General features: G+C 35.9%; 3 protein-coding genes across 4 annotated transcripts; 1 reads left to right on the forward strand and 2 right to left on the reverse strand.

Moving 5' to 3' along the window:
- The first annotated feature begins 5116 nt into the window (after positions 1-5116).
- LOC128994259 (AP-3 complex subunit delta-1-like) lies at positions 5117-39542 on the forward strand. Its single transcript, XM_054418673.1, has 26 exons — positions 5117-5488; positions 7692-7787; positions 8202-8330; positions 8794-8934; positions 11526-11655; positions 12220-12359; positions 13373-13446; positions 18851-18900; positions 19964-20013; positions 20394-20442; positions 21106-21251; positions 21914-22062; positions 24874-25098; positions 25656-25806; positions 26726-26949; positions 27737-27893; positions 28535-28655; positions 29233-29354; positions 29790-29902; positions 30085-30181; positions 30479-30641; positions 31696-31856; positions 32467-32613; positions 34278-34415; positions 36450-36629; positions 37296-39542. The coding sequence occupies exons 1-26, from the start codon at positions 5393-5395 to the stop codon at positions 37503-37505; spliced, it is 3459 nt and encodes a 1152-aa protein (XP_054274648.1). The 5' UTR covers positions 5117-5392; the 3' UTR covers positions 37506-39542.
- A 785-nt stretch (positions 39543-40327) lies between these two features.
- Positions 40328-48070, reverse strand: LOC128995042 (GILT-like protein 1). 2 transcript variants are annotated; one of them, XM_054419915.1, is made up of 6 exons: positions 47957-48070; positions 47327-47393; positions 46051-46197; positions 44886-45065; positions 41190-41336; positions 40328-40601 (listed from the first exon to the last, which is right to left on the reverse strand). In XM_054419915.1, coding segments are annotated over exons 1-6 (627 nt in total). In that variant the 5' UTR covers positions 47959-48070; the 3' UTR covers positions 40328-40517. The 2 variants fall into 2 exon arrangements, with proteins under 2 accessions (XP_054275890.1, XP_054275888.1); XM_054419913.1 differs by lacking the exon at positions 46051-46197 and adding an exon at positions 46250-46396 and having other exon boundaries at positions 40329-40601.
- Positions 48071-50628: 2558 nt separating this feature from the next.
- On the reverse strand, positions 50629-60421 carry LOC128995743 (pickpocket protein 28-like). The gene is made up of 13 exons (XM_054420760.1): positions 60382-60421; positions 59832-59965; positions 59471-59703; positions 58768-58998; positions 57819-57912; positions 54418-54584; positions 54033-54234; positions 53003-53105; positions 52519-52686; positions 52152-52211; positions 51531-51690; positions 51170-51264; positions 50629-50816 (listed from the first exon to the last, which is right to left on the reverse strand). The coding sequence occupies exons 1-13, from the start codon at positions 60419-60421 to the stop codon at positions 50629-50631; spliced, it is 1875 nt and encodes a 624-aa protein (XP_054276735.1).
- Positions 60422-60948: the final 527 nt, after the last annotated feature.

Consider the following 60948-nt stretch of genomic DNA (forward strand, 5'->3'; position numbering starts at 1 on the left):
GGTTTACTAATCGAATCGATAGTTTCAATCGATATCAGCATAGCCCAGTTAAGAAACTGTACCGTACCCTTTATTACTAATAAAACATAGGTGGTAATAGCCTACCGGTATGTGAAACTAAGTTATTGATTTTAAGTATCATGAGCATCTTAAATTTAATTTTGTTATCGTTAATTTGTATGCTGGGAATAAACTTAGGCCTACAGTTAACTTATAAATTACAGAAATTCATAATAAACTAAAAAAATGTTTTCTGTTTTGTTCTAAGAATAACTTGCTCACTTGCTTAAGAATAACATTAGGTTAAGTTATCCTTTTCGCAGAGGATACGTAACCGGGACCGTGGACGTGGATTATGCGTCCGGCAGTTATGCCTACAGTCATAACCTAACCTAACCAACCAAACTTGCTGATAATGAACAAATCAAATGAAGGTTAAATTCTGTTCATAAAATAAAAATAAATGCCAAAAATTCTAACCAAAGATGTACAGTTAAAAAGAAATGGGATTCTAAGCAAAATCTTTGACAAAAAGTTAGTAACTTCTAGGGCCTATCACCGATGTGATTCGATCTAGATACCTCATGTACATCAACCATGTACTTTATCTACACACCACGAACACCAATGGCTAAATATCGTATCGTTGTGGAAATGGTGTTCCGGTCCCCCACAACCCGGTGACGTCAATGCCGGGTGCCTAAGTAATCCACATTCGGTAACCAGACGCGTATCCTCTAATCTGCGTTTTTTTTTTTTTTTTTTTTTATAAAGCAATAGGCCTTATTTACTTATAAAAGTTATAGCCAAACAAATTGAAAAAAAACCAAAGTGAGCTTAACCAATTTCAAATAATAATAGGCCTAAGTTAATACTATCTATAACCCTCTAAGATTATCCAATACATAGTGTAGGCTAATTGAGTTAAAACTTTGATATTCAAATTCATCGCCTCATATTACTATTGGTGTTTACAAACAAGTCAATCTATTGATTACCGGTACCTAAGTTATTTCACCTTCAATTAGTTACGGTAATCATATAGCAATAATGGTACATTCATTGAGTAGACCTAGGCCTATTTAATGTAAAACAAAAGTAAGAATGTAATTCATAATACGCTATGGTTGACGCGCCGAGACCCTGAGTCCTTATCTAACCCAACCCAACCACAATGCAATAATATCATTGTTTTAAATTATTCAAAAGTGTTATTATCATTAGTCGTAGAATCAAATCCAATCGACAAATTATAAATATGAACGACTAAGATTGATTAGTAAGAACAAAGTAGGCCTAACTTACTTATAGACTAAATTTTGTGTAGGCTACTTCAATGTGTATCGGCAATCAAACTGTCGATGTGTTCACATTTTGTGTTTTTCATACTAACCGATTAAACTGTCAGCACAGGAGCCCGGAACATTTACATTCGAAGATAATGTGTGTTTTTAATAACTTAGCTGATTTGTTGTCACGTCAATTTATTACACGTTCTTATTAGAATATTTTGAAATAATGCCTTAGGCCTATGCAAATATTTAAATAAAATGAATAATGTTAAACTCTACTCTTTGACAAGCAGTCCTGATCATTCAAGACCCCAGCATGATTAATATTGACTACAATCATACCGATAATTAAGTTAATCTATTATATTTGTTTCAGGGCAAAAAGTGCTGCTGTCGCAACCATCAATGATTAGGATTGGAGTGGACGAAGAAACATTTATTTCCATTTTATTTGATTTTAAAAGTTTTTGTAATTTCTTTAAATAATTTGGTTTTAACTTGCATAGAATATAATAAATAGTTTTGTCTAAACTTTGAGTTTTTATCCACCAAAAGTTGAAAAATAGATTTATTTTTTAATGTAAAATTTATAGTTGAAATAGATAACTGAACCAGACACTTTGTGTGTCACCAAAGATTGCGGCTTTTCACTGTTTTAGTCAAATAATCGTAATGTCCAATTGTACATAAATCGAATTACAGTTTTATATCAAATTGATCATCAATTGGACTAAATATACACATCAATGTTTGTGACGTTTGTACATTCATTGAACATTAAATAGTCTCAATTTGTACAAACATGAATGTGCATATGATGTTCACTAGATGTCCAATTGAATCTTAATTTAACCTAAATTGAATAACAATTTGATGTAAAATTGATCGAGATACGCACATCATATGTATATCGATGTTTGTGACGTTTGTACAATAATTGAACGTTAAATAGTCGTAATTTGTACAAACATGAATGTGCATACGATGTTCAGTTGAACATTCTTGAACATCAATTTAATGTTCAATTGATGCACATGTGTTATATGGGTAGGAACATATTAAAGTGATGCAAACAAATGTTATGTAAACGGTTAATGCCATTTACCGAATAAAAATATAGACATATGGAATATCAAAATGAAGCTTAGAGTGTGTAGATTTTCTGAAAAGTTTTGATATGGACAAACTCCCTAAGAGGTCTGCCCCACAGACTGATTTCCAAAGGGCTACGCCTTGCATGTTTTGGAAGTTAACGTTATTTGAGTAATTTAGTGAACAACAGCTGGCCAATGCAATTTACAATATAGTTTGTTGGTTTATGTTCTTAAAAGAGGTGCGGTGAATAGACAGTGAAGCTATCTCTAGCCGTTTGATACAAGTGAGTGGTTAAAGGTGTTCGAAACACGATGAATATGAGATTAACAAACCATGTATGTCGTTCGTTCCAAGAGGTTGTAACCGATTTTTAACAGGTCGCCATTTCATTGACAAGTATTTAAGTAAAGTATTAAAGACGTGAAAGAGAGCGGCGAGTTCAGGTACAACCCTACCCACCTTAGGACGTAAGGTTTGAAGGCTGAAATGCTTTTTTACCATCCTTTCAGATGACAATTTCTCGAACTTGGGCCCTTTAAATGAAATATAAAGTCAAAGTTGATTAAATTAATTTAATGGTGGCTTCTGTACACCCGTGAATTTGCGGGTAGAACCTCTTATATTGTTAATAGCAGTTTTCTTAGACTTAATAATATATTTTATCTAACAAAGTAATGTACCGGTAATGTCAAATCTGACGTGAGAAGCGAAGAGAGGATGATATGTTGTGTAAGTACTGTATCTTTTCCTGCAATTTCGTTGATCCTTTTTATTCCAAAAACTACAGTTTGAAACTATTTTATGCCAAATTTATTTTCAAAGTTAAGGTAAGTTTTTTGGATCTATTGTGACTCATACAAATTAGTTGGGGTCTATTATTATCTACAAATTATTGTTTTCAATTTAGGATTGTTGTTATCTTGCACTAGGCCTATATCATTATTCTGGTGGAAAGGTTGGTGAGATTTACATCCCTGGGTAAATCTTGACACCATCTTTGACCAAATGAAATTATTTGTACAGGAATATTATAGTAGCCTACCCGTTATAGCTTGCCTATATTCGATTAGGTACGTTAGGTGTAGCCTACCTATACATTATTCAAAATTCTTTATTGGGAGGATACAACTTAATAAAAAAAGCAAGACTTGTCCGCTTTAAATTATCAATTGTGCTGATTTATTAATGGCATTCTTAAAAATTAACTCCAAGACAGAAACTGGCCTAAAAATTGGCTTTGGAACCGTAATGAAAATGAATGCCTTTGAACCAGTCTTTAAAAGCTAAACGAAATAGGGACCTAAATAAACCATTTTTTGCCAAGTTAACCAATCATTTCAAGCTAAAGATTTCTATTTCAACCGGTATATTTAACATAATTGATAAATGATTGATCTTATTTCATGGAAGCCCCTGAGTCTAAGTTTGGCAATGTTTTTGTAAATAGAGTATAAGCATGGTATAAGTTAATACCATAGATTAAACATACTCCTCAAGTTAATACCTTGGATAAAGAACACTCAAACTGATTAATTTTTATTAGCGAATTTCCCTATAGGGAAGTAGCTATTACCGTAGGTCTCATGGTAAGACCTAAGCCCGGGACCGATTTACTTTTTCATTTTGATGTCCCCAGAGGCCAAAAACACCATTCGTTTAAATTTTTATATATCTATATATAGAGATATATATATATGTCCATCCGCACGATAACTTGAGTAATTTTAGTCCGATTTTGATAAAATTTGGTTTGAAGGTGTAAGGCGGGATAAACTTGAATGAGTTCGCGAACCAGCATGATCGGACTATGGGAACGGGGGTTTATGGGGGGTTTTATGGGGTAAAAATAGGTTTTTCCCATTTTTGCCCCTAAAAACACAAAATTTCACAATTTCTTTTTAAACCATTTTGTAGAGCTTAAAAAAACAAATAATTTAGTATATTGAAGCGTTATTATGCGCCTAATTGTTACGGAGAAAATTCAAAAAAATTGTAATTTTAAAATTCCCATGTTATTCTTATGGAGAATAAGTCGACTGTTGCAGTTTGCTTGTTTATGAACATATTTTGATCGATTTTGGAAAATACTTTTATTTCTTACTAAACTATTATCATTTTATAAAAAAATCTTTTTTACCCTCCCTGTTGCAGCAAACCTAAGGTACTTGTTAAACTAATTCTGTTTAAATAGGAAATAAATGTGCTATTTTTATGGAGGCATTTTAGTGTAAATCCAATCAGGTCAATGGAAATTCGCTTAGTCTGCAGGTTTGCTGCGGCGGGGGTATTTATGTTAATACAGTATGAGTATGTTCCCATATTGAGGGATTTCGCGGTATATTACACAACACACTGTCAATTTTTTTCAAGTGTCTGTCGTAACATAACCACAAACCAACCAGTCCGATTACCGATTACGATGACGTAAACGTACGACTACGATGGGCAAATATCGATTGTAGTAGGATCTATCGATTATATCGATAGTTGGCGACTGACGACTCGAGTACTCGACCGAATCAACGATGACGTCATGGCCTGCTGTGCTCTCTAATACAGCGCTGTTCACGGAGGAAATTTGAACTAAATTTGCCTCATTTGTACCTCCCTTCAGTCAGACCCTGAGTTTGCCTTGTCTTCACTTTATCCATAGTAGTATACACACTGATTTTATTAACTTTAAACTTTCTGTTCGGATTTGTTTCTGATGTGAATTGTGAATTGTTTATTCTCATTATCTTCATGAGCATGAGCTAGTTCAAGCGTCATGCAAATTCTCTGGAAGGTTAAATTTTGTTTATAGTGGATTTAGACAATAATCCCGAATCTTGGAAATCGGTTTTCAACAGCTGTTTGTATTCATTTCATATTGTGTTACATAAATCTGGAGATGTCAAAGGCTGAGCCTAGTTGGCTAGTTAAATAACCTCTAAAATCTCTAAAGGAATAGCATTATTAGGTTTTGTTTACTTATTAACTTATAGTGTTGAAACAGTGATATAAATATGGCTCTCAAGAAAGTGCGGGGGACTATGGAAAGGATGTTTGACAAGAATTTAACTGATTTAGTGAGAGGAATCAGGAATAATAAAGACAATGAGGTAGGTAGAGTTAATAATTTTAAATGTGTGTGTTCTGTGTTATCTTAAGATTAGGCATAGGCCTAGGCCAAGATTAAACTTACTGTTGAGCTTTTTTCATTATTTTAGGATTTAACCTAAGTTACTTAAGTTAGTCGTAACTTAAGCTAAGGCCTAAAAACAAAACATTGTTTAAATAGGTAGGTAACTTACTGGGTTTGAACTTCTCAAGCTCCATGCCCTTGGCCCTGACTTAGGCCCACTTCGTCACTGTTCATCTTCCACCAATCCTAACTTAAGTTTCATGGCATGGCCACTAGAGGTCACATCCTCAGATCAATAACCTACTAGGTAGGCTATTTGCGGTTCACTAAGCTAGGCTAGGCCTATCTGCAAATAGCTCTCTTAATTAATCAAGCTAGAGTTAACTTAAGTCACAGAAAACATACTACTATAACCCAGAATGCCAACCGCATGGTAAGCATGGCAACGCTGGTGGCGCTGCCTACGGATTGACAGGCAAAGCTCTCTCAAAACACTTAATGGTTTTTACCATACGGTTGGCATTCTGGGTTGTAGTAGTATGTTTTCTGTGCTTAACCCTCCGAGTGTCATGCGTCGCTGCAGCGACTCACGAACACTGTTTACGGCAAAGGCTCTATGACTGACTGAATCGGATTGAACTGGATCGAGTTAGGTATCGTTCTTTTCGTTAAATTATAAGCTTTCTCCAGAGGTCTGTCTCAGCGCTGTATGTTCTCCGAGCCGATCGTAATTGTAAACAGCTTGGTTATCCTCGGACCAATGACTGATGTGTTTTATTACGTTTATCATTGTTTTAGTGTTAAAAATCAAAAGTAGTGATATAGGCCTACGTGGTGCATTATAAGAAGATTTAAGTGATTTTGAAGGGCTGGTTGATGATCCTGAAGAAGTAGGTAGTGATATTGATGTAAATTATCAGCCAGATTCCTAGCTATGGTTAGGCTATGCATTCTTAGCTAAACGCAATGTACTGAAATCTGTTTTTCACTCATAACTTATTTATTTGATAACTTACCTCACTATATGATTATATATTTGTAATCCTCATAAAATTTAGAACAAAGTGGCTATTTTCAAATATTTAGCCTATAGGCCTATAATTTATACAATTTCATTGAGCGCGAACTTATTTTTTTTTTTTTTTATTTTCCAAAATATTTTTTTTAAACAAATGTTCCTTAAATGTTTTATATATAATATTGAAGCCCATGATTTTCCAAACAAAATGGTATATAGAACAGTATAAATAACATTGTTTTTAAGCTTCTCAGATCCGTTTTAATAAAACCTTGCAAATGAGCTAAAAATAGGCAGATATTAAGGCCAAAACAAGGGACACTCGGAGAGTTTTAAGTTAAGGTCCATGCCTAGGCCTAAGTATGATTTCATAATCTCTCATAACTGAGAGATTTGCCACAAACGTGCACATCACCTTGCTAGATTGTTATAACTTAACTTAGGGGCCAAATTCTGAACAAAAACTAACTTTATTTGTTTAGCTACAGTACCGGTAACTTAGGTTAGGCTTATATTTTTGATGATTTTTAAGTAATTTTGCCCCAGTCCTACCAAATAGCCTAGTGTTAACGTTTGTGAGATATACCGGTAACTTAAGTTATGTTTGTCAAGTTGATTGAGCAATATTGACGAGTAGTCCCCGATTGGCTGATCGCGGAGAAGACGCCAGATGTTATAAGATGTAGCCTAAGAGCCACCAGGGATTTCCATAACTTAAGAGGTGCATTCTTACATCCCTTTTTTATTTTAGCTTTTTTAGGCTCTTATAAAGACACGTGAAACTGGCAATAGCCTAGATCATAAATAACCCCGACCCTTCTCATACCGCCTCTCCAGCAAAGTCACACCACAGTAAAACATCACAACCAAGATGGTGTCACAGTTTGCATTTAAAAGTGTGTAAGGGAACAGTCTAAGAAGCCTGTTTTTAGGACAACCATCCAATCCTAACAGTCTGTTAGAAAGCTTCATTTAGTAACATCACCTGTAACAAAACGCTAACTAAATCTACTGGATTTTATTTTAATAGGCTAGTAGGTAATATGGGCCTATCATTCCATCAAAAAACCAAAGAGGCTCCATATAAAAAATTTAGAATTATATCGACCCCACATCTTCCAACCCACACTTAGGTTTTGACTAACAAGTTATTCTTTTACAGGCAAAGTACATTGCTCAGTGTATAGAAGAGATAAAGCAAGAGTTACGCCAGGACAACCTTGCCGTCAAAGCTACTGCTGTGGCTAAACTAACCTATGTAAGTAAGCAGAGGGTGGTTACTGTGTTAAAATGAGAACAATTTAGCATAGTAAAGTGAGGGCTTCCAGAATACCACCTAAATACTGAGAAATGTTAGAACTGCAGATTATTCAGGTTTCTTTAAATGCAGAAAAGATTGTAGCCTATTGTGCTTTCCCCTTGCGTTCATAGTGCAATTGCAAGTTATAAAACTTTAGCTGATAGAACAAAGTCCTAAGGTTTACCATTGAAAATACTGTATTATTGATTTTGCTTTACGTCAACCAATAGGATGAGTTTATCGTTCACTAAAACAAAGTTCTGCTTTCAATATTACTTTGGTAACGAATCTACTCATTTTCAAATGACTAGAGAATGTAGCCTGTTGGCCTAATTGTTTTACAATTTGTGTAAATTCTTATGTCTGTTTCAGCTTCAAATGCTTGGCTATGATATGAGCTGGGCTGGATTCAACATCATTGAAGTAATGAGCTCTTCTAAGTTTACATATAAACGCATAGGATATTTAGCATCCTCACAGTGTTTTCATGCTGACACAGAGGTCAGTATGAAGTGATATTTGTTCCAAGAATAAATATATGTTTATATTTTTTACATTTAAACTTAAATTGTTACATCTGGTAAAACATGTTTTTTCTAGCCTGTTCTATAGCCTGAACACCAATATTTTAAATACAGTTTTGTTCTCCTCTATAAGTAGGCCTAAGCTTGGAAACCTATTTTTTAAATCTTTGGATTAGGCCTCTATTGTTCAATATTTCTCATGAAATTTGTGTTCTAGACTTAGAATCAACTGTTTTAGTAATATGACCTTAATTTAAATTTAAATTACATTCATTCTTTACTTATCTTTCTCTTTAACTTAACTGGAATGTGTTGAGGTCACAGTATAGGGAATCTTAGTGATCGTATTTGACATTCTTTTATCTTTCAAACTTCCTGGGTCTAGGTTTATTTTTTTAAATATAAAGATAGCCTATATTATGTTTATTGTTTGTTGACAGCTGTTGATGTTGACGACAAACATGATCAGAAAGGACCTGAACAGTCAGAACCAGTACGACGCAGGACTTGCTCTCTCTGCACTGTCCTGCTTTATCAGTCCAGACCTAGCCCGTGATCTGGCTAATGACATTATGACACTGGTAATAATATTAGCTTGTAGAATGGAACTAGGATGGTTCAAATATTAAGGGTTTAGTCAAGGGAGCAAACTGCTGTAGTGGTTAGATCGCGGGACTTCAGTCCCTGAGGTCCCGAATTTAAATCCCGCCAAGTCACCAATGGATTTTATCCAAGTGATAATGCCGCAACCCCTAGGTCTAGCCTGAAGTAATGCAAAAAACAATCCCGGACTCGTGCCTAGCGTCCTAAAACAAACAAAAAATCTAAGGGTTTAGTCAAATATTTCTGAACAATGCTTAAACTAAAATGAAAAGCTCAAAACTGAAAAATGACAACAGCACAATGATATGTTGAAAAAATTTACTGTGACTAGTCAAATGTCAGGAGGGTTGGCACCTAAAAAGCACGTGGGAAAGTGATTGACCAATGGTGAATGGACAAAATGTCAGCAAGCAACTAGTGGGGAGTGAGGCTATGACCATGTGTGTTTTATAAAGGAATTATTTGCAGTTTTAGACCCTATTAAACCACTGTGCTTGCGTGGATGTTGTTTTTTCTTTTTTTTAAATCTTAAAATAAAATAGTAGACTCTCTCTTATCTGGACATCAGTTCAACCAGGCTACACTTAGCAGAAGTGACAACTCTTAAACCCAGCAATATTGTAGACCCCCGCTTCTGTTTAAGTAGACTGGATTGACAGGAAGTGGGGGGTAATGAAACAACTTCTTGTGGGAAAGATTTGAGACCAGCGTTGACGTGTAGGCTATAAATAAAATGATCTCCCAAATTTAAGTAAAATATATTTCAATTACTTTATGAATGATAGATATTCTAGATACGTTCCTAACTTAGGCCTAACGTCCTTCGGACATTTAGGGAATGTTGGTTTAACCAGAAAGACCGTTATCCAGACTAACCTTTGTCCCGAGGAGTCCGGATAAGAGGAAGTCAACTGTAGTTGTACAATGATCTTTAAAATTTTGCAATCAAAAATGATATTTGAATTACCCATTTAACAGGGTGTCTACCAACCGGGAAATCCGGGAAAACCGGGAATTGTACTTAAATTTTTACTGGCCATGAAATGTACGGGAATTGTCCTTAAATGCCAGACAATGTCCTTAAATTTTTAATGGGCCATAATTTTATTGATCGCTAGTTGGTTAGGAGCACATAAAAGGTTTATCAGATGTTTGTTTACATTTTCATTATTTATTACTAGAGTAATTATGCAATAAAAATCCCATTAACAATCTCAAACCCATTAATATTTTATCACGACAATCAAGTGTCAAGTCAAGTACTTCCAAGAACTGTTGACTCAGCAGCTAGCTCATAAAAGTTATATCACTTTTATTCCTTTACAACTTCTCTTTTTATTACTAGGGTAATTATTATTAGATCCCAAACCTATTTTATCGTGAAAATAATAGCTTTATAATGGCTGTTAAATTTCACTTCTTACTTGTACTTTCGGCTTGAAGAAGATTCAATTTACCGCGGCCAGTGCCTACTGCCATAAAACTGTTTATGGTTTCATATTAAACATGTAAATAATCTACAGTCTCATTTTGTAAGTTAACCCCTTTTTTATGGACATTTTATCTTTCAATTGACAAAACCACAAGCATTGTTGTTTGCATTAATGTTTTATCACTATGTAGGCCTGCTTGGTTTCAAATTATGTCATTGCATTTTCTGTATCTTTGTCTTATATTGTTGGCTATTCAGGTTTCAATGTTTTTTGTTTCCCATATATTTATTTATTGAGTTGTATGCTTTAAGCAATCAAAATCTTATGAACTAGAATGATAGTAACTTTGCTGCTATTATAACCTCATTGTTTGTTACTCAGTTTATATAGGCCCTCCTAAATAATTAGGCTTAGGCCTGGGTATTTTGATTCTTGAAAGAGTTGTAAAATATATTAAGAAAATGTAATTGAGCCTAAGATAAACAACTAATGATTGCTATGTGTCGATATTAACTTTACAAATGAAAATACAATAATCTTACTCTGTGCTTATTGCTTATTAATAGCCGCTTACCATACCTTGATTTTGTACTAAGAATTGAGTAACAATATGCATTAAAGATTTTTTTTTTCAAAAGTAGTCGAGAAACTAACGTTGTGCCAGGGCGAATCATGCCAAATTAATCCGCCTGGATCGGATAAGCTATGTTATGAAGTTTACGTGACGGATGGAGATATTTGTCGCTATCGCAGGAGACAATGATTGCGTTTCTCTGTTACACTATAAAAGCTTTAGGCCTACCCAAAGTATAGGTAGGCCTATGTTTGTTTACTTTCAATAAATTTCTATTTTGTAATTTTTAACTCTTATCTATTATTATTTACTTTTCTCTCTGGTACAACTACAGTGAATAACAAGATTAATACAGTTTGACAAATCAGGAAAATTATTCGGTAGGCCTAATGACACCGACAAAGGTTACGGCAAAGTGTCCTTAAATGTACGGGAATTGTCCATGAATTTTTTATCCAGAATGTAGTAGACACCCTGATTTAAGGTTTTAAAATTAAGGAAGTACAAATAAATTAAGCATACATGTTATGGTTTCCAATAGTAAATGGGGTTTTTTTTACAGTTGACTTCAACAAAACCTTATCTAAGGAAAAAGGCAGTGCTGATGATGTACAAAGTGTTCTTAAGATTCCCTGAAGCCCTAAGGCCTGCTTTTCCTCGGCTGAAAGAAAAGTTGGAAGATCCTGATTCAGGTTAGTAAAAGTTGTGATAGTCATTATAGTCTAATTATGGGCATTAACACGTTCATTGTCAGGTATATAGTGTTAGTGAAAGTATCTAGGCCTACACTAACCCTTGATCGGAAAAAATATTTTTATGTTAAATCTTAATGGGTACTGGCCGCAGTATTTTAAACGGTGAGCTGGGATGAATTTCATTTTGGTTGTCCTTGTAGTTTGGAGGTACAGGGGTACAGACAAATATGGAAACTCCTTAACGCTTGGCAGGCCAATAGCTTTGGAAGAACTGTTTTTCTATGTTTGCTTAATTGTGAAAGGCGTACATAGAGAGAAACTTCAAACTAAAAAAAGAAAACCTGGTCCTTGTGAGAAGAAGCTATTGTGGTGGCTGCAACCAGACATAGAAATACAGTGAGTGGTCAGAAATACAGTAAGCGGTATTAACCTTGCGAACGCCGAAGACTAATTTTCACACTTTTTATGTCAATGACAAGTCTAAGTATAACAATGTATTTTGTACTATAACAATGTATTATATCTTGATAAAAAAATAACAATTTATTTTTAATTTCTTAGGAGTGCAGTCTGCCGCAGTTAATGTAGTTTGTGAGCTGGCGAGGAAGAACCCAAAGAACTACCTTAGTCTTGCGCCTGTCTTCTTCAAACTGATGACTACATCTACCAACAACTGGATGTTAATCAAGATCATCAAATTGGTTAGTTGTGTCAACTAGGCCTACCTACATTAAAAAAAGTAGCCTAAAATAATTTATCAATTTCCCAAAAGGTATTATGCAGAAATTGAAAACCTTATAGGTTAGTTAAATGTACGGTTTTAAACTAAAATGACTAAAAATTTCAAGAATTCAATTTCAAATTCTATATTCACTAATAACATCTTGGAAAGTAGGAGCTACAAAGTACAAAGAAAGACTGTCGCCATGCTAATGAGTAAACTAGGCCTAATAAACATACAGAACAAAAAATGATTTCTGCTTACATCAAGTAAAAGTTGTCATAAAAACAACAAATAAGATAATGATTAATTAACGCCATCAGGTATGTGTTCATATATGAATTCACTTTGTAAAATAATTCTTGTCCGTTTAGAACAAGAATTATTCTATTTCTTAGGGGGAGGGGTCTACTGTTTTTCCAGTTGTCAATTAATGTTATGTCAGCCACCATTCACTTAGCCCTCCAGCGTAACTTTCCAACGTACCAAACTCCTATTTGGGAAAAAAATCTTCAAAAATTTAATGACTCTTCCACGCACAGAAGTGAATTCTCCTTTATGTGGGAGATAATTTTGCTTATCGTAATTGAATTTATAACACTTTCTACAGAAAATTGTTATAGGACCACAAAAGTAAATAGTTATATTTTTGTACTGAGTTGAAATGATTTAGCCCAATATCTTTATTTGCAAAATAAATGATATTTAGATGTGAGCTTATCCACGGATGTGTCTTGCCATCTATATGTTGTATGCTATTTTGAGATGACTCCTCTACTAAAACTATGTTATCTTTCCAAAACTGGATAATGAAGATGGTTGATCATTTTTATTTCCTTGTCTAGTTCTAATCATGCATGTTACAGTTTGGAGTGTTGACATTGATAGAGCCACGGATCGGCAGAAAACTTTCTCAACCACTGATCGAACTGATCTGCAGGTAACCTAGTTTAGTCAAGTTGTTCTCGTAGTAATCCTCCTGTATTGTTGCAGTTTGGAGCGTTGACCCCTTTAGAACCTCGGCTTGGTAAGAAACTCATAGAACCCCTCACCAACCTCATCCACAGGTAATTATTACCAGTATTTATAGTTTTATGTAAGAATTTTAATTAAATTATAATTTCAATAGTTTATAACTTACAGTTTATCTTTGAATTATTATATTGTTGAGCTGTTGTATGAGGCACAATTCACGTAGGTGTTGAAATTGGTTTTGTAAAGCAAAACTTTAAGTAAAATACCACTTGGGAAGTAGTTATAGGTACTGTAGACTTCGTGCTTTGGTATGGGATCAGTGTAGTTTTTATTCCAAAAGGGTACTTAGAAGTAAAAAGATAATTGTTTGTTATAACTTTGAAACATTTTGTCAAATTTCTTAGAGGAGTAAAAACCAAGAAATTATGTGATTATTCTCACAACTGCACGCTGTTAAATTTGTTATGTTCCATAACATCCATAACCGAGGTAAAGAAACCGTTTCTCAGTTTAAGTTTGGAAATTTCTAGTTATGACGAAATCGATGGGTTGTAATCATTGTGTTGGATATAGTATTCAAACATTTCATTTAAATAATCTATGGTTTTACATTATATTTTCTCTTTTTCCAGCTGCTATGAAAATGAACTTTAATAATTTTGAGACATATGATTTTTGAATGAATTGTTATGTTGTGATTACAGAATAATAGTTTGGTAGCATTTTACTATGATTGAGTAACTTTTCATTTGTGAATAATTAAATTATTTTCTGCCCAGTATCTAGTCTATTTCTCTTTCCATTTTTGACTTTTAACATTTGGCGACCGTGACAGGACTGTATGAGTTCTTAACCAGATAGTCACTATTGAGATAATGGAAAGAAATAGGAAACTAAGAAAAACCTTCAGAACAGCATTTACCAGAATTTATAATGGGATAAATGAGGAGCTATGCAAAGATGAGCAAGACCTACACAATATACAGGGTAAATTGAGTTCTCTGGAAGGTAAGATAGAAGAACTAAAAACTTTGGACAGGGAAATTTTTGATTTCTTGCTAGATTCTGAAGCAGATGAAGAAGAGTTAAATGAAGAAGTTAGGCTAGCAGATGAATATGTAGAGAAGTTTAGTCGAATTAGTTTAGCTGTACAGAGTAGATTGATTAGGTCTAGGGCCACTTCACCTAATTCCAATGGGTCTGTAATGAGTAAATCTACTGCTGTTAGGACTAAGCTGAGGCTACCTACTATTGAATTCACAAAGTTTAGCGGGGATTTGAAGGATTGGTTACCTTTTTGGGCACAATTCAAAAGAATAGATGATGACGAGAATATTGACGATATTGATAAATATCATTATCTTGTGCAGGCTACTTTAGCTAATTCTAGGGCTCGTCAGCTGGTCGAAAGCTATCCTGCTACCGCTGAGAACTATTCAAAAGCTTTGCAAAGTCTTAAAAGTCGTTTTGGTAGAGATGACCTTCTCATAGAAGTGTATGTTAGAGAGCTTTTGAAGTTAGTTCTGAGTAATTTAAACAGTAAGGTAGAAGTTTCTTGCATTTACGATAAACTGGAAACCCAACTAAGAGCATTGGAGACATTAGGAGTAACAACTGACAAATGTTCTGCTATGTTATATCCTCTTATAGAGTCTTGTTTGCCTGAGGAATTGTTGAGAGCTTGGCAGCGTCACTCCGGCTATGAAGTTTATGCTGAACTTAAGGATAGACTTGATGGCTTGATGAAGTTTCTGCAAAAGGAGGTTGCTAACGAGGAAAGGATTACTCTAGCCGCATCTGGTTTTGAAAATAGTAAGCGACCTAGCCAACAGCCTAAAGTAAGTAAATCTACTGTATTTCGACCTAAGCTTAGTTACGCCAGACATACTGAAATGATGCCGACAGCTGCTGGTTTAGTTAACCCAACGAAGTCTGATAAGTTAAATACTAAAGACATTAAATGTATGTTTTGTGGTTCTAACCACTTAGCTGAAAACTGTAAAGACAGTAAATTGACAGTAGATGAGAAGGTGAAAATCGTTGGAAAAAATGGTTGTTGTTTTACTTGCTTGAAGTATGGTCATAGGAGTGCGCAATGTAAAGTTAGAGTAAAATGTCCCATCTGTGGAAAGAGGCACACCGCTGTTATGTGTAGGGCATCTGCTGCAGAAGGAAGTTCATTGAGTGAACAACCAGGCAAAGAAAGTTCTCTAGCAAACAATGTTCACACAGAAGTGTTTTTACAAACCTTTTTAGTAAAAATTAGAAACCAAAATCGAGAGCGAACAGCACGTGCTTTAATAGATACTGGATCACAACGGTCTTATATTTTGAAAAATACAGCAAAGGAATTTGGATACGACATAGTCAGAAAGGAGAAGCTAGCTCATGCTTTATTTGGTGGCACTAGTACTGAAACAATTGAACATGCGTGTTATAAGATTAGACTAAGTGACTTAAATAATAGTTATGCCTGCAATTTTGACGTTCTTGATCAAGATATAATTTGTAACGATGTTACAACAGTTAAGCCTGGTCCTTGGTCCATTGAGCTTGGAACACTGGGAATTAATGTAACAGATGGAGACGGGCCTATTGAAGTTCTGATAGGTGCAGACGTTGCCGGGAAACTTTACACTGAGAAACGATATCTGCTTTCCAACGGGTTAGTTGCGATGCACTCTTTGTTGGGCTGGACTTTAATGGGAAGAACTACAGTTAAAGGGTATGACAGGTCCAGTTCTATGGCAGTAACTTCTTTACTGTCCCCTATTGATAATAAATCCATTTCAGATTTGTGGAGTTTGGATGTTTTAGAGATCAAGGATCCAGTGGAGGTAAAGAGTGAATCTTCAGTTAAAAGTAGAACAATGGAACATTTTGTAGAATCTGTTTCAGTGGAAAATGATGGCAGATATCAGGTCAAATTGCCATGGGTTGATGATCACCCGCCGTTACCTACTAATTTGAAAGTAGCACAGAAGAGACTCGGCAATCTTACAAATAAACTTATTTCTAGTGGATATCTTAGTTCATATCAACAGGTGTTGTCTGACTGGGAGGAATTAGGTATCATAGAGAAGGTTAACGATGCCGATTTGGAAATTGGTCACTACCTACCGCATCGACATGTGATAAAAGAAAACAGTCTTACCACTAAATTGAGACCTGTATTTGATGCATCTGCTAAAGAAAAGAATCAGCCCTCGTTGAACGATTGTCTAGAAAAAGGTGACAACCTTATTGAATTGATTCCGTCCATATTAAATCGTTTTAGACTACACAGATATGGAGTTGTTGCTGACATCGAGAAGGCTTTTCTACAGATTGGTGTACATAGGGACGATAGAGATTTTCTTCGTTTTTTGTGGATTAATGAAGATGGTCAATTGGTTGTTTACAGACACGCTAGAGTGGTCTTTGGAGTTACCTGTAGCCCATTTATGCTAAGTGCAGTAATAGAACTTCATTTAGAAAAAACATTAGACTTGATAGATTCTGGATCGTTAAATTACTCAAGAAAAGTAGTAGAGACACTGTCGAGAAGTTTCTATGTAGATAACTGTATGGCAAGTTTTGATGACTTTTCAGATTTGAATCAATTTGTAGATCAAGCGACTTCTGTAATGAAAGATGCTAGATTCTGTCTTCGGAGTTGGGAGTACACAGAAATTCAGAGTTTTAAAAATGATTCTACTTTGACACCTATCTTAGGTTTAAATTGGAACAAAAATACTGACATGATTGAGTTGAATTATGAAAACTTTGAGTTTAAAGAGCCTGAAATAGTCACAAAGAGATCTATTTTGTCTTTTGCTCACAAGTTGTTTGAACCCATAGGTATAACTTGTCCTGCTACACTCTTGCCTAAGATATTGCTGCAGAAAACGTGGGAAAGTAAAATTGGATGGGATGACAAGGTTTCAGAAGAGATAACACTTTTGTTTTTAGATTGGGCAAAGCAACTTGAGATTTTTTCAAATTTGAAAATTCCAAGATATTTTGGAAATGAAATCGGAGGGAATATTTCTTGGACAGTTCACTGTTTTTGTGATGCAAGCCAGGACGCTTATGCGGCCGCGGTTTTCCTGAGGGGTGAATCTAATGGACTTGTCACAGTTCAATTAGTTCAAGCGAAGAGTAGAGTTACACCTGTCAAGAAGATGACTATTCCTCAACTGGAGTTATTGGCGGCTACCATTGGCGCTCGTCTAACTGACAACGTCTTAAAGAGTATGGGATTTGAAAATGTCAAACATTTTATTGGACCGACTCAACCACCGTTTTGTCATGGATTCGTCGAGAAGATTACTGGGGAGTGTTTGTTTGGAACCGAGTAAAGGAAATAAGATCCCTTAGTAGCGTCGAATCTTGGAATCATGTTCCAGGCCATATGAATCCAGCTGATTTGCCGTCACGTGGATGTTCTCCTAAGCAGCTAGTAGAGTCAAAATGGTGGGAGGGACCACAATGGCTAAGAAACTCATCAAACTTGTGGCCTAACCAAAACTTCAGTGATGATTGTGATGAGAAAGAAGTAAATTCTGAACTTAGGAAGATCAAATCAACTACAAAGATTCTGATTAATTCAAAACCTGAACCAGATTGTTGGTATTACAGATATTTCTCCAGATTTGATAAAATCGTCAGGTTGGTAGGCTGGTTTTTGAGATTTTGTTGTAACACAAATTTGTCTAAACAAAAGATATCAGGAGGATTGTCGGTTGATGAATTGATTAAGGCTCAAAATAAAGTGTTTAAATTTATTCAGAAAGACGCTTTCCATAGTATCAAGGATGAAAAATTGAGCTCATTGTGTCCGTTTGAAGACATTGATGGCTTATTCAGGTTAAAAACAAAAATCACAGAGAGACCTGATAGTAGAAATTTTAATCTTCCCATCGTATTGCCGAATAACCATCCTGTTGTTCACAGATACATACAATACAAACATGAAGAAAATTCACATGTTGGAGTCCAAGGATTGTTATCTATTCTCAGAGAAGAAGTTTGGATTATTAGTGGAAGAAGAACAGTAAAATTAGTTATTGACAAATGTGTCAAATGCAAGCGATACTGTGTTTAAAAGCTAGAAGATAAACAAGTGGTAGAAGGTGTGAAGAAAAATTAGACCACCACAAAGTTACCTGAAGGGAAGCAATAATTAATATTTTGACTTTGCAAGTCAAAAGGTGGGAGAATGTTGGATATAGTATTCAAACATTTCATTTAAATAATCTATGGTTTTACATTATATTTTCTCTTTTTCCAGCTGCTATGAAAATGAACTTTAATAATTTTGAGACATATGATTTTTGAATGAATTGTTATGTTGTGATTACAGAATAATAGTTTGGTAGCATTTTACTATGATTGAGTAACTTTTCATTTGTGAATAATTAAATTATTTTCTGCCCAGTATCTAGTCTATTTCTCTTTCCATTTTTGACTTTTAACACATTGAGTTAGTCATTTTACATGTATTTATATTTTCAGCACCTCGGCTATGTCGCTGCTCTATGAGTGCATCAACACTGTAATTGCAGGTAACTATTTGAATAGGCCTAAAAATTTTCCATTACTTATTATATTTTGTTATTGTACTGTACCTTTACTTAAAAGAAGTTGGCAACGAAAAGCTTTCTTAAAATAGATTACAATACCTATATAGTAATCCCTGGTTGTTGTAGGCAACTCGTTTTGGCTCTTAATCTGGACCATCATCAGGCCTATAAGGAGTCTAGTCACGCTTACTTGAAGGTTGTTAATGTAGTTCAATAGTAATAACAACAGACAAAAAAATAAAACATACAACTTTTACAAAGAACACTAAATTAACAAAAGGACATTCACATAAGCCACCTTGACCACTAGTCTATACTTTACTTCAGCACGGTCACGTTTGCCACAGAGAAGGTGAAATCTGCTAATGGGACAACTGTGCGCTTTTAGCTCTAGTGTGTTGTGCTGGAAATATACTTGTGACGAGCAAGGTAGAGCCTGAGCGACTAGCATTGTGCGGAAATTCCTATCGTACAGGGCACGGGTCTTCCTCCATCCTGAGCATTGTAGTACATGAGGGCGAGGGGGTGGTGTTGTACTTTGCGCTTTACACCAGCACTAGTACTAGACACCACTTACTTGTATTATTGAATGTTTTCTCTGTACCTTACTTCTCTGTGTGTTCGCTTAAAAATGGCAATGACTTTTTTATTCAGTGTTTTTTTAAGTATATCCGTTCATGTTTCTTCAAGTTCTTGTCTGTTTGTTATTTTATTGAACACTATTAATGACCTTCAAATGTAGTTACGACATGACTCTTTATGAACCGGGGGCCTGATGATGGTTAAGAGAAAGAGCCGAAACTAACTAATTGCCACAGCAACCAAGGATTACTAAAAGCAGTTATTGTAAACCATTTGAATTGAAGTATAATACCGGTACATTAACCAGGAGGTGTATGTATACAGGAGGTAGATTTCTGTCTACTGTTTATCCGATTGTTTTCATTTCCCACATGTGTTATTTTCTGTCTACTGTTTATCTGGTTGTTTTCAGACAGCTGATAATACATTTTGGTTTTTTAATAGATTTTTTCAACTGTTTCAGTTCTTATCTCCATTTCCTCTGGAATGCCCAACCACAGTGCCTCCATTCAGGTAAGGTTCCTGATCAAATATTGTATTTAAGCAAGGTAAACATACAATTTAATAATACAATAAATTATTTGTTTTAATGCAAGGATAAACTTTCTGGTAACTGGACAGTTATAAAATTAAAATTAGGTGTTTGTATTTTGAAAAATTTGAAATGTGTTGATACATCCGAAAAAATTTTTTGATAACATTTAGTTTTTCTATTTCTCTTGCTTTCATTATTTTCAAAAATTGTCTCTAAAAACATATTTTAATATAGTAGCCTATTCTAATTTTGGTGGGGGTGGGTTGCAAAATTTTAAAACCCAACACCGTTACAGTACTAAATTTTCTGTGTGCACATCTTAAATTATCATCAAAATAACAGTGTTTTGTTTTTGTAGCTTTGTGTGCAGAAACTAAGGATCCTCATTGAAGATTCAGACCAAAACCGTAAGTAGCCATTGAAGTTTAGCCTTATATTTTAAGTAGCCTTATCGTCTGATTATTAAGCATTTACAGATTGAATCAAATACAGAATCAAAACGAAACGTTTATAAGTTTAAATAAATTACTGCTAGGATAACTTTATGATACAAATAACTCGAGCAAAATAAATCTTCCAGATCAGCCTTATCTTATTATCATTACAGGACCTATATAGGCTACCAATTTCAAAATTGAATAGGCACAAGTTTAACCGTGGAAAATATCTCAACCCAATTTAAGAGGTAAATTTACCAAACTTCAAAGCAAGTCTTTAAAAATTTAGTATGGAATTTAAGCATTGTTTTTTTATAAATAGAGTTTAGCTACTTTACAATGACTGAAAAAATATAGTCCTATATACACAAAATAGTAGCTAAACATAACAAAGATATTTTATCCTGATGTAGAACTTTTTAAAGAGTAGATCAGTATCGTAGACTCGAGGTGTTTAGACTGCTTCGGAAAAAACCTCAACAAACAAACCCGACAAGATTGAATAGAAACAGTCTGTCAGTTAAAGTTAAAGTTTGGAATTCTTTGTTCTACTCCGAATTCCCTGGAGTTCTCCAAAATCTCCAGTTTTGACAGGAAAGTGTTTACTCAGCTTGTTTTTGTGCAATGTTTCAGTCAAGTACCTAGGCCTACTTGCCATGTCCAAGATACTCAAGTCTCACCCTAAGTCTGTCCAATCACATAAGGATCTGGTAATGCAGTGTCTAGATGATAAGGACGAATCTATCAGGCTGCGAGCATTGGATCTGCTCTATGGAATGGTCAGTGATTCATATAGTTACTTTATAATTCCTTAAGTTATTTGAGAGAATTAGGTTGTAAACTCAGAACACAAATAATTTGTAGTCTTGAAAATCAATTAGTGAACAAGACACAAGCTATTGAGAATTATTATCATGGGCAAAAATAATTAAACAGAGACCAACACTAGTGTTGTGGTTTGCATATGTTCTGGTGTCCACCTCTAGGAGTGCTAAGGTATGGCAAACACTGCTGCGGCTAAAGTGATAGCAACTGTTGCCATGACAACTTGTTTTTGGGACCAGTGTTGCCAATTTCGGAAATCCTGGAATCTGGGGGATTGGAGTTTACTGACTTAATTAATATTGAGCAGTAACTTAAACGCTTGGAGAGCCACAGCAATTTGCAAACGGTTAAGCCGGAGGTAAAGGAATATTGAAAAGTAGGTCTGTTACTTCGGTAGCATTTCATTTGCAAGAGTGTTAGTGCTGGTAGCAGACAGCGAGGAGCCGACAACGGCAGCAAATCAAACACTGAGCACGCTCTAGCGGCACATTGCGGAACCTTCCTTTGACAGTCTATATTTATTATATTTGTCTATGCCATTATCACTGAATAAATTAACGACTTCCACTATTTGCAGTATATTTTACGTTATGTCTATATTTATTCTGTGTTCTAGGTGTCAAAGAAGACACTGGTGGAGATAGTGAAGAAGCTGATGGTTCACATGGACAAAGCAGAGGGTACGACCTACAGAGACGAGCTACTGTCCAAGATCATAGACATCTGCTCACAGAACAACTACCAGTATATCACCAACTTTGAGTGGTTAGTTGAAAATCATATCATCTCTAACAAATTAATGTATTATTCAAGTTAGAAATTTCGGGAAATTTTCGGGACAAAATATTTCCATTTTTTGGGACAGGATTACATTTGATTCAGGAATTTTTCAGGATGGGATTTGATCCCATCGTCGTAGATTTTGCCGCTTCGCGAGTGACAACGCAGGTGACGAAGTCATTTCGACGATCGCGCTGTGACCGCGGAGTAATGACAACGATCCCGCCGAGACCGCCAGTCATACCTACGATCGCGCCGTTACCGCAAGTCATACCGACGATCACGCCGTAACCGCGAAGTCATAAAATAATCACGCCGTTACCGCAAGTCATACTGACAATCACGCCGTGACAGCGGAGTTATACCGACGATCATGTCGTGACCGCGAGTCATACTAACGATCACGCCATGACCGCGGAATCATACCGACGATCCCTCCGAGCCCGCGAGTCAAACCGACGATCGCGCCGTTACCGCGGAGTCATACCGACGATCGCGCCGTGACCGCGGAGTCTTACCGACGAACACGACGTGACCGCGGATTCATACCGAAAATCCCGCATAGACCGCGAGTCATACCGACGATCCTGCCGTGATCGTGAGTCAAACCGACGATCACGCCGTGACCGCGGAATCTTACCGACGATCGTGTCGTGACCGCGGAGTCATACCGACGATCGCGCCGTGACCGCGGAGTCATACCGACGAACACGCCGTGACCGCGGAGTCATACCGACGAACACGCCGTGACCGCGGAGTCATACCGACGAACACGCCGTGACCGCGGATTCATACCGAAAATCCCGCAGAGACCGCGAGTCATACCGACGATCCTGCCGTGATCGTGAGTCAAACCGACGATCACGCCGTTACCGCAGTCATACCGACGATCGCGCCGTGACCGCGGAGTCATACCGACGATCGCGCCGTGACCGCGGAGTCATACCGACGATCGCGCCATGACCGCGGAATCATACCGACGATCACGCCGTGACCGCGGAGTCATACCGACGATCACGCCGAGACCGTAAGTCATACCGACGATCACTCCTTGACCGTCGAGTCATACCGACGATCGCGCCGTGACCGCGAGTCATTCCAATGATCACTCCTTGACCGTCGAGTCATACCGACGATCACGCCGTGACCGCGGAGTCATACTGACGATCACGCCGTGACCGCGGAGTCATACTGACGATCACGCCGTGACCGCGGAGTCATACTGACGATCGCGCCGTGACCGCGGAGTCATACCGACGATCGCGCCGTGACCGCGGAGTCATACCGACGATCACGCAGTGACCGCGGAGTCATACCGACGATCACGCCGTGACCGCGGAGTCATACCGACGATCACGCCGTGACCGCGGAGTCATACCGACGATCACGCAGTGACCGCGGGGTCATACCGACGGTCTCGCCGAGACCGCGAGTTATACCGACGATCGCGCCGTGACCGCGGAGTCATACTGATGATCGTGCCGTGACCGCGGAGTCAAACCGACGATCACGCCGTTACCGCAGTCATACCGACGATCACGCCGTGACCGCGGATTCAGACCGACGATCACGCCGAGACCGTGAGTCATACCGACGATCGCGCCGTGACCGCGGAGTCATACCGACGGTCTCGCCGAGACCGCGAGTTATACCGACGATCGCGCCGTGACCGCGGAGTCATACTGATAATCGTGCCGTGACCGCGGTGTCATACCGACGATCGCGCCGTGACCGCGGAGTCATACCGACGATCACGCAGTGACCGCGGAGTCATACCGACGATCACGCCGTGACCGCGGAGTCATACCGACGATCACGCCGTGACCGCGGAGTCATACCGACGATCACGCAGTGACCGCGGGGTCATACCGACGGTCTCGCCGAGACCGCGAGTTATACCGACGATCGCGCCGTGACCGCGGAGTCATACTGATGATCGTGCCGTGACCGCGGAGTCAAACCGACGATCACGCCGTTACCGCAGTCATACCGACGATCACGCCGTGACCGCGGATTCAGACCGACGATCACGCCGAGACCGTGAGTCATACCGACGATCGCGCCGTGACCGCGGAGTCATACCGACGGTCTCGCCGAGACCGCGAGTTATACCGACGATCGCGCCGTGACCGCGGAGTCATACCGACGATCATGCCGTGACCGCGGAGTCACGATCGCGGTGTTACCCTGTAGTCATACTGACGATCACTCCTTGACATTGGAGTTATACCAACTATCGTGCCGTGACCACGGCAATCATGACCGCGAGTTATTTTGATTGCACCGAAACCGTGTGTTGTTTGCCTTTTTTGGTAACTGCCATAATCCAATTTTAGTTGTTTAGCCCTAATCCACAATTTTGTTATTTTTCAAATCAATCAACTTGAGAGTTTTGGAGTAGTATTTTGGAAAACTATTTGGTAACATACTTTTTTTATTTTTTTTAGCCTATTAAAAGTTTTCCAACATGTTTTTTACCAAACTTTATAAATTTAAAAGTGGTGGCCCTAAAAATTGTTAAAATTGTACCTATATGAGCCACTAAATCAACATTTTACATGTTATACAGATTCAAACTCAAAACACTTTCAAATCTGATAACACTTGTGACACACTTTGTAAAAATCTAAAGCTTTTTTCTTGGTTAAATTAAACGCTATCCATAATGGTTATGGTTATCTATCCATTCCTTCTCCCTTATCATAGTCTTAGCCAAAAGCTAACATATCCTCCCAAAACTACTCATGTTGCTTTTGTTTAGAACATGTAAAACCTAACCACCACTTTATCCCGCAGGTATGTGAGTGTCCTAGTAGAGCTGACCCGGATGGAAGGTACACAACACGGACCACTAGTAGCCACACAGATGCTGGATGTCGCTATCCGAGTGCAGGCTATCCGTGGATACGCTGTACGGCACATGGCTCTGCTGCTGGAGAACACTCACCTTCTCACACAACCTGGCTCCAAGATGGCCGACGTGTTGTACGCTGCCGCCTGGATCGCGGGAGAGTTTGCAACGTGAGTTGATCATGGGGGAACTTAAACGTTATCTAACCCTTTCAAGACTGAAAATAGCTGGGTAGCAATCATAGAAATCAGTGGATATAACCTAGTAATAAAAAATTTGTTGGTTTAATAATGAGACGAATCAGACGCTTTTTGATGGTTTGAAATTTACTGTTCTCGATCGTTGGGTTTTTAAATAGTCCTGGTTAAAGGACAAGTTGATCTTAGTTAAGGAAGCTGTCATCTCTTTCATTTTACACTTGTAGTTTAACTACACCACCTGGTGTGTCGGTCTTTTATATATCTAATCCAACCTTTAAGTCTGTAAATAACTGGTTTACTTTCCTTTGCCTAGAATGGGGTTTACAACCTCATAGGGTGCTTGGTCAATTTGTAGAAAAGTCTTACAACATGTTTTAACTATCTTAAGAATGTTGTATAGTTTTTGTACATAGATGACAAACATTTTCATATCAACTTTGGGAACGTTCTCTCTCCACTTAGTATTCTGCTTTAAAAGTTTTTTTGTTTTACTCAGAACATGACCCATGTAATTATTGGTGTTGCAGGGAGTTGACAGATCCAGAAGCCACGTTACAAGCCATGCTGAGTGGCAGAGTGAATGCCCTACCTGGCCATATACAGGCGTTCTATGTGCAGAATATACTGAAAGTGTTCTCAGTGATCTTGGGCCAGTCTGATGTGGAAAAGGCGATCAAGGTATATGTTCATCAAATGTATGATTAATAGTGTTCTAAAGGTTAGGTGTTTTCCCAAGACTATCTGGGTGCTTTTTCTGATTGTTTTGATTAATTAAAATTTGTTTTTAGCTTGTTTGGACAATGTAAAAGTTGTCTGTATGGACTTTTCTATGAGTGTACAAACAATAATATGTTTTTTATGTTGAGGCAAACTTTTACAATGTCTGATGCCTCATTTGAATTGAAAAAGGAGTTAACTGAAAATTGGAAACAATATTGATACATGTGGCTTCTAATGTCAGAAGTAACATTATTGTATTTTCATCAATCTTACCCTACAGTTGGCCAATGTAAAATATGGCTTTGATTTTGAATCCTCTTTTTTCCACTAGAGATGTGCAAGCCTGATATTTTCAATCAAGCCCAACTTTAAAAAAAGATTTGAGCCTCTTAATGACTATAGCCTAACTATTGTCTCACTATCATGATCATCTTCATTCTTCAGCGAATGTGGTGACATTTTGAATATCTCCCTCAATCTTGAACATCCCCCACTGTCTGGGAGACATTATCATTATCCCCTTATCTCCTGTCATGTAAGTATAATTTATGAAAGAGATGACCGCTTCCTTTACTAAGATTGACTTGTCCTTTAACTAGGACTTTTTAAAAGCCCAATGATCGAAAACAGTCAATTTCCAACCATCAAAAAGTTTCTCGTGATTAAACCATTTCTCAAAAGATTTTTCTCATAATTGACAGGAATTGAGCCTCAACTCGATCCTATGAGCCCAGTATCGCTACAGATTGCAGATTTTTTTCCACATCTGCTAAGAAATTCACTATCTTAGCAGACCCAATTGCATCCCCATCATAATCGGTAAAGTAATGAAATACTAATAATCGTTTATGTTCTTCATGTTGTGTTATCTTACCAGGAGTGTGACCTGGTGATTGAAGGGCTACTGCAGTATGTGAGCAGTGCTGATCTAGAGGTACAGGAGAGAGCCAGTAGTGCTGTGCAGCTGCTGCAGGTGGTACGCAGCAGACTGCAGGATGAGGGAGATGTTGAACAGGTTGCTGCAGATATTGCAGCACTCTTCAGTGGAGAACTCAACCCAGTCGCTCCTAAGGCACAGAAGAAAGTGCAAATACCCGAAGGGTAAGGATACTTGTATCAAATCCAAAGTGTCATATAGAATAGATGCCAGTGTCAAAAGAACAAAATAATAATTTTAATTTATAGTTGAATGGTTTATCTTATCACTAATCAGTACTAATAACTAGGGGTTGTAGCACTTTTTTACTTTAAGTTGGGTCAAAGATTTTGGCTTTGGGTTCTCGGGTCAAAATCAGGCCGGGATAAGATTGGGTTGCTTTGAAAATCATTGATAAAATTAACTTCATTAGTTATCTGGTTAAAAGATAGGGCATTTGCTAGAAATTATTGAGGAAATTGTTAAAGAACTGTTAAAGAATTGAAATTACTAAGGAAAGCCTATTTTCCTGTCAATTTACTTAATAACTTCATTAGTGAAATCGGTTAGTACAATATTGCCGCAATCTCCCCCGTATTGTTGGTGAAATCATGAACATCTTTGGCAGGTCACAACAAAATCGTGAATAGGTAAAATTAAAATTATAAAATTTACAGAGCTTAAGGATAATTGAAGAACATCTTTATTTGTGCTCACAGCAACAAAATTATTGTCTCCTACAATCACTGCATAACAGTAAACGTCACGTATAAAAATCTGATGGAATTGTCACTTTTTGATCGCAGACCCTTTCCATTTTTTTACCCAAAAATATTGGGGACCCACAGACCCTAACCATAAGGCCAAAGTATTTTTTTTTGTAATGGGTATTAGAAAGGTATCAAACAGCTGTTAGGTTTTGCCACAGCCTAGGTTAAATTTATTAATAGTTTCTCCTGATGTTTGTTTCAGCTTGGACCTAGACGCTTGGATCAATGAGCCTCCGCCTCCCTCTTCAGAATCGGAGGAAGAAGAAGAAGCAGAGGCAACCAACCCAGTGGCTGACATCTTCATCAAAACATCAGAGACCAAGAGTAATCCTGAACCTACTGAAGAACAATTGAAAAAGGTTGGTTTGAAAAATACGCTCTTTGTTGATTATTTTTTACCTTCTTGTCAAGTAAAAAATACCAAAAAAAATTCTGAGAGCATATAATACTGTACTAATCTTTACCCTTTTGACATGCATCTAATCCTTTTGCCAAGTAATTTGACACACTATTAAAGGTAAATTTACATGTTGGATGGGTTTGGATAAACATTTAAAAAATCATCACATTGTGTGGAATTTTTATTGGTAAATTTGTTGCTAACTAATTCTTTAACTTTTTAGTTAAGATTAGTGTCCAGACTTGATAGTTAAAGATTTGTTTATTTTTACAGACTTTTTTAAGATGGTGACCATTATGTTATAATGCTGCTTCGTTATGGTTTGCTTTTTTACTGTCATGTTCATGATTCTTGTTTTGAAATGCTAGATTGATAGCCTTACCCTTTTGAACTCCAGAGATAATACAGGGCCTTAACCATGTTTTTTCTTACCTTGTGATGACCTTGTGCATCTGCTTTTGGGGCCTAAATGGTTAAGTTTCCTCATTCTACCTTAATTTACTAGCAACAAAGCAGTGGCACACATTTTTCAAAGCTTCCGTACTGAAAATATCTTGGAGAGGCTTATCTCATTTTTCTTATGACATCTTGTGTGTGCAGATGAGGGAGGCAAGGAAGGTAGAACAATCTATGAATCCTCACTATCTCAAGATGACTGACTCGGTTTCCAACATCCCGGTTGCTCCAATAGATCTGCAGGTTCCGCTGAAAATAACATCAGGTAACTAAAAAATCCAGATTCTTAAGACAATTTACAAAATGTCTATGACACATAATCTGTACCTACAATGTAAATTCAGCTGATATTGAACAATTCACATTGTTGAGTTTGTAGTCTGTTATCACTGGTTACACGATATGTTGCCTTCTAAGTTATCCTAATGGAGGGTAAAATTAATCACTGTAGATTTTTTATAGCCGCTTTAAATTTTAGTGATGTAATAATTTTCATTTTGGTTATTTTTTTGACTTTAAATCTTTTGATTGGCTGGATAGCCGATCAATAACCGAGTGGTTATAGTGCTCGCCTTACAATCAAAAGGTAGCGCCGGTTTCATCCTGAGAAAAGTCAGTAAGCTTTATGATGGTTGGAAATTGGATCCGGCTGTTCCTTATAAATAAATTAATGATCTTGGCTAATCAAACAGCTGATCTTAGTCAGTAACAAAGCTACACAGATCATCTCACACCATTCTACACTCATCCTTTACTCATATTCGGGTTAGATACGCACCTAGGTGGCGTCCACATCTCGATGATTGATAATCGATAATTATAATTAATAATGCATTTTACAGGTCTCACTTACCAAAACAAGAGGACGCAAAAGAAGTCTAAGAAACGCAAGAAGAAGAAAAGTACAGGACAAGTGGAAGATCATAGTTCAGACGAGGAGACTGTGGAACCTATTCCAGTTGAGGTGAGTAAGCTGTCAATCTTATCCCTACTTTAGAAAAAGGCTTGTTAAATGCTGTATATTTAGCCACTGCTGTAAAAACGTTTTTTAATTTATGAGTTTCCAGGTTTAAGTAATTCTTTTTATTCCTGTGACAAAAATATTCAGCCCGTGTCAAGGGCATAAGCTGTTCATTCTTGTTATGTAAACTGATTTAAAAAAGAAAGAAGTGCCCAATGTTCCCATTAAAAAAATCTATCATATTATTATTTTTTAATATGTTTTAGTCACTTGAACCTTAGCACAGAAAACATACTACTATAACCCAGAATGCCAACCACATGGTAAAAAGCATTAAGTACTTTGAGAGAGCTTTGCCTGTCAATTCGTAGGCAGCGCCACCAGCGTTGCTATGCGGAGTGCTAGCTTCATTGTGCTCATTGTGGGTGTTTTCCGCAGGTCAACCGAGGGGTCGGGGAAATGCCTGAGGGAGCTCAAGACTCTGACGGAGGTGACAGTGATGCCAGGGACCACGACGATCCTCATAGAGCTCTCGACATCAATCTAGATGAGTAAGTATAGCCACAAACCTTTTTGTGTTACTATAATATTGTCTTTGAAAAGAATACTAGTAGATATATATATCGCAGATAGATGATAGTTTAACCATTGTACATGAATTATTTCTGCATTGGAATTTCAATGACCAGAATTGTCTTGTGGCCTGAATCACCATATAAAATTGTTGTTTCAGACCGTTGAGAGAAGAAGAGAGGCTTCCAGTGTTAGAACATAGGTTTACAAATACTCCGAACCCTCCTAAATCTCGCCAGTCCAAAAAGAAAGAAAAGGTAAACCAAATTAAAAATATTATTGTTATGCTTTTAGTAATTTTGTTTAATAGCTGCAAAATATCTTGGGCACTGAAACTAGGGGTAGTCAAATTCAATGGATGTTTTCATGGAGGCTTTCAAACGATTGGAGGTGGAAGAAAAAAAACGAGACCGAATATTGTTATTATTCAAGTTAGTTACTCAATTTACAACTGCAAGCATAATGATGCAAACCTATTGATGTTCATCTCCCATGCCTATCTATATCTTTAAACTACATAGACTGATTTTTTCTTAAATAAATGTGTGTTTCAGGAAGTGCCTTCAATGTTGTTATTTAACGACGAGTACCAAGAAGTTCCATCCGAGTACCAAGAAGTTCCATCCACATCTAGTCATAAAACTAAGAAAACTAAGTCGAAGAAAAGCGTAGAAAAAAGTGAAAAACCAAAAAAGCAAAAACACTCATCGTCAAAGAGTAAGTATGGCAATCCTTATAGAAAGATATAGTATAGTAGCAACATACTGTATGGAGACACACAACCCTATGACCATCATATTTCATATCCTCAATTCTTTAAGTTGTATGCGACGCCATTCACTTTAGGATACACTAGGATGAACATCCCTAGGAACTAGGTAGCTGATTTTTACTTTCTCCCTATATACATAGTATGGAGAAAGTGTTGTTTTTGTCAAAATGTTCAAGTTTGAGTTTCGGGTAGAAAAGATCCATTTTGAGTCCCCCTGAACATAAAACAGTGAGTTTCAAAGTGATATCTGTATGTGTGTGTGGATGTGTACAGAGCTACAGACCAACATCTGTGGTCTGATTTTGATGAAACATGGTATGTGGGTACCAATCCATCACATTTTTTTCATTTATTGAAAAATGTTGATTTTTATGGTAATTTTCCCATAAAATAAGTTACTGGAAAATTTAATTTTCTAAAAATATATCTTAAAGGTTTTACCTTATCAATATATTGTATTTTAAGTTAGCCCTTTGCCCTTATAACAAAATGTTCAACTCCGATTGCTGTAAAAATTACTGTTCAAAAGCTATTGCAACTTTTGTGTTTTCCCCATAAAATATAGTTACTCCCACCACTTACCCACAATAAGGGTTGTTGACATGCTGATGGGAGAAAGTATGTCTCGAATTGCTGATACCATTTATTTCATTCAAATTGAACATAGCTGAACGAGCTACTTCATAGTGTGTGCTACTGCAAAAATCTTATTTCCTCTTAGTTTTTATAATTGGCGAGGCACAAAAGATGGTATAGTTTATTTTGTAGGTCCTCTCAGTGTGGTTTGTTAAAAAAATCACTGGTAGAAGAGGAGTCAGCTATTTATTTACTTCAGCACAATTTTATTGGCTCAATCCAACTATGGTATAAACCTGCAACAACTTTTAACAGGGGGATGGAGTGTCTACTGTGCACGACTCCCCATTTTTAAAGTCACACTTGGTGATTATTTGAACAGATGTCATATTGGCTACATCTTAATCTTGTTGATGTTTTTAGCAAAGAAGGACAAGAAGAGACACAGAGGCGAAGATGAGTTGGTGAAGCTGAAGGAAGGATATGAAGAGGCTCTGGGAATATCAACTCCTTCCAAGGAGATCTTCTGTATCCCAGACAAACCTGTTATCTCCAGGCTAGCTTGCAACAAGGTCTTGACTGTGGTAAGTGGCTTTGTGATCATTTCATGTTGGGAGTTCGCTTTAGCTATACCTAAGTGGTTTTAGTCCCGACCGAAAAGTGGTTAAAGATTGCCAGTTAAATCTTGAGAAAGATTTTTATCAGTTTTTGAATACCGGGTATTTAAAACTAGGTCCTTTAGTAAATTTTTCCAGGCTTGGCAGCTAATCTTTGTAAGTGACTAAGTTACTAAAGGTATCTTACACACCACACTAATATTCAATAGATATTTGGGGTCAAGAATCCCTTAGGTGAAAAAAGGCTGACTAAGAATTAGATTGAAAACAATGAAAGGTCAATTAACTCTGTCCTCTAGGGTGGTTAAAAAACTCAAAATTAACAATTGTTATACTTGAAATAAACGGAAAATTTACATATTATACAAGTAAAAATGTTATTATTTAGTGTTTTTGTTCTTAAATAATGAGTAATGTCTCTAAATTTTTCCAGAAAACCCATTTTTATGTTCAGTTTTTTTTAATATATTTTATTAGTAATTAATAAGTATTTAAAGCTAAGTAGTGGCTAGTTCTTAGTTGAATATTGTTTATTATTCTTTTTTGTTCTGACCAATTGTTATATGTTTTTCCTCAGGACTATGAGGTGAGGGCTCAAGACGACAGACCGGACATTGGTCCTTACGTTTGTGTGGGACTCAGTCTGGCCAACCATAGTTCTGCTTCTATGAGGGACTTTGAGATTACTCTGTCTCACTCGAAAGACATCAAATTTGTACAACAGGTGAGTTGGTTAGCTTCTAAAGATTGTCAGCATCTAGATATTGCTGCACTGATACATTAAATATTTATTTGGTATCAGTTTTGTCTATGGATTGAAGTACCCATGTACAGTAGAACCCCTCATATCCGGCCTTGGTTTAACCGGTCCTCTGTTTATCCGGCCCCTTCCAGGAAGCCAATATCAAAATTTTTTCTCACACCTTACAGACGTTTAGATACAAGCACTAGTCTTTGTGACTGCTTAAGTCATAAAATAAAGTGTTCTCATTATTTATCTGTTTGTTTATACATTTATTTGCTGAGTCACTATACTCAGTTGAGCTAGTAGGCCTAACCTCTGATCAGTTGGCTGATTATTTCCAAAGTGGGTTTAGTACAGTACAGTACGAGTACATTAATTTTTGTATTTCACAAAATGGTTAAGAATGTTGAGTAGAAATGCAAGTACCATTTAAGTCCTAATGATCTTTAAGTACAATTTATTGTCATTTTTACCTCCATTTAATATGTTTTGTTACCTGGAATCATAATATTTGTAGCCTACATTCATTACTTACAGTAATGACTTTAACCTACAAATATTTTTTTTCCTTTTTACAAACATGATTATTTTTCTAAAAATGATCCCAGAACAGAATTAAATTATACTTTTGATTGCATATATTGATTACCTATTATTATTAGGTATGAATTGTCATTTTCATAGTAGGTTGGTTTATCCGGCCAAATCGTTATCCGGCCAGGGGCTTGGTCCCGTGGTGGCCGGATATGAGGGGTTCTACTGTACCTAAAAATAATTGAATTTTGCCCCCGTGATGATGTAAAATACTGGCTTCTGTTTAAATACTCCAACTTCATTAACCAAGTCAAACAAATAGGACAACTAATTGTAAAGTAAGTAATCTTGTTACATCAACTGTCTTGGTCACTAAAGCAAAGGAGCAAGAATGTATATACGGTAGTACTTACACTCCTTTAAGTTGATCATCATCTATGTTTTTTTTTTTTTTTTTTTTTTTTTTTTTTTAAATAGGTAATAGTTGGTCCATGTTGATGGGATCTACTTTAGTATTATAAAAGTAGATATAAACGAATATTATCAGGTATATAAAGGAACGTTATACTTTTTTGCTGACTTAATGTTAGAATCTTCTAGCTCTTAAACGTTCAGTAACAATAGCCTTTCAGTAACATTAGCCTTGGAACCAGGGTTGCCACCTTTGGTTAGGAAAAAATCAGGACAGGCCCCCCTTCCTTCCAAGACACGGCAATAAACACAGGCCAAATTTTCTGTCCCTACAGAATCGGGGAAGGGTGGTAATCCTGCTTGGAACACTGGTCATTAATATCTAGACTTTGTGACTCTTAATCCTTGAAACTTTACACGGTTCATAACTTTCATCACTCGTAATCTTTGAGAACTTTCTATACTATGTCATTTGGTAGTTTATTTATTTTCACCTCGCTATATTGTAATTTTTATAAGTTATAGCTAAATAATTAGGACCATATTCCTAAAGAAAAAATTTATTTCCCTTACCATTGCTTGTAAATCAAATTAATTAGCTAGTTATATCCAATAGTTTTAAGAAACAATGACATAAGATTGCATTCCCTTTCTACACTTGTATAATGGAATTGAATACGAGATGTGATATTTTACAGAACGGTCAAGACGAGATGAGCAGAAAGCTGCGGGTCCAAGTGAACGGCAACAGTAGTGAAGTGGCTCAGTTACTGGTGGAAGTGGCGGACACGACGAGGCCTCATAAAGTCAGAGGGACTTTGACTTATATACATCAGGTAAAAAAATACAACTACACTGTCACAATTTAGTGACAAATATTAGAGATCTTTAGGACATCAATTTTGAATTTTGGGGAGGGAAATGATTTTTTCCTTGTTTTACAATACGGGTCAGAACGGCTTAGCAATACAGTATAATTTTAGAGACTGTTTAGAGAGACTGTAGTGTACTGTTATGGTAGTTTTAGTACAAAAGAGTTAAATGTTATATGGTACAGTAGAAGTCCGATTATCCGAGCTAAATGGGACCGAGACTACCTCGGATAATCAATAACTTGGATAACACAGCGGTAAAAATTATAGGTTATTACTAGACAAAAATCAAATTCAAACTTGAGAATACGGTTTATTATTACGGTAATAAGTGATTTATGACCAAATAAAAAGGTATTTCTCTACCAACTTGTACCAACAACCGATTTATTACCGGTGGAACTGCATTTCCCCGGCTATTAATATTGTGGACCTGGAACAAAATTGGAAAAAAAACGACTAGGCTATATTCAGTAGTGTAATTACCTTGATTAATTCGGCGGCACGGATAATCGGACTTCTATTAATTGTATTTAAGTTTGCAACAGTTGATGATAAATAATGTACTATATATAAAATAATATGGTAATTGAAACAACAAAATGAGATTTTGAAAATATTTTATTTTGCAGAGGTCTTGGTAAATTTTTCTTGTCCTTACTTCATGTCCTTACCAAAATATTTTTAGGAAATTCATAGGAAGATAATAATGTTATACTGAGAATGACCGTCACCTGTAATCGCAGTGAAATCGTGAACATCTTTTTTTACAGCCATGGAGAATCATGCACATCATGAACCTCCTCCAAAATTGAGGTAAAATCGTGAATATATTCTGCGTTAGCAGGGAAATCGTCTCTTTTCGTAATTTCTCTCACTTGTCTTGTTCCAAAATAAGGTGAAGATTGATTTTGAGTCGCCGGAATTTTATCCCCCTGGAATTTTACCCCCTCGGCAAAGCTGATGTCACTATGACGTAGTATCCTGAGTGGCCAAAAGTTTGTTCGCGGCCGGAATTTTACCCCCGCGGATTTGGAAGTCTAATGAAAATAGACAGAGCGTGATTAATTAGATTATCAATAAAAACCGGAATTTTACCCCCTATCCATATAACTAGCGTTTAGACGACTGAAGATGTACGGGCCGGATTTTTACCCCCCGGAATTTTACCCCCGGAATTTTACCCCCGGATTTTTACCCCCGGATTTTTACCCCCGGATTTTTACCCCCGGATTTTTACCCCCTGGCCCATTTTAGAAATTGAATGTTTGATTTTCTTATTTCTGTTTTTAATTAATTGTAAACATTTCATTATTTAGTAGACTATCTTTATTTATTTATTTTGTAAAGAAATGTTCGAAAAAATTATCATTCAGTTGATTGTTTATACGTCATATTAACCAACTGTTAGCTTCAAAGATCGAATCCTAATACTAGAATCTTAAAATTAAAATTAAAAACCTGTTCGGTTAGTTAATGTTACAAATAAATTAATATAGGCTACTTAATAATAAAATGTTTACTATTAAATTAAAACAGAATGAAGATAATTATTCATTCTCACTAAATTATATATCTGGCCAGGGGGGAAAATTTCGGGGGTAAAATTTCGGGGGGTAAAAATCTGGGGGTAAATTCCGGGGGTAAAATTCCGGGGGGTAAAATTCCGGGGGTAAAATTCCGAGCCGTACACTCTAGGTTTTTATAATTTGATGTGTTCTGATTAAATTCCCAACCGTGAAAATATATGTTTAATTTCGCGTTTAATCCATCGAGCTGATGTCGCGAAACTCAGAAGTTCGCGGCCGGAATTTTGCCCCCTGGTTTGTGACGTCTTGTTTGCCCAGGGGGTAAAATTCCAGGGGGATAAAAATCCGCTACCCCTTGATTTTGACCCAACATATGACCCCGAAGACTTCAAATAAAAAATGCATCGTTTAGTAGTGCTCGACAGCCAATGTGCCATTCATGTTTTGTCTAAACAGTATTTTCCTCTAGGTTCAAGATGGCAGCGCTGTCCAAGACAAGGTGGACTTCTGGCTGCAAGTTGGAGTGACGGCTTTCCTGAGAGATACCAAGATAAGCCAGGATGCGTTCTCTAGTCTCCTGTCCGAAGGTCAACTGACGCACCAGAGTAGTATCACACTACGTCCCGTGGTCGCTAGGGACTTTCCTCAGGTATGAAAAAGATTTAAATTGAAAAATCTAACTTTGTGATAAAGTATAAATGTCAACTTTAAATATTTTTATTTGAAAGTTATCAAGGGTAAGAAGCTTAAAAACTCTGACATGGTGAAAAAGGTTGATTGTCGTGGAATGGTAGGATGTTATAACTAATTCGTAATCAGATTCTTTCATAATGCTGTAAAAGTAGGTAACCTCAGGGTTGAGGCCCGGCTCACTGTTACTTTGGCGATGTAACTCAGGAATTGAATTCAGAACTCGATTACAAAACCCAACTTGATTAGCCCACAAATTAAATAATACAAAGCAGACAAATTAATAACGGACAAAAAGGTCAAGTAGACTAGAACTGTGTACAATTTTAAACCCCAATTTGATAAAATACGTTTAACCCCAAATTTGAATAGTCTTAAATGGACTCAACGCCAAAGGCTTTGGGCTCTAGCTCCCCCAGCATTACCCTATCCTCCAATCCACACCACTACAAAACTGACCCCAGTCCAAGTGCACCAACCTAATCCACTGTAGGTCACGAAAAATTTTTGTTCAACAACACTTCCAAATCGTACAACATTGCCAAACACTTCCTCTTCACAATATCTCCCCCCTCCTATGATCAACGCCTGCTAAACTTTGACATGCATCGTTGCTGTTACACAGATGGTGAGTCTAGTGAGCTCCAAATGTCGTCTGACTGTAGTAGAGCAAGTAGATCAAGCTGCCTCACTGTTCACCACCTCCTTATCGGGACACCAGGTTTGTCTACTAGTCAAGTCAGACCCGCAACAACTCACAGTCCAAGCCAAGAGTTCCTCCGAGAGCTTGGCTCAGTCACTGCTCATCGAGATACAAACTATCTTGTCCACTTGACCACCTCTAGATAAACTGTTAACTAACTCGGTTTTTTGAAGAAAGAACGCTTGGCTTAGGATTAGGAATGCTTTGAGGAAGGAATGGATACCGGTAGATCAAAATCATGAAAAAACATTCCAGATAGCATGCAAAAAGTCCAACGTTTCGTCCTCTGAAGGGGCTGTAGTAGAATGGCAGTTTAAAAAACCAAACAAATTTTGTAACTGTTCTACTACTTATTTTTAAGGAAGCCCTTTAGAGCCAAAATATCAAGTTAATCATTGTGAACTTTTTGTGTGCTATTATCTGCCTGGAAATCTGTTCATGAGTAAGATAGTCTCTCAAAATGTGTATTCATTACTTTTTTCTTGATAACTTGTTACTTTAAGTTTCAACTTCTCTTAGGCTGGAAATATTTAACTTAATTGTTCTGTCAAAGACAAAGATAACTTCCCAAAGTAGTAGAATGAGTAAAATGTTATCTGTAACAGTTTTTACAATAGTGATGTTGCCTGATTACGTTATTTAAAACTTCTAATTAAACTAATTATTTTTATTAAAGTTGTAAAATTAAAATTTGAAAAAGATCAGTTTAAAATTCAATGCCATGCAAGTGTACTTCAATAATGCAAGTAGTCCAAAAGCAAGCAGTTTTTTTTATTATTTTGTGTTATGATTAAAGGACAAAAATGCCACCTCAATGAATGCAAATTAAAGTATTTGTTTATAATATTCTCAATTCGGTATGCTTGAGGTTATATGTCCAATACATGAATGACACATTCCAATATTTTATATGGTGTTATACTGTTGTATGTATGCATTACTATCTTGTACATAATTGAATGCTCGGTATATTATTTTGAGGTGTATTTCTTGGTTTAATTTGTTATCGAATGTACTCTATTCTTGTTATTATATAGATTTATATTATTAGAAAATGTGTCTTAATCTTGTTTTTGTACATATGAATAAATTATTAGTTTTAATCCATTATAGTAAAAACATTTATTCGTGTAATGATTTACGTTTTATCATATCATTATATTAACAATACAAATAAATATATCAAAGTGAAATAATTTAAATTATGAATGAAAAAGTTGAACATTGTTTTATTGTATTTTTTCACAACAATTTTTTTAGTTTTTTTTTTTATTGGAAACCTGCAAAATTGCATAGTAGGCTAAGTTACATCTTCCAAAAGTCTCAAAAAACTTATCAAGTAACAAATATTTTATTTTAATCCCACACTCGTTTGATAAGGTATCTTATAAACAATCTGTCGATTGTATTTTCTTTTATCAAAACTTGAAGTATTATAAAAATTAAATCAATCATTGTCACAAACCAATTGCTATCCTTCTGGTTGGGATTTGTAATTTTTATAGATAAGCTACTATGAAAAATTAACGGTTGACTGAAATAGTCAAATATTAAGTATATGAGTTTCATTGCAGATATGCAAGTATGAATTATTTAATAATTTCACAGGCATGTGTTCATTTGTTTACATTTTTAGCTGTTAGTTTTTTTTATACATAAACATATAATGTTTACTAAATAAATATAAATTAAGTCAAACTTATGGTCAAATATTTTTGGTGCCTAAAGTGAATCTTTTCAAACCGAGCTCAAGTTGCACGAGCAAGGAGAAGCCAAGGTAAAAAAAGAGCGAAGATTGAAAAACCTTTTTTGCCTATGTGATAAACTATATTTGTTGTCATAATGCACCACTATGCAAACTTAGTTAGAAAACTAAAATACTTTTTATCTTAAGATAACGTCTCAAAACGTTTTCCAACAACTTTTTTAATTTTGCTAAAGCAAACAAGCAGCTGTTACGTAATTGTATCAAAAAGTAAGTAAGTGAATCAAAAAGCTTTGGCTCTCATCAACCTTATAACAAGCCTGGTTACGCAAATATGATGAATCTGTATACTAGTGCAATTTATTTATAACGTTCTATTAATTTCCTTACATGATTACTACAATTATTTATATAATTACTGAAATTGTTATTTATATACATAATAAATGAGTTTTGTTTTTTAATATATTGTTTATTTTAGTAATTTGGTACCTTTTGAGAAAACTTTTGGTGGTGGCAGCGATTAGCAGTGCTACAAGTTTCCAGTATTGCAGTGGGTAGAGCATGTGGCTTTGGTCCACGAGGTTTTGGGTTCAAATACTTAAAAAAAAGTATGTTGAGTTGATAGCTCAGCCAATAGCGCAACAGACTAAAACAACTAAAAATAAGGCAGCGATGACGTGAGATCAGGTTCTAGTGTTGCTACTTCTAATTTTAATAGTTCTTACACTGTACTGTACCGTCTTACCTCCTGCTTTGTTGGATACATTCTACTTAATATTACATGAAAAGACCTTAGAGGCCCATCCTCAAACAAACGCAAGGTTAGAAGAGGTCGATAGCCTCTTAAAAATTTCTAGTTGGTTTCTTAAAAAACAGATTTTTTCACTTTTGGACCTTATTGAAGGTAATTAAATAAAAGTTTCAAATTTGCATTCTGCTTATTAAGTGTATTAAGTTATCCTGCATTGAAACTGCTAATTAATTTGAGGTAAATAATTTTGGTAAGAGATTTTTTTATGCTTTATGTTTCAGAGACACATAAATATTTACAAAAATTTGGATATTTTCTTCTCAAAAGCAAAAGAGATTTGAACCCATTTAAATAATTTTATTTATTGACTTACTACTGAAAATTTTACTTAAATCTAATTGACTAAGTTATAAAGCGTGAACATTTGCCTGTATTCAACTACCTAATTACCTATCTCTATAACTACAGTTACGGGTTTGAAGTGTTTAAAGAGGCTTATTACATGACAAGCATTTTAATAAATTTATTTTTCACAGTCACATAAAAATAAAGGCAAGTGGTACATACAAGCATAATATATTATATATCTATAGATCCAAGTTAATATAATTGTATATATTTTTGTCCTTTATTTAATATTTTGGCTTAGTATAACTTTTTCCTATAATTTCCAAGTTGATATTTCTTAAGTGCAAGCGTCAGGATTGTATCTGCAAACTACGCCGTACAGATTTTGTTGAGCTTCATCACTTTCTGTTTTGTTGAACACCTGAAAAATAGAAAATCAAATGTTTTAAAATGTTATTGTAAAGATGGTTTTAAGCCGGTTTTTAAGTTCTTTTGGTAGAAAGGCTTAAACAGCAGTCTAATCTTGCTGAGGTAAATGGATTATAGCAAAGGATATCCGGATTGTACTCGCTCCTTCTTCCACTAAGACTCGACTACATGGAGAAAGTGTATCTGAAAAGTCTTTGTTTGATGTGTTTAGTTGTTTATTTTCATCAGTAAACCTATACACTAGAATTACTTAAAAGATTGATCAGTCAGTAGGTTATATTTTAAAAAATGAAACCATTAAAAAACTTTTGTTTTTATAATTTATTTTTTAATTTAATAGTCTATGTGTTTTTACGACAGTTTTAAACAAATTAAACAAAAGCTACTTTGGATGTGGTGGCTGTAGCAATTGTTTGCGCCAAATTATAATATTACTTTGGATGCATGTAGCATTCTCTCAAAATAATTTAACATGAAATGTTTCTAAGTTTATATTTGCTAATCAAAAATGATGCCAGCGTTTGGCTTCATTTGGCAGCTATTGAATAAAATTTACTTAAGTATATCCAATGTTACGCACGTCATTGAAGACGATGGTGGGTACCCATGAAAGAGTAGGGTTCAATGCTGCAGTCCTGTACCCATAATCCTCTATAAGCTTGTCTCCTGTCCCATCCACATAACAACGGATCATTCTTGCGTAGTTGACCGAAGTTTGTTGAGCACACTGTGAACATCGTCAGAATATTTTCCTCACACCATTCTTTGTGGTAAGTTATACATTGAATTGTTTTTTTATGTACTGTAAAACATGGTTTTTAAGGTTTTATAATACAGGATATTTCAAAAAGAATCATCCGGTTTTGTAGGTTTATAATTTTAAAACTAATAATTATATGGACATGAGGTTAATTCTATACTAAAGAGTAACCATTAAAGTTTTTTTACATACCATTTACAGGTGGTTAATATGGTGTCCTTTAGATGAACTAACAATAAACAAACATGCAATAAAAATGTTAGGTAGAAAAAGTTGTAAAAACAATTGAAAATTTGAAAATAAATGAAAATTTTTTAAAGGAGGGCGTTTTTTTTTTTTGTGAAGGGGTGCGTTTATCTGAAAACACATAAGTGTCTTGTAGAAAAATGTCATTCCTGACCATGAAAAATTCTTTCAAATCTTTACTAGAATCTTACTGCAAATCAACCTTAAAATGCTTTATCTTACTGCTTTCTAGTTATAACCGTTTAAACGTGTTTTGACGTTTTCAGATGGGGCAGAAAACTTTAGCAAAGGTTGTTCGGTCAAAAGATTACTACACGATTGTGTCTGTGCCATTTGCAGGAAATATTCATTTTTTTGTCCTAGGATGCTAGGCACGAGCCCGGAATTCTTTTTCACATTACTTCAGGCTAGACCAGGTGTTGGGGCGTTATCACTTGGATAAAATCCATTGGTCGTGGGATTTGAGCCCGGGACCTCAAGGACCGAAGTCCCACACGCTCTGGTCACTAGACCCGCTCGCCCCCTACTGTGAAGTGAGTAGATTTAGATTTAGATAAGATTGGATTACATTTAGCGATATAATTCTAATGCATTTTACTTATAGCACAGAGAAGTAAGTACAGAACAAACAATCAGTGGTAGACTTAAGTGCTGTGTCTAGCACTAGTCACTGGTGTCTAAGGTAAAGTCCAACACTGCCTCCCTCTCCCTCATGTACTACAACGCTCACGGTGGAGGAAGACCTTGTGCCCTGTGCAATAGGAATTTAATTTCCACTCGCCCCTGGGGCTCTTCCTTGCTCATTACAAGTATATTTCTGGCACAACAATCTAGAGCTAAAAGAGTGCATTCGTCCCATAAGCATGTTTCCTCTATACCTTACTTCTCCATGCAGTTAATTTCAATACATGATTAATTTTAATAATTATAAGTTTAGAATTGATTTGTATTCTTGATCTTCATCATTTAACTTTAATTGCATTTTGAAAAGAAGAATTATGACACGTCATCTTACTATATGACATTACAACACATAATAATCAAATCAAATCAAATCAAATCAAATATGCTTTATTCATAAAGTACAGTTTTGTACATTGAATGGCGTCAACAAACTTAAATCTATCTTAAATTAATAATTTACAAATTTGCATATCTTGGATCATTATGTACATTAAAAACCAAGAACCAGGAAATGAAAATAATCAAAACTGAATTAATTACTAACGCTAAGAAGGGAGGTGGAAAAATACTCTTCCAGGGAATATAACGCTTTCTCTACTAAATAAAGTTTTAGTTTTCTCATGAAATTCTTCCTGCTTTGTTCATTTCTGATTTCATTAGGAAGATGCTTAAAAAATTTTAATCCTATATAGGATGGTTTTTTTCATAGAATTTTAATTTGTGTTTACTTGAAATAAGGAATTTTTTATGCCGAGTGTTGTATGGGTGATAATTTGTCTCAGAGGTGCTCAAGGAGTTTTTTGCTAGAATAATTGTGTCGTAAATAAATTGGCCATATACCGTTAAAATTTTCAGTTCTTTGAATTTGTTTTTGGTTGTTTCGTTGTGTTCTAATTTCAAAATTATTCTATATATTTTAAAATTATATACAAAAGCTTGACTCAAGCCCGGCTTAAATGGAAATCTCCAGCTTGCACATCTATAATTTCATTACTCTTTGCAACTTACAAGTAGAAATCTCATCTGGTTTTATGATAAACTAGCTGTAACCCGCGGGCTTTGCCCCGTTTAACTTCTTAATTTTCAAGATTATCTCGTTCGCATGGCTCAATCACGTCCTGGTTGAAGTTTGTTCGCTACGCTCACTCACCTTTAGGTTGGAGCTCGTTCGCTACGCTCACTCACCTTTAGGTTGGAGCTCGTTCGCTGCGCTCACTTGCCTTCAGGTTAGCTCGTTCGCTACGCTAACTCGCCTCCAGGTTGAAGTTCGTTCGCTACGCTCACTCACCTTTTGGTTGCAAATTAGCTGTTGTCATAAATTGTAAAAGAAATAATAGTGCTGCACCCTGTTGGTAATTTTTGTAACTTTAATGCTATTGAACATCACAGAACAGAACCAACTTGTTTAATTGAAACAGCTGTTAAGATTCAATAATTTCATTTCTCATAAGGTTAACATGGGAAACTCCAGAGCCACTGGGGTGGAGCCCAAAAGGATTTTTGAAATAAGAATATGCCTATATGTTAATCGGGAATGTGAGCTATCATCATGCCAAATTTCAACCCAATCCGACCAGTATTTTTCGCGTTCACTTGTCACAAACATACATCCATACATCCATACATCCATACATCCAAACTTTCTCATTTATAATATTAGTAGGAGTAGGATGAGGGTTTACGATAGTCTTTTAGCGAATTTCCCTATAGGGAAGTATTAGCGAATTTCCCTATAGGGAAGTAGCTATTACCGTAGGTCTCATGGTAAGACCTAACCATGGTAAGCCCGGGACCGATTTACTTTTTCATTTTGATGTCCCCAGAGGCCAAAAACACCATTCGTTCAAATTTTTATATATCTATATATATGTGTCCATCCGCACGATAACTTGAGTAATTTTTGTCCGATTTTGATAAAATTTGGTTTGAAGGTGTAAGGTGGGATAAACTTGAATGAGTTCGCGAACCAGCATGATCGGACTATGGGAACGGGGGTTTATGGGGGGTTTTATGGGGTAAAAATAGGTTTTTCCCATTTTTGACCCTAAAAACACAAAATTTCACAATTTCTTTTTAAACCATTTTGTAGAGCTTAAAAAAACAAATAATTTAGTATATTGAAGCGTTATTATGCGCCTAATTGTTACGGAGAAAATTCAAAAAAATTGTAATTTTAAAATTCCCATGTTATTCTTATGGAGAATAAGTCAACTGTTGTAGTTTGCTTGTTTATGAACATATTTTGATTGATTTTGGAAAATACTTTTATTTCTTGCTAAACTATTACTATTTTATAAAACATCTTTTTTACCCTCCCTATTGCAGCAAACCTAAGTACTCGTTAAACTAATTCTAGGCTATTTAAATAGGAAATAAATGTGCTATTTTTATGGAGGCATTTTAGTGTAAATCCAATCAGGTTAATGGAAATTCGCTTAGTCTGCAGGTTTGCTGCGGCGGGGGTATTTTTTACTAGCAGCGCAGTTCAGGTATATATGTCACAAAAAAAATAACAGATAAATTTCTGTCCTTGAAACATTTTTTAAAACAAATGTATGAGTTTACTCATATATTAGGCTTAATTACCTTGTATGCAGCTTTTATCTGGTTTTCTGCATTCATGGTGCAGTATATGAAGTTGATAAGTTTCAAGTAGTGGGGTTTCTTAGAGTGAGTCACTAAACTTTTGATAGCGCAAGCATTCAGTTTGTTACCCAAACATTCCTTTGGTCCGTGTTGACATTCAAACTCCAAGTGTGCAACCTCCTGTGTGAAAAAGATCAACATGTTATTACCATACTAACTACATCATAAAACAATATAGTTATGTATCGGGAAATACTTACTAAAATCTAATAATTAAGGAAATTGACAGGAAAACAGGCTTACCTTTAATATATGTTGTACCGGTATATATTATGTGTCTCTATGGACTTTTTTAAAGGTAAGCCTGCTTTCCTGTTTATTTCCTTAATAATTCCTGGCAAATGCAATATATTTTTATCAGTTAACCATAAAATCTAATTAGTTATTGAAAAAGGAACCAAAATATTTTTTATTGGTTGACCTAAAGTTGGAATCAACATGAAAATGGTTAAATTACTTTAAAAAAAATCATTGAATGTAAAATAATGAAATAGTAGTTTTCATAACTAGGAACTAAAACGGCTCTTTTTGGTATGCGATCGTGTTTTATGATACAAATAAGTACCAAAAAGACACTTTCGCTCCGTGTGATGAACAACCATTTTCATCATACTGTGGAAACCTTCTAATCGTTACAAAATTACACCCCATAATTTGAGGTTATACAAAGTTGTCATCAATGTTTACATTTCTGTTGTTTACAAACATAACTTAAAATATCGTGTGATTAGCATTTGCAAACAAATTTCGAGGTTAGTGAAGCGAAAAATGTACCATATGTTTTTCTGTTCCCTCTTTGAAATGAACTGAAAACGATGATTTTGCGGACAATTTAGAGAACTAAAACCGGCTGTTTCCTGACAATATGATGAAATTAGTTTTCTTGGTTGACCAAAAGTATAAATAAGTAAAAAGATATTTTTTTATATCAATTTTTTAAGGGAAATCCTAAATTTAAATCACAACAAACTAGTACCCAGTTAGTTATTTTGGTTTTTTGTTGTAGTCTCTTTTGTATTTTTTACAATTTTTAAAACTTGTAATATACCATCTTAAAGACCTCTTGACAAAAACAGTCTAAGCTAAAAACATAAATTGTGAATACCTTAGCAAAACCAAAGGGGACAAGATCTATTTCAAGCCAGTCAGGGTATTTGTTGAACTCTCCCATAAGTGGAGTCAGCTGTTTTTGTATGAAACCAATTGAATCTGGACAGTAAGTTTCATAGTAAACTGTGATCTTTAATGTTTCCTGAAATACAATTTTGTATAAAAACATTGCATTTGTTTTAATATTACATTACCTTAGCTTTACCAAACGGAACAAGGTCTATTTCCAGCCAGTCAGGATACCTATTGAACTCTCCCATAAGTGGAGTCAACTGTTTTTGAATAAAATCAATTGAGTCTGGACAGTATGTCTCATAGTACACAGTGATCTTAAGAGTTTCCTGAAAAATAAAAACGTTCAACAATAGTTTTTGAAAGGTGTAAGTTATTTGTTAGCAGTTTCAATTATATCAATTATTTAAGATAGGGACGCCACTATGTGCGTATTTTAACCCAAATATGAGTAGCGCGATCTTGTGGTCTTGTTAGTGACTAAGGCCGACATGTTCCTTAGACACAGCTGTCATTTAATAGCCCATACAGCAGTTAATGTAAAATGGCAACATTTCTTTGTTCATGGCTGTATATAGATTTGATTTCTTCTTCAATCAATATTTTAAAGCCAGATAAAACATATTCCCTAAGTAGATTTCCCATCCTTATGGAACAGCTGAACAGGAGACTATTCTGACTATTCTCCATAAGCATTTAGCTTCTTAGGGTTTGTATTTATTGATGGTACTGATTAAAAGAAACAGCTGATCTGTACCATTAACACAGCTACAATTGGAATTTCACTCATGCCAATTTCCTCATTAAATAAAATCAGCTGTAGTGAAGTACTTCAGCTGTTCATTTTCTGCTTTGAAAACCTAAAGAGGAGTTAGAGTTTGACTCTTGTCCCATAGAAATCTAATCACAAGAGAGGGATAGTACTTAGCAGGTTTGTCGGTTTTCGCTCACATTATCATTGGCTATTTTGACAAGATGGATCGTTGTATCGCAAAAGGACCACATAGAATATTTTGGTGAATGAAGTCAAGAAGTAGTAGTAGAAGCTGATTTCGGATTTTATCTAGCTCCCTTTACCGCATTGGAAGCTTGTTATTAGCCTGTTTACAGATAACCTTCTTACACACTGCTATTTGTTCTTTCGACACCCAAAAATATTTGACTCAAAATGACACTTTGTATTTTGTAATGTAAAATAAAACATCTGTAAATCTTGGGTAAAATTAAAATTTAAAAGTAAGCTATTCATATCAACTTACTTTCTGCTCTGATAGTTTAAGGAGTCCAAGAAGAATGCTAAAAACAACAAAACCGCCTTTGATGAACCTGTAACATTCATTTGGGTTATTGATTTTGACAGGGTGCAATTAGTCTAATTAACAAACCAGAAATCAATACACAAGTCTTTTAGAAGACGTGCGTCTTGAAGAAGTATGCACGTTCAAATCTCATTTATCACAAAAAGGCAATTTGGTGTGTGATAATGTTGACACAGTAGTTTCCATTTAAACTGTTGATCCGCATCTAGAATTAAAATCTTTTGGTGATCTAGGCAAGGACAAACGTATTTTTATTAAAGATATTCTTCCATTAATGTGTTAAACTAAACAAATGGTATAGAGGTTATAAAATACTCATTTAACATCGCACATTTTTTTTTAAATATGTACATTACGGATTAAAACAAAACTAAACTCTTGTGAAATACGACTAAGAAATCAAGCCAAACTTTATAAGCTATTAAACCTCCAAAGGAGTATTAAGAGTTACTAAAATTAGAAACATTCAACTAGTGTTTTCAACTATAAAAACAATTTTTTAAAGCTAAATTTTGTGTAAGTTTATTTAATGCATGTTTAAAAAACAAAACTCGAATCTACTATACTTACATTTTATTGCGTTTCACTGATATTTTTTAAAGCAATTCTCACAAAACTGATTGAAGAAGGTTGTTCAATTTGCATAGGATTAATTCCGACGTATCTATCCACAATCAGTAACATTTGACATTATCTTTCTCAACAATAACCAGATCTTAAGAGGCTATCATTCAAGAACAACTAAACCTTTAGATAATGAAAACCAAGTTTATTTTTTAATATTGTTTCTACAAGTAACGATATAAACACTTAATAAATAGATATTCAAACAGATTAAAATTTTTTTTTTGAAGTTAACATGGATAAGAAAGAATAAGAGTCATTTCTGATGTAAATATCGTAAGGATGCAAATAATATACTGATATTATTTCCTATTAGTCATACCTTACCTTACCTATTAGGCCACTCAAACCTCAGAAGGTTTTTGGCCTTGCCAACTATGCCTCGCCATCTCTCTCTGTCTTGCATCCATTGAGCCTCTGCCCCCAATCTTCTCAAGTCCTTTTCCACTTGGTCCTTCGGGTCGCCGGATTTCTACCCCCGGATATTTACCCCCATGAAAAAACGCCTACGTCATTTTGACGTCACGAGGGGCGTGGCCTATACACGGTCGAGAAACAGCCCGCGACTGGAAATCTACCCCCGGACATCTACCCCCGGACATCTACCCCCGGACATCTACCCCCGGAAATCTACCCCCATGGTCAGCTACGCTACGTATCGGCCAAGATGCATTGTTGTAATTGATTTCATTAATTGGTTTATGTAAGTCAACGGCTCTTCGGTTATTCATTAGCTTATTATTCGAATTAACTTTTTTTGTAAAACGATAACTCAAAAAATACTTTATTCTTCTTGGGCAATAATATACCCCACGTCGTTGCCAACACAACAGGTGTGTCACTAAAACGATGATATCATAAAAAATATTTAAAAGTAAATAATAAGAAAGCATATTCATAATATCATATTTAGGAAAAACATATTGATTTCAGAAAACCTAGTTTTTTTAAACTGCATAATCTTGTAGTTGTTTTAATTCCAATAACATAAGATAAATGTTATTTGTTATAGACTTATTTAGCTACGTAAATCAAATATGTAAAATACTGTACCTATTCAATGTACATGTTAAACATGACAACAACATATCGCATACTTTATACTGGATATTAGAAGCTAATGAATAACCGAAGAGCCGTTTATTTACATAAACCGATTAATAAAATAAATTACAACAATGCATCTTGGCCGATACGTAGCGTAGCTGACCACGAGGGTAGATTTCCGGGGGTAGATGTCCGGGGGTAGATTTCCGGGGGTAGATGTCTGGGGGTAGATGTCTGGGGGTAGATGTCCGGGGGTAGATGTCCGTGGGTAGATGTCCGGGGGTAGATGTCCGGGGGTAGATTTCCGGGGGTAGATGTCTGGGGGTAGATGTCCGGGGGTAGATGTCCGGGGGTAGATGTCCGGGGGTAGATTTCCAGTCGCGGGCTGTTTCTCGATCGTGTATAGGCCCCGCCCCTCGTGACGTCAAAATGACGTAGGCGTTTTTTCATGGGGGTAAATATCCGGGGGTAGAAATCCGCTACCCCGGTCCTTCCAGCGAAGTCGTGGTCGTCCCAAGGGCCGCTTTCCTCATGGTAGTCCTTCATTTATCGCTTTAACTGTTGCATTTTGTTCTCTTCTTGCGATATGGCCTGCCCACCTGAGTCTTCTACTTTTGATTTGGGCTATTATGTCCGGGTCTCTGTAAAGCTCTCGAATATCTTTATTAGTGAGTATTCTCCATATTCCATCTTCATTTATGGGACCATAGATGCACCTTAAAATTTTGTTTTCAAACACCATCAGCTTTTTTTCAGCCTGTTTTGAGATTGCCCATACTTCTGACCCATACAATACTACAGGTTGTATGATGGTTTTACGTGAGGTAGGAGCCAGACAATAAGGGATACCCTGGTCCTCCAGGTTGAAGGTTAGGCATAAGGCTTACAACCTTATCCCGGAAAAAACTCTCCTGTTCAGAAACGTCAACAAAAAGCCTCCTATTAGTCATAGTCATCTAAATGTTATAGATAAAAATTATATCTAACAGGCATTTATTACATTGTGTATGCTTCGTTTTTCAAAAATTATGTTTAATTTATCTCTAAGTTATATTTAGTTATTTTTTCAAGTTTCATTCCCTTAAATTAACACCAAAAGACTTTACATAAAACAACACATGTTAGCAAAATACACTATAGTGTAAGATGGAAATTAGTTCGATTAGGATTCCATATAATTTTATTTTGGTAATTTCCATAGTTAATACAGTTTGCTGATTTTAGACTTTATTCCTTTATTCTTTTACAAAATGTTGAAATTCCTACTCTAAGGTATAATCTATAATCTAAGGTCGAGGTATGTATTCGGTTAAGATGTTATCATAATCTTACTGATCTAACATCAATTATTACTAATAGTAAATTTTTATTGACCAAGGCTTGGATGATTCACTGATTACATCTTAATTAAAACAAAAAGCCACATTCTTTATCAATTTATTTGAAAACTGATGAATCGTCTAAGGTAAACTCATAATAAACTATCGCACTAATGTCACATTTGGTATAGGTAAAACAATCAAAAAATATAACTAGACTATAATTGTTTTTGATGATAATTATTTGAACAATTAAGGTATGAAAGGATTTTTCCTGCTTCGGAACGCCCACAATGTTCTTTGGTTCATCTCCAGTTGGTGTTCCTGTTTATAAACGTTCCAGATGTTGGTTATCGCACGGAATGTAATGAAGTACAGAACTTCGAAGAGGCTCAACACGCTGATGCCAAGGAAAAGACTCAAAATCCCTCCAATGCTGGCTGAAAAACCCAAGCTAAATGAATGTTTTCATCAAATGCCTGTTAAAATAACCACGGTGTAACACTGTAATCAATTCTGTAATCCGAGACAATTTTATTTTCCTTTAAATCTGGGGGGTTTTATTTGACATTTTAACAATACAGCAATAAAGGTTGTACCACAAATTTTATCAATATATTTTTTATCTGTAAAATATAAGGTTACATCTCTTATAATTGAGGACTACTACTTTTGAAATAGTGTAAACTAAACCAATACCTGGTACATATACACTTTTAGTTATCAAATTTTACACAAGCTATCTATCTATTAAACTATCAAACTATCTATTAATGGGCTAAATAAATCTCACCAACATATGCTGCAGAACCCATTAAAGCAGTTCTTTTTGTCATGTTCATGTACTTCTTTTTTACCGCAATGGCCAGGAGGGAAATTGAAGTTGTGCTGAAATTAAGAAAATATCATTATTCTATTATCTTTACCACTATATGACACAGTTTCAAATCCAACAGTGCTGGGCAATTGACTAGAAAATTGAATCTAAAATGAATCTAGAAAATTCAACAAAACCGTCTTTGTCATTAAACACGCTCATCCATGCATAACGGTTAACATTTAAAATTTTGTTGCAAACCGGCAGACTCTATTAACTCAATGGCTGTAAAATTGGGCACTTTCATTTTTCCACAAACAGATGTTTGAGGCCTTACTTGAGGTCCACTTTTCCAGGGATGGTGGCGAAGGAAGAATTAACCATGAACTCCCAGGGTCGCCAGTGAATCTCCGGAAAGTAGTCTATCTCGTTGCACGACGGAAGACATTGACAGTTATCCTTGCCTTTCAATCGCATCTCCTGCTTGATCATCATAGCTTTAACAAAAAATGACTTTTAAACATACAACACTTTGGCAAACTCAGTAGTGCTCACCTGACAAAAGGTTGCCTGAACCTTAGAAAAGTCAGTAGCTTTTTGATGGTTTGGTTGTAAACTAAATCCATCTGTTGCTGATCACAGGGCTTTAAATAAATTATCCTTACTAAGGAAACAGCTGATTTAGTCAGTGCAAAAGCTACACAGATCATGTTACAGTAGTCTATTCACACATGCTTCACTCATTGGGTCAAAGTACACACCTAGGTGGCGTCCCCATCTCTAATTGATAATGGTAATGATACCGAGAGTATTGAGCCATTTCAGTACTTAAAAATTACCTTGACTATATTCTAACACTAGGTTAATATTTTAGATTTTTAAATACACCATATCCACTATACATATAATTTGTTATGAATTATTTAAACTATGTATTGTAATAAAAGTTATGACTTACATTGACTTTTCTCCACACATAGCAGTCTGCTATGACCACAAAGCGGCATTGATAAATTTCCTGAAAAATTTGTAAAATTAGTTTCATATTTATATCTTACACTTAAGAGCATATTTTCTTTGGCTGTTAAGAGAAGTATACATTCTATTTTCATGTTAAAGCTGTAGTTTTAGACGTAAAGTGAAAATAACATAATTGAATTAAACCACAAGAGGTTGATGTCAATTTCTATACTGTCAAATTCACAAACGTTTAAAAAAATTTAGGAAAATACCAGAGTTTAGACCTCTCCTTTAGAGAAAACGTAAGCAAATTAATTCTCATGGAGTGGATATATACAAATGTTACATAAAAAAGTGATATCTACTAGGGTGGCTAAACGAGACGCAGCCGCAGTTAGCGTAGGTGTTGTTAGAATCACACTCCCTCTCACAGTTGCGCTGCGTGTAGATGTGGAAGTAACGGAGATACCTCTCCCTCTCAAAGTAGCATCCTCTCTTCATAGGGTTCCATACCTTCACCACATCATCAGTACCTGAAAATCCCCAAGATATAAGTAAGTAAAAAATGGCCATTCTAGAACAAAAATTTACACTATAGGAAACCAATGTAAAATCTACAAAATTTTAATTTTATTTTAAATTCATGGATTTGTTGTTGAATTAAATTTTTTGGTATGTTATCTCTCCATTAAAACTTAATAGAAATACAAATAATTGAATTAAAAGTCAATTTTAAAATGACATTGTTTATAGCTTATAGTAGTTTCTGTGATAAAAATACAAAAATTAACTTAACTAATAGACTAAAACTCTATATAGGCATATGAAAATAATAAAAATAACACTTACTTGTTACAACTGGAGTTATGAAAACCATGACTCGGTAATTTGTCTTAAGAAAAATATTGCTGTGTACTCGCCAAGGTATTTCAGCTGGATTGTGAAGATATATCTGAAGGAAATATTTTAAAGTTTCTTAAGAAAAGGTTTTTGGTATATTTTCATTATTTATTTAGAACAGTGCAAGTAGACTTCTCATAACATTTTAAAAGAAGTGTGAATCATATTGTCTACTTTTGAGTCTGATTATGGTGACTGAATGTTTCTCCTTTATTAGAGCTAGTTACATCTTGTGCTTCAATTGTGTTAATTTTTGTTGAAGTTTGTGAATGACCTTCAAATTAAATGATAATTTTAAACTACTAGGACTGAAGATGGTTCACCTTAAGAGTCCTTGGAGGCTAGCAGCCATCTTGAATAATTTCAAACAGCTGCTGAAGGGTAAATTATCATCCAAAACTTTTTTTTGAAACACCAAAGTGGTGATAGTGTAAATATCTAGTATACTGTCAAATTAGAAATGTTGTTTGTTGTTTTGAATGTATTTTTATATTAAGGCAGTCCATGGAAGCCAACGGCCATCTTGGATTTGCCCGCCATAAAAGCAATGTTAATTTTGTTATTTTCAAACAGCCACTGAAGAGTTATTTATCAGCTCAAAATATTTTTTTTAGTATACTGTGAGATTAGAAATTTGCTTTGCAGTTTTTTAATTGTTTTATGAGTTATAACGTCTAGGCTCCATAAGGACTCTTAAGAAACAAACTAGTTGCTACCTTGGCAATCAGATTACTGTATGCAAGTATTTAGCTAATTTCATGTAAACAACTGACAATTCCAATCTTTAAGGGGGTATTTTATTCATAATTTTCATTCACATAACTTTTTAGTTTTTAAAACTTTAAAATTCTTGGAAAACAAGAAAAGCTTTTAAAAAGTGAGTTTTTTTAGTTCTTTATGACACAACTACTCGTAGTACTACAAACCTGTTAAAACCTACAATTCGAATTGAATACATCAACAATATCCAAGCATTTACCGAGAACGCCCTATTGTTGAAGCTGCAAACGTCATCGTAGTCATTGTCCCGGACGCTCAGCAAGTACCGTGTGCTGCTGGAGTACGCGTTACCCCACAATCTGAGTGGTAGAGCGTCATAACGCTCACTCTGATACCCGAGGTCTGGAGTCCACACATTGTGGTCCACTCTCTTCCCGTCCAACAGTCCGTACTTCTTGTACCTGCAATTATCGGGCAAATATAAAATAGGCACTTATAAAAGAGGAAAATACAACTACAAAGGGTGCTATTGGCCATCAAAGAGTGTCGTAACAAGACTTTTACTTACATCTGTAAGAGTGCACCATTGACTGTTGAATACTGAAGTAGACATCTATATGGAAGCTAAATGACTGATAACTCACACTTCCAGAAACTCAGGTCTGAGGAATGCTTCCAGCGGCAGCATGTTGTGGACGAAGCAGATTGACGACGGAGTTATAATGGTCTGTAGATGCGCCGGGAGAGGTTCTATGTTCTTGTGCATCCTGGTGACGGAGATGAACACGTTGCGAACATCTGGCAGATAGTTCTGGCAACAGGAGTACAATTACATCCACAGTCAAGATTATAGAAAACTGTGCTAGTTTGGGATAGAATACTGAGTTAATTTTTAGGTCAGTAAAATTGTTAGAAAGATCGTATTTCTGTTCTTTTTGTCCCCTGAACCCTAATTTTCTCAGATGACCTAAACTCTCACCTTATTGTGTTTTATAGTTCATAATTGCGATGGATACTGGGTAACTAGTTTAATTTTAGTATATGGAACGTTAATTGAAAACTGAACGTTTCGAGAGGTAAGCTTGTGTGGTTTGTAATGAAAAGGATATCTTCATCTTTGTCACTATTACAATACATGTAAACACATACTCCTCCCATGGCCGCCTTTAACTCCAGACCGCGGCCTTCGAAGTGGCAAAAACGTCGCAACTAGTGTTGTAACAGCTGTTTTGTTTGGAGGCAGCTAATGGTATTTTGTGTATTTTAGCGAATTTTCCATATAGGGAATAAGCTATTACCGTAGGTCTCATGGTAAGACCTGGACCAGGTTCCGACTTATTTATTTTTTAATACGAAGGCTTGGTTACTGGGATTTGAAAATATTGACTCCACTTTTAAATGTACAGAAATAGATTTTCAATTTTTTTTGTTTTGGTGTTCAATTGTATACGTTGATTTTCAACTAGCTGTTTGCCCGTTCTACGTACGGGAATATTTGTAGTAAGTTGAAACCTTATATTCAGAACAGGGTTTGCATATTTTAGTGTGCATTTTCCAGATATGCTGGCAAAACTATTACTGTATAGGAATGCATATAAACCTTCAAAAATACAATATCTGACAGTTTCAAAGCCAAAACGAATGCTTTGCAATTAAATGTCACCCGATCGTGTTAGTCCATATTTTATATCTAATGATACTGTAAAAGGAATTGATGATGCATAACCCTAAGGTAGGCCTGTAATTGAAAGTTACTTTTGACACTGGTTAAAAGTAGTTAAAATACTACATCAACCTCAGTACTGCACACTTTACTTTACTACTTTACTTTTGAAAAAGAGGTTGGCGGCCTCTTTTAACCTTGCATTTGCCCGTCCACATAGACTAACCGCCCGTGCGTGGGACGTTAAAGCAAGGCAAGGCGGTACAGTACAAAGGTGAACTGTACTGATACATTTTAGTGGCAGTGGCCAGGATCCGAAACCACGTCATCGCTGCCATGGGTCCGAAGTCCGCGACGCTACCGACTGAGCCACCGGATCACTATAGTAATACCAGAAACGAAAGATCCCTGGGCCGTTTCGAGCCGCGCAGGTTTGAATGGTACGCCACACCTACCGCGCGAACAACGTGATCTTTTCGTTTCTGCGCAGGTTGTTTTGTTCTTGGGATGTCTATAATTCACTTTATTCGGGTTGAAATTTTCATTAACAAAGGCGCTCTTGTCTTCTCCATGAAACACTGAGAAATAAGGACATTAATGTGTTACCAACAGACATACACACACAAATACAAAATTGAATTAGGGGATTTGCTACGCTTTAACCAAAGCAAATTACAAATCCGTTGGCAAATATATAAATAAGTAAATAAATACACAGTCCACAAATCATTGATACGTTATCAACGCCAAGCTTTAAAAATTCATTATGGTTTGCTAAAAAAAAATCTTTCACTTAATGTGGTGCAGTACCAAAGTTATTAATATCCCTTGGTTTTTTTTAGTTTTCGAAAATCAAAGTTAATTCCCATTAATAGCATTATTTGTAAGCAACTTTGAATGTTAACATATAAATGATAGTTTGAAGAAACCACTTTATCCAAACAAAGGTTTCTTATTTAAAAGGTTACGTAATCTCTAAACGATAATCGGTACACATATCTAGCAAATATTCGGAGGAAATGTGACAAAAAACGAACAAATCTGGGGTTTTGGACGTTTGTAGTTTTACTTCTTAAGTAGGAAAAGTACCGATATCGTTGTCGAAATGTAAGAACTGAAAGCGAGTTTAGCTACATCTGTAAGTTAAACCTCTGTTACGAGCACAGCGAAATCAGGAAGATCTTCCAAGATCGCAGCAACATCCACGATCACCCACTGCAGTTTTGATTTTTTACTTTGCACTTTACACAACTGTCATTGAAGTGCCGTCAATGAGTGGAAACCTTTTTTATAAACTATTGGTGACGATGATTAAAAAAATGTAAGTTTCCCAGCACTAATACAACACTGATTCGCAGTATTTTCCCCGGTTATCAAAACTCAAGAACAATCGTTGCACTTGCGATTAATTAAACCGGTTAAGTAAGGCACAACGTTTTTAATCTCACTTGGTTTGGATGTGCTAACAAAACTTGATCGGAAATGGTTGCGGTATTTGTAAACAACTTTTAATGTAAACATTTCAGTGACAGCTAGAAGTGAGAACTAATCCAAACAGCTGGTCGTTATTTCATAAAAGTAATAGTAAACATTGGGATAAAATTTGACAACAATCGAACAAAATTGGGTTTTTGATGGTTCGTTATTTTGTTTTCAAAGAATCGAGGCCATGTTTTTATAGCCAAAGACACTCTCACCATTCCAGTAAATACAGAAAAATGATTAGAACCTTGATCGGTATTCTATTTTTCTAGGAGTAGGCCGCGTAAAATGACGTTTTGGCGTTACAGACGGAACCACAGAATGGACAAACAGGCAGACAAACAGACAGAAATGGAGATAAGACTCTTTACTCGAAAGCTTTCTTAGGCTATGAAACGTAAAAATAACCAAAAACTGCATGATTCTAAGCAATGTACAGACAAAACTGTAATTTTATTTATATAGATACATTCTTAAATTTAAATAAATAGTATGTGAATTAAATTAGCTGGTGTCACCTGTCTGTCATGTTATTTTATGGGATGTCTGCCGCTAAACACTACTTGCAATGTCGCCATTTCAACTAGGCCGCGGGCTGGAGTTAAAGGTGGCCGTGCTTTTCCTCAACCACAACTAGCAGTTGATGTTAATTTCTTTTTTCCTCATGTAGTAGTTTACAGATACATTATCAGTACAAAATAATCTTTTGTTATAAAATCTTCTCTTGACCTATTTATTCTTATCAATAACAATATAATGTCTCAACACTACTGTTGTTGAGATGGTAAGTAATGGCCTTTATAGTTTGATGGTATGTTTACTAACTTAGGAAATCTAAAGATTTTATTCAGTTTCTACATAGGAATTTTTTGTCTGACTGTGGCTATTTTGAAAACTTACTTTAATTACATGTGTTAAAGCTTCATCATCAAGATAGTCAGATCCTCCTCCAGCATGGCCACAAAGGTTACGCACAACGTCCAGCCGAGCCTTCCTGAGATGCAAAGACACATGTCATAATCTCTATAACTAATATTGAAACTTATACTCATGCTCACAAAATGTAGGCAGTTTTAGGTCAAGAAATCTATCCCCTCCGCTTGATCCTACATTTAAAACAACATAGCTAAACAGTTGAGGTTTGCCAAAATGTCAATCAGCTTCAACATACATTAAGCAAAAAGTAGTGGGGTAACTTCCCTTTCCGTAAAACCGCCTAAATTTTGCTAACGGACTAATTACAAAAGTCCAAAATTTGAGTAACTTACAAAACTACATAACACATTTCACTTGTTTCAAGTTCATCTTTCATTTATACTTCAAATACATTACACCTTACTTGTTTTCAGATCTCTAGATATTGAGATCTAATTAATTTTAGAAACTATAATGATAAATTCTTTGTTCACCAAGAAGAGAGACCCCAGAATTTCTGTATAGCATTTCAAACCCTTGCAAAAATTAAAAATTTAATTCGAATTTGAGCTTATTCTACTTCACTTGTAAAAAGAAGTGTGGATAATTCGAATTTGAAAAGAGAGATGTAGCTGACTTTATGAGGACTCAACTTAATCAACATTTTGTTTTTGGTCAAAAAGAGATTGCCCTTTAAAACCTCATTTGGAACTGTTGAGATTATTGGTTGGGCCATTGAATGTTGGCCTTTTGAAAGATACTTGATATCAACTTTGGAAAAATGGTACCTGGATGTATTAAGATTTCATCGCAGAAATTACAAGGGACTACGTTTGCCAAGGACATTTACCATGGTTTGTGTTTTATAAAATAGCAATGCAACAGTACAGCTTTAAGGGGGTAACTACACAACTTAGTTACAGTTAATTCTTACATTGAATCGTTGAGGTTGGTCTCCTTGTAGAGTGCTGAGACATCCACCTTGGCATGAGAGATGTGGCTGGATGTGCAGACAGTGACGGCTGGGGAGGGAATGGACCAGCTAGATGTGGCTCGGGTCTCCACAGACATAACAACAGGGGTGGTATAGAAGTCTGAACTGACCAGAGCGACAAAGTACCAGCAACTGGAGTACGTCACTACCATGGCCAGGCCCCAGAACAATCTGGCAAATTGATTAATCCAGATATTTACAATTTTAGAGAGAAAATAGTTTTCAATGACACTAACAAACAATTTAGCCCGTTAGGGTAGTAGCATAGAATAGAGGTAGACGTAGATATATACCTACACCTTCACTTCTATCTTCACCTCTTCCCTAATTCCGTTTTTACCTCCACCTCTATATCTACCACCGTCTTCACCTCTCCTCCACCTTCACTACCTCCTCCACTTCTTCCCTAACTCCGTCTTTATTGACCTCCGCATTCACCCCTCCTCCGTTTTCACTACCTTCTCCACTACTCCCCTAACTCTGTCTTAACCTCCACCTCTATATCTTCCTGCCCCTTCACCAAATTCCCGCTTTCACTACCTCCTCCGCTTCTCCACTAACTCTGTCATTACCTCCACCTCCACCTCCTATATCTACCTATATATACATCCGCCTTCACTACCTCCTTAATATCTCACCTTACTTCATCTTTACCTCCTCCTTTACCTGCTCGATCTCTACCTCCGTCTTCATTACCTCATCCACTCCTCTAAGCTCTTTAGCTTCACCTCTACCTCTATCTATAACTCCATCTCCTCCTCCGCCTTCTCCTCTCTTCCATCTTCCCCCTCCACCTTCTCCTCTACCTCTTCTTCCTCTCGCTACCTCTCCTCTCTCTACCTCAGTCTTTACCACCTCCTTCAACACTTTCTCTACCTCTCAACCGCCACCATTTTTCTCATCCCCCTACCTTTTCACTATCTAAACAATTACCCTAAGGGCCTATTTGACCATTCATTGTCACCAGTAACACATCAGTTGAAAATTCATGCAGGGTACCTCACCTCTCCAGTAAGCTCCTGTTCCGCTCGGCCAGGTACCGGACTCCGTGTAGGGTTGTCATCTCGGAAAACTGCCTCACGTAGTCCGGACCCTTCTCCTTCAGCAGCTCCCACCAGAGCTGTCGGCGACTGCCCATCTATATTTCAAATAGATACAATAGAAATACATAAAATACAAATAGAGTTATATGTCCACAACTTAGAACCAAAAGGTTTTTGATTATTTGTACATGCAATTGCCTAAGAAAGCCAAAACAAGTCTTATAAATTTGTCCTGTTCTTGGATCTGTAGGTGACGAAACAAAATGACAATTTATATTTTTCACTAGGGTAAAACTAGAGCACTGATGAAGATAAATATTGTTTTCTGTATTCGGTATTTTCTAGAATGTCTTCTGAGATTTAACCGGGGCCTAACTTTTTTATTCGCAAATAAAACTACTAGTTCAAACCCCCAGTTTTGCGCTACATTACAGGTGACACATTTTCTCCTAACTTTGGAGATTTAAGAATGCTTAAACAACTAATATTTTGTGATAGATTATATGTATACCTCTAGAAGGGGTAATGTGCATAAAAGATTGAGATAACATTACAGATATCAGGAAAAATATCAAATAAATATACATCGTTTTATGCATAAAAAACTTCCATGTATACAGAACTACTATGTTTACAAAATTAAGTTTTAATAATCATATCCTCCGAGTGTGTTAGTTCTAAGCCTTAGAAAACTTACAACTCCAAAAGCTAAAACAGCCTAATGTTATTTATGCTTCTCTTAGCATAAGAGGTTGTTGCAACACAGAAAATTGAACTGATTTTCATAATCCCTCTCAAATCTCAAAGAGTCGTAACAGTAAATTCGTTAATATCTGGACCGTTGTGCTTAATTAATCTAAACACTGATATACCCTTTTTATTGTAATCCTCTTCATGTTGAAACACTAACCACGATTACTCTCAACCACAATGTGTATAAGAACGTTTAAGCATTGATTATGTACAATTTGTAGTCAATGGTCCAGGCCTTATTATTTTCGAATGACGTCTGCATGTTTTTCAAGAGCCCTTCAGTTACTTCACGTGTTTCTAATTCTATGCAAATATTTATTTTCAC

This window comes from Macrosteles quadrilineatus, unplaced genomic scaffold (genome assembly GCF_028750875.1).
Source record: "Macrosteles quadrilineatus isolate MER2022 unplaced genomic scaffold, UCM_ALF_1.0 Scaffold_5__1_contigs__length_97177068, whole genome shotgun sequence".
In the NCBI taxonomy this organism is placed as follows: domain Eukaryota; kingdom Metazoa; phylum Arthropoda; class Insecta; order Hemiptera; family Cicadellidae; genus Macrosteles; species Macrosteles quadrilineatus.

Coding starts and splice junctions, on each gene's coding strand:
- LOC128994259 (XM_054418673.1), top strand. CDS start 5,393: ATGGCTCTCAAGAAAGTGCGGGGGACTATGGAAAGGATGTTTGACAAG. Junction 20,014..20,393: donor ACCACAGTGCCTCCATTCAG/GTAAGGTTCCTG, acceptor TTGTTTTTGTAG/CTTTGTGTGCAGAAACTAAG. Junction 34,416..36,449: donor CTTTGACTTATATACATCAG/GTAAAAAAATAC, acceptor ATTTTCCTCTAG/GTTCAAGATGGCAGCGCTGT.
- LOC128995042 (XM_054419915.1), bottom strand. Junction 45,066..46,050: donor TCCCCTTTGGTTTTGCTAAG/GTATTCACAATT, acceptor TTTTTCACACAG/GAGGTTGCACACTTGGAGTT. Junction 40,602..41,189: donor CCACCATCGTCTTCAATGAC/GTGCGTAACATT, acceptor TCTATTTTTCAG/GTGTTCAACAAAACAGAAAG.
- LOC128995743 (XM_054420760.1), bottom strand. CDS start 60,421: ATGTTATCTCAATCTTTTATGCACATTACCCCTTCTAGAG. Junction 54,235..54,417: donor AGACCTGAGTTTCTGGAAGT/GTGAGTTATCAG, acceptor CGATAATTGCAG/GTACAAGAAGTACGGACTGT. Junction 50,817..51,169: donor GGGTTCTGCAGCATATGTTG/GTGAGATTTATT, acceptor TGGGTTTTTCAG/CCAGCATTGGAGGGATTTTG.